This window comes from Aedes aegypti, chromosome 1, assembly GCF_002204515.2.
Source record: "Aedes aegypti strain LVP_AGWG chromosome 1, AaegL5.0 Primary Assembly, whole genome shotgun sequence".
NCBI classification, from domain to species: Eukaryota; Metazoa; Arthropoda; class Insecta; order Diptera; family Culicidae; genus Aedes; species Aedes aegypti.
The window spans coordinates 34,894,481-34,966,569 of record NC_035107.1 but is presented as its reverse complement, the minus strand read 5'-3'; the positions used below and the strand labels follow the sequence as shown (position 1 = coordinate 34,966,569).

General features: G+C 39.7%; 3 protein-coding genes across 3 annotated transcripts; 2 read left to right on the top strand and 1 right to left on the bottom strand.

Moving 5' to 3' along the window:
- The first annotated feature begins 20,032 nt into the window (after positions 1-20,032).
- Positions 20,033-33,586, top strand: LOC5569800 (cuticle protein 2). Its single transcript, XM_021839374.1, has 2 exons — positions 20,033-20,197; positions 32,957-33,586. The coding sequence occupies exons 1-2, from the start codon at positions 20,186-20,188 to the stop codon at positions 33,422-33,424; spliced, it is 480 nt and encodes a 159-aa protein (XP_021695066.1). The 5' UTR covers positions 20,033-20,185; the 3' UTR covers positions 33,425-33,586.
- Positions 33,587-40,346: 6,760 nt separating this feature from the next.
- LOC110674861 (pupal cuticle protein-like) lies at positions 40,347-41,950 on the top strand. Its single transcript, XM_021839373.1, has 2 exons — positions 40,347-40,487; positions 40,615-41,950. Exons 1-2 carry the CDS (start codon positions 40,476-40,478, stop codon positions 41,188-41,190), a joined length of 588 nt encoding a protein of 195 aa, XP_021695065.1. The 5' UTR covers positions 40,347-40,475; the 3' UTR covers positions 41,191-41,950.
- A 14,793-nt stretch (positions 41,951-56,743) lies between these two features.
- On the bottom strand, positions 56,744-58,081 carry LOC5569801 (cuticle protein 5). The gene is made up of 2 exons (XM_001652955.2): positions 57,951-58,081; positions 56,744-57,830 (listed from the first exon to the last, which is right to left on the bottom strand). Exons 1-2 carry the CDS (start codon positions 57,960-57,962, stop codon positions 57,270-57,272), a joined length of 573 nt encoding a protein of 190 aa, XP_001653005.2. The 5' UTR covers positions 57,963-58,081; the 3' UTR covers positions 56,744-57,269.
- Between the last annotated feature and the right edge of the window lie 14,008 nt (positions 58,082-72,089).

The following is a 72,089-nucleotide window of genomic DNA, read 5'->3' as shown; positions in this document are numbered from 1 at the left end:
TTCATCCGACAAATTTATTGAAAACCCTCTCATCGTGACAATAAATATGTCTACTTGAAGGTTTCGAGTGAAGAGTTTTTGGATTATGTGGGAATATTATTAGTAGAGTTTTAGAAGCATTAGGAGAAATCTTCCATTTTTGCAGGTATGAAGAAAAAAATATCCGAACATTTTTGAAATCTACTACAGATGACACGCAGGCTTCGTCCTTTGACAGAGAGGCCTCTGTCATCTGCAAACAAGGAATTTTAACATCCCTGAGGTAACTCGGGTAAGTCAGATGTGAAAATATTGTATAATATTGGTCCCAAAATGCTGCCTTGAGCAACACCAGCTCTTACAGGAAATCTTTCACACTTAGAGTTCTGATAATTAACATGGAGTGTATGATTTGATAGATAGCTTTGAATTATTCTGAATCAGATTAAAAAATCATTTTGAACTTGTACGTCATAAAAATCTATGTTTTACATCAAAAAGATTGCTTTTCTGGAAAAAAATATTTGATTCGGCAATAGGAAATATTGAACACCACTGTGTAACTTTACAAGTTTCTAGTAAAACTTTGATGCGTATCTGTAAAATGTGATTGAGCATAAGTTGGAATTTCGAACCATTCCACCCTACCATAGGTTTCACGACGAACTTGTCAGGTCTGTTAGATCGAGAATTAGCCTGATCTCCCCTTTAGAGCTGTCTCTGCAATTACACGCTTCGACACGCGCTCGCGATCGGTCGCATTGATCATGCCTTTGCAAAAAAAAAAAATGCTACTAAAGGCAGTAATGATCGACGCTCTCGCTTGTTCTTGCCCAGCCTCCTTCGTTGCGGCGTAAAACCCCCATGCAGCTTGCTATGTTCCGCCAAAAAGCAAACAACGCAACTACCGCCCGCCGCCACCTGTCAAAATGCCACCGACCCCGGTATAGCGGAAAAGGCCCGTTCTGCTGTTCAACGGAGTCAGGTTCACGGTTTGCTTCGATCGTTTCTTTCTTTGCGGTGGAATTTCGCTTTCAGTTAGGCTGGAAATGCAAAGCAAAAAATCGCCCATAAAATTACCGTGGCCCATGTGCCACACTGGTCCGGAGCGACAATTTAGCAGGAAAAAATGTGTTCTCCTGTCTTGTTGATTTATTTTTTAATTCTTTATTGGTATCATTCCAAACATTACATTCATTTCTTATATCTAGGTGTTCTGTGTTATTAGACAACACTATCATCCTAATTTGGTAAAACAAATTTAAGATTTTAATAACATTTTGTTAACAACATTTCATTTGCCGTAGCTAGAGTTGGGAAAAGTTCTGACATTCACACTACAGTAGGCAAGCGTAGCGAATCACAGTTACCGGAGCCAGTGAAACTCACGCGTATCGCTGCTGTAGGCAAAATGCCTTGAAAATAGCAAAACACCCGTCATTGAAGGCTGCAAATGCGGGAAATGCAACGGGAAATAGAACATAAAAAAAATAGAAACTACTGTAGGAAACTGTTCTATTTCCCGTTGCATTTCCCGCATTTGCAGCCTTCAATGACACTCCTGATTTAGAAAATTCATGTACCCAACATAGGCTACTTGATGAGATTCACAATTTTCAACTACTGTATTAGGAGAACCACGTGATTTTCGTAAAAACTCAAGCCTACTACTATTACCATTCCCAGCACTGGCCGTAGCAGTTCAGATTTTTTACAGGTGAGTTGATTTCACCTGCTTATACGAAAAAAAAACGCTTTGAATATACTTAACCTAACTTAACCTAAACATATAACGCATTAATCGTGGCAATAGAAGATTGTAACGATTTTTGCCAGAAATAATTAATTGTTTTATTTGACATTTGTTCCAATGTTTCAACATTGGATATTCTATGTAACTCATTGGTACTATACCAGGGAGGAAGCTTCAGAATCATTTTCAAAATGTTATTTTAAATTCTCTGTAGAGCTTTCTTCCTGGTATTACAACAGCTAGTTCATATTGGTACAGCATACAACATGGCTGGTCTGAAAATTTGTTTGAATATTAAAAGCTTGTTCTTAAGCCAAAGTTTTGATTTTCTATTAATAAGGGGATAGAGACATTTTACATATTTATTATAATTGGCTTTAATGCCCTCAATGTGATTTTTGACAGTTAAATTCTTATCTAGCATGAGCCCTAGATACTTAACTTCATCTGTCCAATTTATTGGAACCCCTCTCATCGTGACAACATGTCTACTTGAAGGTTTCAAATAAAGAGCTTTTGGTTTATGTGGGAATATTATTAGTTGAGTTTTGGAAGCATTAGGAGAAAAAATCTTGATTGGATTTCTGGAGGAACTCTAGAAATTTCGGTAAGAATTCCTTTATAAATCCCTACCGAAAGTTCAACTGAAATTCCTCATGCGATTCTATCAGGAGTTCCTACAAATATTCCATCAGTGATTCCTCTGAGAATGAGGAGTTCTTCTTTTTCTTGGCGTTACGTCTTGACTGGGACAGAGCCTGCTTCTCAACTTCGTATATCGTGTAGCAGGTGCGATGATACTCTATGCCCAGGGAAGTCAAGGAAATTTCCATCACGAAAAGATCCTGGACCGACCGGAAATTTAACCCAGAAACCTTCAGCATGGTTTTGCTTTGTAGCCGCGGACTCTGACCACTCGGCTAAGGAAGGCCTCTGCTCTAGAGTCAGGAGTTATTCTAGGGAATTAAAAACAATTTCATCCTGGCATTCCATCAGGAGAACTTCTGAAGATTCAATCATAAATTTCACGAAGGTTTCATTTAGCAGTTCCTTCAGGGTTTTTATCAAGACTAGCTCTAGGGATTCTAGTTCCTCTAGGAGTACCATCAAGAATTCTTCTGGGGGTATCATCAGGTGTTCGGCTAGGGATTCCATCAGGAATGCTTTCAGGGATTCCATCTGAAATTCCTCCAGAGATTCGATCAGGAATTCTTTCAGGGATTGCACCTAGAACTCAACTAGGGATTTCATCAGAAGTTTCTCCAGGGATTCTATCAGGAGATATTTCAGAGATTCCACCTGTGACTCTGTCCGTCGTTGCTCTAGCCCTAGAAGTTCTTCTCGGGATTTCAACAGGACTTCCTTCAATGATTCCATACAGAGTTCCTTCAAGAATATCTTTACAAATTCTTCCAAGGATTCCTTCAGGAGTTCCCCCAGGGATTTCATCAGGGGCTCCTATATCTATATTATCTGTATTTATGTATCTGCATCTGGATTCTATCGGGAGTACCTTTAGGGCTTTCATCAGAGATCTTCTGGAGATTTCATCAGGAGTTCCTCCAGGGTTTCTATCAAGAGTTCCTTCTGAGCTTTCACCCGGATTTTTTCAAGAGATTAAATCAAATGTTCCTCGAGGAATTCCATCAATGTTTCTTCTAGAAATATTATGAGGAGTTCCTCTAGGGATTCTATCAGGAGTTCTATCTGGAAACTTATCAGGAATTCTACCAGGGGTTTTATCAGGAGTTCCTAGAGGGATTCCATCAGAAGTCCCTCCAATGATTAGGAGTTCTTTCAAGAATATCTATAGATAGGAGTTCTTCCAAGGATTCCATCAGGAATTCCTATAGGGATACTATCAGGAATACCTTTAGGGCTTCCATCAGATTTCTTCTGGGGACTGCATCAGGAGTTCCTCCAGAGTTCTTTCAGAGATTCCACCTGAATTGCCTCCAAAGGTTCAATCAGGATTTCCTCCAGAGATTATATCAGGAATTCCTTGAGGAATTCCATCAGGACTCCTTCTAGGAATGTCATAAAGAATTCTTCTAGATTCTTACAGGAGTTTCATCAGAAATTTCTCCAGGGATTCCATCAGGAGTTCCTTCAGCGATTGCAACTGGAACTTCTCCAGGGATTCCAACAGGAATATATCTAGCAACTCCATCAGAAGTTTCTCCAGCAATTCCATCAGCAGTTCCTTCAGAGATTCCACCTTCAATTCTTCCAGAGATTCTATCAGTGGTTCCTCTAGGGATTTCATCACTAGTTAATCTACGATTTTCTTCAGAAATTCCTCCATCAGGAGCTCCTTCAACAATATATTTTGGATTTCCTTCAAGAAATTCCTCCAGGATTTCTTCTGAGATTTCACCTGGAATTCCTCAAGAGATTCTATCAGGAGTTCCTTCAGGAAACTTATCAGAAATTCCTCCAGAAATTTCATGTGGAGTTCATCTAGAGATTTCATCGGGACTCCTGATTCTATCAGGAGTTCCTCTTACAATATCTTTATATTCCTCCCAGTGGCAATTCCCTAACCTCAAATCTACCTGTCCCACGAATATAAATTCTTGAACTTCAGCAACAAATTTGCATGCAATGAGCAGATATTTGTTAGAAAGCACGATTTCAATAATTTACTCTTTGATTACTTTTTGATTTATATTCTAAATTTGTCGAAATAGTCATTTTTAGAATCATAGAACAGGTAGAAAATGAGGTTACGATTCGCCACTGATTCCTCCAAGGATTTCATCAAGAGTTCCTCTAGGGAATCTATCAGGAATTCCAAGACGGATTCTATTAGGAGTACCTTTAGGGCTACCATTAGAGTTCTTCTGAGGATTTCATCACGAGTTCCTCCAGGAATTTTATCAAGTGTTCCTTCAGAGATTCCAGCTAGCATTTCTTCCGAGATTCTATTAGGAGTTTCTCCTGAGTTTATATCAAGAGGTCACCTACGAATTCCACCTGGATCTTCTAGTGATATCATAAGGAATTTCTCTAGGCATTCTATCAGGAGTTCCAGCAGGAATTATATCAGGAATTCCTCCAGGGATTCCATCAGGAGTTCCTGTAGTGATCCCATAGGGAATTCTTCAAGGGATTTCATCAGGAGTTCCTGCAAGAATTCTTCTTCTTCTTGGCATTAACGTCCCCACTGGGACAGAGCCGGCTTCTCAGCTTAGTGTTCTTATGAGAACTTCCACAGTTATTAACTGAGAGCTTTCTTTGCCAAAGTTGCCGTTTTCACATTCGTATATCGTGTGGCAAGTACGATGATACTCTATGCCCAGGGAAGTCAAGGAAATTTCCTTTACGAAAAGATCCTTGACTGACCGGGAATCGAACCCAGACACCTTCAGCATGGCGTTGCTTTGTAGCCGCGGACTCTAACCACTCAGATGAGATGCCTCCCAAAATTCATCAAGGAATAAATATCTCCAAGAATACTCAAGGGTTATCAGGAATTACTCCTAAAATTTTTCCGGAAATGTCTCAGGATTTTATCACCGGAATAACTCTACAGATTCCATCGGGAATTTCTCACAAAATATCTTCAAAGATTCTTGGGGGTTTTCAGAAATTATTTCTGCAATTTTACCACAAATGTCTTATAAAGATTTCACAAGTAATTAGGGAATCCATCAGTATATCCTCAAGTGACTCTATGAGGAGTTCCTCCTAGAATTCAAAAAAGGAATTCCTTCAGCGATTCCTCTGAGAATTCGTTCATTGAATCCACCAGGAATTGATTCGAAAATTTCGCTAGGATTTCCTCTAGGCATTCCAACTAAAAACCCTCCAAAAATTTCTCTAAGGATTCCACCAGAGGTCCATCCATGGATTGGATCTGAAATTCGCCCAGGTAATTCTCTATGATTTCCATCATGAAAATCTTCAAGGAATGAGCTGAAATTCTCATAGGGGTTCCACTAAAAATTCTTTCAGAAGCTTCACCAATATTTTTTCGGTGATTTCACCGGAAATTCAAGAAAATCTTCTAAAAGTTCTTCCGAACAACGAAAATCTTTCGGTTCCTTCAGAGATTTCACCAGTATTTTCTCTGACTATTTCTTCCGGAATGGTGTTTTTTTAAAGAAATTTCGCCATGAGTTCTTCCAGGGTTAAGAATATCAATAGAGTTTCGCTAGAAATTCTTTACCAGAAAAATCTAATACAGCTTCGCCAGAAGTTCTACCAGAAAATACTTCAATGATTCGACTAGGATTTTCCTTCTTCAAATTTTTCAGGATTATCAGAAATTCCTCCAGGGTATTAATAAAAAAACGCAAGTTCAAATGACTTTTTTTTCTGGAAAACCGCGAGAGAATCGACCAGCAACTCCTCGAAGGGTTGAACTTCATGTTGAATCCCTTGAAGGATTTTTTGGAAAATTTCTGGACAAAATCATGGAATAATTTATACTGAAATCATTGGAGGAATCACCAAAGAAAACACAGGAGAAATTCACTGGGGAAATTCCTTAATACATCTCCGTAAGAACTTTTAAAGCAGGGGTTCTCAACCGGTGGTCCGCGGACCCCTAGGGGCCGTGAAGAGCTTCAGGGGGTCCGCGAATCCATTGAGAGCAAGTGTCGTTTCTCCTGATTGGTGTTAAATGTGAGGAATCTTAAATCCGATTTTGTTTTAGAAAACATTAGAACCGAGTTTCAAATTTTTGATCTGGTAAGTATTTTTAAAGTTTAACTTATTTTGTTTTTTTTTTTTCAACTGTGAAAGTACTGGGAAATACCTTCAATGTGATCCTGTCAGTTATGGATTGCACGTCAACTATAATTACTCAACATCCGTTCAAATCTATCCAGTGAGATCTTAAAAATTAAAAACAATGAATTCCAGGAGATACCCATTAGAAATTTCTGGAATATTTGTGGCATAATATTTGGTAGGTTTTGCCAGCAAACTGACAGGATTCAAGGTTTTCGGAGATTTCCCGACTTTTTTTTTGTTAATTCTTTCAACTGCTTCTAAAGAACTCACGAAATCTGCAGTTAACTCCTGGGAATATTTTTGACGATTTATTAACGGAATTAGCAATGTTTGCATTTGAGGTGTTTTATTCTTTTCGCTTCTGATTCACTTCGTAGTTTCTTTTAAATTGCTGAGCTCATATTTGGTCGCAAAATTTGTTGTTTTCAAGCACTTCTTATTGCCAAGTTTTATACGATTCGGCCGAGAAAATTCCTCCCGTCAAAGTAGATTTGGGAAATGCCAAAGTTCTTTATTTTATTCTGAACCATACATAAATGGGGCTTTCAGTTGTTCCTATTTGACCTGCATGAATTGATTACTTTTGTCAAGAACCTTTATGGAAGTTCCTTGTCGTATTATTGGAAAAAATACTAGGTACATTCCTGACTCAATTCTTAGTGGACTCTTCCGAAAGATCACAGCAGGATTCTTCCATACGATTTCTTAAGTTCAGTTGTGGATTACAGGCATGATTTGTAGGAGTGCCTGCCCATTACATCAGATAACATTTCAATATTCGTATTGTGTATTTTGTACAACACAGTTGAAAAAACCACTCTTTTTGTTCTCAGCAACAACGTGAGAGATTTGTTTTTTTTTTTTACATAAACGTTGGTTTTAAGAACATCCATCTTTAGGGGTCCTGTAAAGGTTTGTAAAGGTTCAAAGGGGGTCGCGGCTCCGAAAAGGTTGAGAACCACTGTTTTAAAGGAATCCCTGAAGGAGTTTCTTCAGGATTCTCTAAGGCATTCATTTCATTTATTTAGTTAACATCTACACAGATAACACTGAATCAACAATTTCACGCCACAATACTCGGTTCGTGGCCGCATCTCTCCATCCTCGGTTCTGCCCCACGCTCGCCAAATCGATACGCACTTGATCCACCCACCTAGCTCGCTGCGCTCCACGCCTTCTTGTACCAACCGGATCCGAAGCGAACACCATCTTTGTAGGGTTGCTGTCCGGCATTCTTGCAACATGCCCTGCCCATCGTATCCTTCCAGCTTTGGCCACCTTCTGGATACTGGGTTCGCCGTAGAGTTGGGCGAGCTCGTGGTTCATCCTTTTTTTTTTTTTTTTTTTTTTTTTTTTTTTTTTTTTTTTTTTTTTTTTTTTTTTTTTTTTTTTTTTTATTGAAAAACGAAAACGTTACAAAACTTATACTAATACAACTCTATTCTTACAGTACATTAATCCATCTGCTGAAGCATTTTGCATACCACATTTTGTTGTTCCATCGTTTTTCACGAATCATGTTTTTAAAGCTATACAAATCGTGTTTTCCAAAATTCTTCAAACAATAACTGATACCTATCGTTGTTAGCCACAAAGCAACTTTACTTTGATACTGTCTTCCTTGAATTACTCTAGACAGCATTTCTTCTGGGTCATCAACAGATATTTTTAATTTTTCCTTTATGCTGATCGTTATCCATTCCCAAATAACTTTACTGTTTGTACAAAACTTTAGTCTATGTTCAAGCGTATCTATTCTTCCACAAATTTCACATAAATTATTAGCGACTCCAGGAATCTTCTTGTCAAACAACTTGTATTTTGTTGGGATAATTTCATTTATATATAAAAATAAAAAGTGCTTTTCATCTGAGCTTATGAATTTCATATTTAAGTTCTGCCAACAAATATCCCAGCATTTGTTAGGGTATTTGTTTACAATATTAGGCGTAATGTTTTTATTGTCTAACAGAAAACTATATATTCTTTTACTCGTCAAATCAAATCCTAGATTTTCAATATCTGCTGCGATACGAATCCATTCTCGCGTATTTCGGGTAATTGAGCGGCTGTATTCTTGTGAAATCATGAAATCATCTCTCCTACCTGTATGATCTTGGAGTAGGATGTTTTTGATAAACAAGGCTTTCATCTTACTTTCTACATCTACGAGAGCTAGACCCCCTTTTTCTACGTCCAGATACAGTTGGTGTAAGCAAACTTTAAATATTCCTATTCCTTTAAAAATAAAGTTTCTGCAGATTGTTTTGATCTGCGAAATGTGACTATTGGTCGGAGGGTACACCTGTGACAGATACCAAAGTTTTGAAAGAATGAGATAGTTCAATATCCAAGTCTTCTGCAAAATGTTAAGTTGTCGTTGTTGGTGTAATGAAATGAGATACTTAATTGATTTTATCACTTTTGAGTAATTATGATTAATGGTATCACTGTACAGTTGAACAATTTCTACACCAAGAATTTTCAAGGAATCAGTTTCTTGTAACAGATGTGGTCCTGTTCTGCAGTTATTTATTCTCATGAAAGACGATTTCTTGATATTCAATTTAATTTTAGCGTAAAGACTAAAATTATTGATAATTTGTAAAATTATATCGAACTCTTCATCGTTACGGATGAAGATATTAATATCGTCTGCATAGGCAATAACTTTGTAAAAGCTATTATCTATGAAACAGCCCTTGATGCTGCTGCTGATTTTCTTAACAAGAGGTTCTATGTAAAGAACAAAAAATGCCATACTCAAGGGGCAACCTTGACGGACTGATGATTTAATTGAAATTTCTTTTGTTAGCATTCCGTTAAACAAAACCTTCGATGAAGATTTGCTGTAAAGGTTTCTAATACAATTTACAAATTGTGTTGGAAATCCAAATTTCTCCATGACAAGCCAAAGAAAATTGTGATTTACACGGTCAAATGCCTTTTCCAGGTCAATATTAACAATTGTGCCTTTGAATTTCTTAGATCTACTCGCTCTTAACGTAATGTTCCTAAGAATTTTTAGGTTTGTTGTGCATGACTTTCCCGAAATACAGGCCGCTTGACTTGGGCCTAACAAGGGTTCAATTGAAGGTTTTAGACGATTGTATAATATTTTTGTAAACAGCTTATAGTCGCAATTGAGCATGCTTATGGGTCTTTTGTCTTTCAAAGCGTAAGAATTTTCACTTTTCGGTATCAGTGTTATAACTCCTTCAGCGAACGACGAATGTGGCGTAGTGCCTGATAAAAACTCATTAAATAATCGTAGCAAATCTTCTTTTAAATCATCAAAAAAGGTAAAATAAAATTCGTATGTTAGACCATCGGGTCCAGGGCTTTTTTTCTTGGTTGATTGCTGTAAGGCTTGCTCTAACTCAGAAAGTGTAATTGGAGCTGTCAAATTAGTACACTGTTCAGGTGATAATCTCTTATCGATGGAATCAAGAAAATTTGATGCACCGGGGTGAAACACATTGTCATTTTTGTATAGAGCTTCAAAATGATTTTCAATAGCAGTTTTCAAGGTTTTTGGATCAGAGGATAAATTCCCATCGACATCTAATTTCATTGGACTATTTTGCTTGTTACAGCGTTTTGAAATTTGAAAAAGACTGAGTTTTTCGTCCTCCAAAACGTTGCACGCGCTTGTTTTCATTTTCAAATTTTCGATCCTGGATTGTTCAATGTTCATTAATTTTGTCTTTACGTAGCTAAGTTCTTCAGAGACATCTTCGCCGCTATTTTGTTTCACAGTTATTTCCTTTAAGCAACCATGCAAAAAACTCTTTGAATCGGCAATACACTTATTGATTACAAACGATTTAGTTTTAAAAAAAGATTTCGCTTTTGGTTTTAGATGATTGAACCACCATTCGCCAAAATTCACATTGTACGCGTGCCTTCGTTTGATGTTTCGTATCTCCATGATGAATTCCTTTTTAACGTCTTCATCAATCAAAAGGGTCGGATTTATTTTCCAGTAACCCTTCCCATATACTGTTACGTTTGAGTTGGTATCTGTTTCGTACTTGACGATCAGAGAATGGTGGTCGGAAAAAGGAGTTGCTAAAGTCTCAAAACTTCTAACGGTATTAAGAAATGTGTCTGGCCCATACACGCGGTCTAGTCTTGACATTGAATCGCCTCTAAAAAACGTATACGAAGCCTTTGAGCTGATCGAATTGCCAATATCTCGGAGAGCTAGACTATCAACAAGCTGTTGAAGTCCCTGACTAATATTTTTGACGGTTCCATTTGAATCTTTCTTTAACAAAATACAATTGAAATCGCCTAATATCACGTTGGAACAGTTCTGTGACAGATGAGTCAAAACGTCTTGAGTAAAAAGTATGTCACGTTCTTTACGAAAAGCAGATCCAGAATGCGCGTAAATGTTAATGAAGTTAATTTCCCCAACTCTGATGGAAGTTATTCTCCCAATTGGGTTCAAAAGAACATCAGAAAAATCGATGTTTTTTCGTATCAGTACCGCGGTTCCTTTGTTATCTTCGCTGATATTCACAAAAGCCAGATGACTTGGAATGAAGCTAAAGTTCTCAAAAGCGACTTCTTGAAGAAATAAAATATCAATTTCATTACTCCAAACAAAATCTCGTAGCAAGTTCTTTTTCAGCGTAGAGCTGATCGCATTGATGTTAACAGAAGCAATTTTTCTTGAAAACGTGGGCATTTTAGAACTCACGGCAACCGTCTGCAATGAATCGAAATGGTCACTATTCTTTACTTTCTGTTCCTTTTCGGCTTTGTTCCTTTTTTGCCACTCACCAAAACTGGATCGTTCAATGGAACCGTCGACTTACCATCGTTTAACAGGTTTTCATCGTTGTCCGAGCCTTCCGACGAGGTGTTCATCGGTCGTTTAATGAGTGCCCTTCCGTTTTCGCTTACTTCTTCGTCCATGTGGTTGTTTGCGGTTTTGCCAACCACAATACTTACGTCCGATTGTGTTCGTTGTTCTTTCCTCGGTGCCACGTGATCATCGGTATTCGGCATGTTCTGCAGCGGTTTCGAAGGGGTGTTGGTAGTCTTCTTTCCGGATTCATCGGTCGCCAATGCCCGCGTGCCACGATTCTTCGAAGAAAGGACAGTCATGGTTGCTGGTGTTGGTTCTGCGGTGTCGATGATTGGCTTGCTGGGTCTTCCCAAGGAAGTAGAGCCTGTTGTTTTGGAGGAATTGCCTGATTTACCTGCCTCTCCCGAGGCAGCGTTTGCTAGTTTTGGGCAATTCGACTTCTCGTGTCCTTCAGTCTTGCAATAAAAGCATTTGTTCTTCAATCCGTCGTAGTAGACACGTGCGCGAAAGTGACCAACATACAGATGTGCGGGGATTTCTTTGGAAATTTCCATGTGTACTCCTCGTACACCGGTGAAGATATTCACGTTCACTTCGGTAGGGAAGCGCTCTCTCACGTGCTGTCGTATGGTGCCATACTGTCCCAATACATATTGGATCTCGCGGTCTTCTATCTCCGGTGGTAGGTTGAAGATACGTACGTATCGAAAGATACGGCTGGCTTGGTCGACTTGAATGCTGGTCTCTGATCCGTCATCATATTTAAAGATGTACTGCTCCTCAGAATCCGCTATGAAAGCGGAAAACGTTGGCTCGTCCATCAGCTTAACGTAGAACTGTCCGCCTGTTTCCTCCTTGTAAATTGTATGGATGTCCGCTGCCGAAAGCTTGAGTTTACCGATTGCAAATTTTAGCACTTCCAAATGCGAGGGCACTTTGCTGTTGGGGCCGAACACAAGTTTCACCGTATTTTTCCTGACACTGTTAGCCATTTTGCTATAATAAACTCTTTCTCGAAAGAAAGATTCCGCTATTTAAATCACAAAAAAATAGAACAATAGCCACGAGGGACTATTGTTCGCAATATTCTACTGGAGCAAAAGAGTCACACGTCTATATCGGTCGAGCACTTGTCCGAGAATGATCCTTCGCCGCCACACACCGTTCTCCTGAACACCGTCGAAGATCGTCCTAAGCACCCGACGTTCGAAGACTCCAAGTGCTTGCAAGTCCTCCTCGAGCATCGTCCACGTTTCATGCCCGTAGAGGACTACCGGCCTTATGAGCGTTTTGTACATGGTACATTTGGTGCGGGCGTGAATCTTTTTTGACCGCAGCTTCTTCTGGAGGCCATAGTAGGCCCGACTTCCACTGATGATGCGTCTCCGTATTTCACGGCTAACGTTATAGTCAGCCGTCATCAAGGATCCAAGGTAGACGAACTCGTCGACCACCTCGAACGTATCCCCGTCTATCGTAACACTGCTACCTAGGCGAGCCCTGTCGCGCTCGGCCCCACCAGCTAGCATGTACTTTGTCTTGGCCGCATTCACCACCAGTCCAACTTTTGCTGCCTCGCGTTTCAGGCGGGTGTACAGGTCTGCCACCTTTTCAAATATTCGGCCGACGATGTCCATATCATCCGCGAAGCAAACAAATTGACTGGATCTCATAAAAATCGTACCCCGGCTGTTAAGCCCAGCTCTCCGCATAACACCTTCAAGCACAATATTGAACAACAGGCACGAAAGTCCATCACCTTGTCGTAGTCCCCGGTGGGATCCAAACGAACTGGAGTGTTCGCCTGAAACCTTCACACAATTTTGCACACCTTCCATCGTCGCTCTTATCAGTCTCATGAGCTTCCCGGGAAAGCTTTTTTCGTCCATGATTTTCCATAGCTCTAGGCGGTCGATACTGTCGTATGCCGCCTTGAAATCGATGAAAAGGTGATGCGTTGGGACCTGGCAATTCCTGGTGGATTCCTTGGAAAAAATCCTCCAAGATATACTGGAAGGAATTGCTGGATAAATTCCTTTAGGAATCCTCGGAGAAATATCCGGTAGATTCTTAAAGTAATTCCTTCAAAAATTCAAGGTCGAATGCCTCGTAGGTTCCCTTAAGGGATACAAAGAGAAATCTTTTAAGGAAACACTGGAAGAATGCATAAAATAATTTATTGAAGAATCCCCTGAAAGTAACCTGGGCAAAATCTTTTGCAGTATTTCTTGCTGAATTCCCGAAAGCTTCCTGGTGAAATCTCAAGAGGAATTCCTTAATGAATCCTTGGAGAAATTTTGGGTGGAATCACTGTAAGAGTTCCTGAAGTGAATCCCTACATGTATTTCTGTAGAAGTTTTTGAAGGAAATTCTAGCAAAAATCGCGTTGGAATCTCTGGAAGGATGTTTGGGTTAATCACTGAAGAATTTTTTGGAGGTGTTCCTAGGGAAAGGTTTTTGATACATATGAGAAATTCCTGGTGGAATTATTGATGGAATTCCTGTAATAATCTCTTGAGCACTCTCTATAAAAAATTCTAGATGAATTCCTAGTAAAAGCGCAGGAAAAAAATCCTTATATAATCTGTATAGAATTTCTTGAAGTTTCGATGGAGGAATTCCTAAATAAATCTGTGGAGGATATTTTGGAGGAATTCTTGAAGGAAGCATTGGATGAATAAATCCCTTGGAAATTTTTTGGTAAATCTCTGGAGGACTCTGTAGAGAAAATTACAAGAAAGAATCGCTGAAGAAATTCCTTTTGGTTGATTTTATGGAGGAGTCCTAGGAGAAGCCCTGAAATTCCTGGTAGAATCCCAGGAAGACTTTCTGGTGGAATCCCTAGTATAATCAATGGTTCTGGAAAGACTTCAAAGTAGAATAACTAGAGGAAACCGCTAAAGACTCCGTATACAAACTTTGAAGAAATTACCATAGCCATTCTCATTTCGATGACTTCTGAGAATAATCCCCGATAGAGATCCCTCATAATTTTAGAGTTCTGCCGGAATACTTCGTGCGAATTGTAGTTGAAATTCCTTCTCAATATCCATTTTTTCCGGTATTTAAATTCTGAAAGTTCTGCTCTTTCTCACAACGATTATTGCCATAGAAATATTCACCCCCACAGCCACAGAAATCGAAAAAAAAATCACATATTCACTAGGCTTGCCGAGAGCATTCAAAACATGCGAAGAAATATGGTGTAGCTGCAACAAACGTTGACAGTCGGTCAAACGGTTGCAGAAACATAAATCGGTTTGACTAACTTGGGGGCGGAGTTAATGTTGGTCAAACCGTCTGAGCGTCTGTGGGCTGCATAATGTGAACGGTACGATCCACGCTGCCTATGAGCCTCTGCATGCTATAAAATGTTTGACTTTTACTGTGCGCCCTGTTTTCAAGTTGTCCGTGAGAGAGAGCGAGACAGCACCAACACACGGCGCACAGTAAAAGTCATGAGAACAAAAGAATTTATGGCACGTACAGAGGCTCATTCTTCGCGAAGAGCAGGAAAATATTCGTTTCGATTATCTTCATGCGGGCTCGCAATAATCACGCTAAACTTGCTAAACAAAACTGAACTTTATGTTAGACAAAACTGAATGAGTGAAATGCGCACATAGGAGGAACGCTTGGAATGCGGAATTCGCTTCAATTTTTGTTTTGCTTCTGAAAACATTTAAAAAAAACTTTCAAATTTAAAAGTTTTTCAGAAATTTTTTCATTTGAATAGCCGAAGCGGAAGCAAATGGGGAAAAAACTTTCGCATTTGCGACCATCTTCCGGCTTTTCGCTAGAAAACATCTCAGAAAACTTCCCATCTTACCAACGGACAACTGTTTGCTGCCGCGCGGGAGATCATTGACAGTTCCGTTTCCATCGATCCCCGCACAGCCGAAGGTCAACACGTCGGCAACTCACAGAATGAGTGCGACCTGAGACGAGACTCGCGAAGACGGTCTTCTTTTTTTGTGATTGCTTAGTTTTTTTCTTATTCCACTTTGTGTTTATATCAATTATGCGCATGCTGTTCAAACCCTCACATGTACCTCTCAGCAAAAAATGATTGAGTTTGCATCACATCGAATCATAAATAGCCGTTTGAGTGAAATGTCATGCCAGCAAACGTAGCAGACATTAAAAATAATTAATCTTCTGCTTAGATTCATCAACAACTTTGGAAAAATTTGCTCCGCCGACTGAGGTTTCTAAAAACACTTTACTTTGAACACAATACTTTTCACTTTTTCAGCCATAAAAACGGTGGGCTGCATTTGACGTTTCGTAAGAGGGGAATCTGGGCTGCATATGACGTTGATATTTTTCCTCTTCGCGAGTCTCTCTCAGAGTGCGACCTGCACATAATTTTCACTCATTCAGCCAGTTCTGCATTGGTTGTCTCATTCTGTGTAATTTTAACACATGCGCTGCGTGGAGCTTACTTAGCGTGGAGTGTTTGCTTGACTTTATGAGAAGAAGCAACCTTGCAATCTGAGACCTTGCAATGAATCACGAGAATGAACAGCGCGTGGATAAATGAATCCTACGAGAGGAAAGGCTTCACGAACCACTTATCGGTGTGTTCATTTTGCTTCTTCGGCGTTGCATCCGTTCGCTTTTTGCGATGTTCTGCGTGACGCAAAAATGAAAAATGAATTTTGGCGATTGTTGGATCGCGAAGATGCGTCGTTCATTGTTCACGAAGAAGATCCATCGCAACACTGAAATTTGTAACCCAACTACGAATAGCTTCTCAGAAATCATAGTATGTGCATTAGGCTGCGGCTTATTTCTCAAAAGTTCTCAAAACCAAAAATTCGTGTGCTCTACTAAATTCAAATCACATTAAAAGAGAAACCTCAAAATCTGAGCCAAAAATATTAACATTTAGAGGTGGCGCAAGCGTGTTGAAGGTGAATTTTCAAGTTATAAAAAATGACCTGCAGTTAAGTAAACATAACTTTGTTATTTTTCAACCGATTTCAAAACTTTTAGCACCATTTTCTTTCAAATTGAATTTTTAAAAACTTTGTAAAACATCAATTTTGTCTAAAATCAAAACTTGTCTTAGTTAAAAATACTTTTATCCAAATTTTTCCTCATTTTGCTTAAAAAATCATTTTTGTTCGACCATAACTTCATTAAAACTCAATCGATTCCAAATCTTTTTACATTCTTTTGAAGCAAATTAATTTGTTTTTAAACTGTACATACAACATTTGTTTCTAAAAAATATTTTTGACTTAGGTATTCAACAAAAACTACCCAAAAACATGATTTTTCAATAAAAAAATCAAATTTCTTTGGATTATTTAAGTTTTTTTGCCGAAAATAGCATTTTTTCTATAAAACATAAACATGTAAAGCATCTTGCCTTAAATAGTTGAATTGAATAGTGCATATATTTTTTAACATATGCAAACATAATTTTGTTACAAATTTTTTTAAAAATTCTTGCAAAGTCCTTCCCAAAAGTTTAACAAATGAGAAAAATCAGTTTCAGCTTAAGAGACAATATTTAACTGCCAAAGATTTGACAAAACTGGCATTTTTCGTTAAAAAATAATGTTTTTGTGCAGTTTTTGCTGAATAACTTGGTCAAGACATTTTTTTTTAGTAAAATGTGATATATGAAAGGTTTGTAAACAATTATATAAGCTTCAAAAGCATGTAAAAAGATTTGGAATCGGTTGAGTAATCATGAAGTTATGGTCAAACAAAGTTGAAATTTTTAGTAAAATGAGGAAAAATTTGGAATAAATTACTTTTAACTAAAACTTGTTTTGATTTTAGACAAATTTGATGTTCAACAAAGTTTTTACAAATTTAATTTTGAAGGTATTGATGCTAAAAATTTTAAAATCGGTTGAAAAATAACAAAGTTATGTGTACTTCACTGAAGGTCATTTTTTATAACCTGAAAATTCAACTTCAAAACGCTTGCGCCACCTCTAAATGTTAATATTTTTGGCTCAGATTTTGAGGTTTCTCTTTTAATGTGATTTGAATTCAGTAGAGCACACGAATTTTTGGTTTTAAGAACTTTTGAAAAATAAGCCGCACCCTAATGTGCATCGATAAACAAACGAGTTATAAGCTTTTATTCTATTAAATTTCTGATTCGGACCTGGGAGGGAGAAACCAATACGAAATATATGTACGTCAAGGTGAGCCGAGATTCTGCTGTCACGAACTGTCACTGTGAGCCCAGATCTAAAACAATGGACAAACATAATAAAAGCGCGTAATTAATTAAAACGCATTTTTGCATTTTATCAAATTTGACAAAAATGGATTGAAAAGCTATTCATGCTTATTCAAAAGTAATGTCACAATAGCACCTTTTATCCTGATTGAATATAAAGTGTTTAAATACGCATTATTTTACTTTTTCCAATAAAAACGAAAATTAAATGCACAAACAACTTTGGCCCCTTTTTCCATGTTTGTCCAGAACGATCGAAGGAACACAACAAAAGAAAACTAGCGATTTTCATCAAGTCTGCCTTGAATGTCGTTGGCAAGCTGGAGTTTTCTTGCAATTCTAAATAACTTTGTGTCATATTTCGTGTGTATTATCGGTGCCTCCCTCCCAGATTCGGACCATTGTGCAAAGTGTTACACTTTAGGAATGTTCTGCTCTCACAAGCACTTGGCATCGATCGCCACCGATTGCTGTGACGCCCTTCTTCATCTGACCCCTCCGCCTCCCACTCCACAATTATTCGGATGTGGGGAAAACGATAATTGAAAGAAATATCAGAACCGATAAACCAGAAATCGACGGCGGCGGGGTCTTGGGGGCTCTCGGTTTTCTTCTCGGTTCGGTAGGTTCTTCGAGTCGATAACTAACTAGTCGAATAATTTGGTTGAGCGCTCCGCCGCGTCGCTTGCGATCAGCGTCCCTCGCGTGCACCGCTTGCCGCCTGCTGCGTGCGGCGAGGCGTTCTTTCTTTCCGAGGGCGATTTTGTTTTCGCCCATAGGGGCGCAAGATTTGAGGGGCAGGCGGAATTGCATTTGAGCTAAGGGTATGCGATATGCATTTTTTTCTAGCAATTTTCTGAAATTCTAGCATTGGTAATGACCTGAGAGAGACTCGCGAAGAGGAAAAATATCAACGTCATATGCAGCCCAGATTCCCCTCTCACGAAACATCAAATGCAGCCCTGGGAGGGAGGCACCGATAATACACACGAAATATGACACAAAGTTATTTAGAATTGCAAGAAAACTCCAGCTTGCCAACGACATTCAAGGCAGACTTGATGAAAATCGCTAGTTTTCTTTTGTTGTGTTCCTTCGATCGTTCTGGACAAACATGGAAAAAGGGGCCAAAGTTGTTTGTGCATTTAATTTTCGTTTTTATTGGAAAAAGTAAAATAATGCGTATTTAAACACTTTATATTCAATCAGGATAAAAGGTGCTATTGTGACATTACTTTTGAATAAGCATGAATAGCTTTTCAATCCATTTTTGTCAAATTTGATAAAATGCAAAAATGCGTTTTAATTAATTACGCGCTTTTATTATGTTTGTCCATTGTTTTAGATCTGGGCTCACAGTGACAGTTCGTGACAGCAGAATCTCGGCTCACCTTGACGTACATATATTTCGTATTGGTTTCTCCCTCCCAGATGCAGCCCACCGTTTTTATGGCTGAAAAAGTGAAAAGTATTGTGTTCAAAGTAAATTGTTATTGAAAACATCAGTCAGCGGAGCAGTTTTTTCCAAAGTTGCTGATAAATCTAAGCAGAAGATTAATTATTTCTAATGTCTACTACGTTTGCTGGCATGAAATTTCACTCAAACGGCTATTTATGATTCGATGTGATGCAAACTCAATCATTTTTTGCTGAGAGGTTCATGTGAGGATTTGAACGGCTTGCGCATAATTGGTATAAACACAAAGTGGAATAAGAAAAAACTCAGTAATCACAGAAAAAGAAGACCGTCTTCGCGAGTCTCGTCTCAGGTAATGACATAACGAAATATAAATATTGGTTCTCGATTCTTCATCAAGAAAAATAAGTAAGTGGGAGAAATGTGGCCTATACTCTTGAAAATGTATCATTCTTGATGGAGAATCATGAATGACTAATGAAAATGGTCTATTTTATAATTTAATTATTATTTTATGTGTTGACAATGGTTTTTTTACTGACTAGACATTTTTAGTGCCCTTAGGTACTCTACCAACAAACGGTATTTCAGTTGCTTTAAAACTGATATTTTTTTTTAATTTGTTGATTAATAAAAAGGGCCATAACATGGAAGGATTGTAACAAAACCTATTAATTGTTCAATAGAAAACCACAAAATACTGTGAGTTGAACTTTTTTTGTTGCTGAGGTGGTCTTATTGTTTTGTACGTAGCTGTACATATCGAATACCCCTAATATCACCGCCTGTCCACCGTAGATTGTTTCTGTTTTTGCTCTGCAAATAAATATATGTATACTAAATTGGAGATTGGATGGATGGATGGAGACGCATGTGACGTCGCCGCCACCGCCACCGCCTCCAGCAGCCATCGCCTAGCCAGCCTCATCACTGCGGACCTACCATTCGACGTCTGCCTGTATGGGTGTTACAGTTTTCCGTCCGAGTCGTTGCTTGATCGCAACTAGGTAAGTAATCTTAGGCCGGTCGGTCGGTGGCGGCGTGGGCCTTTGTTGGACGGGCGGTTTGTTCTTGAGCTGCGGCGGAAAGATGCCCGCTAGTATAAAACCGTGTCCCTTGGCATTGTTTCGGCACAGTTTGCAAACAGTCCTAGGTACGGAACAACCGTTCGAGGAGGTTTCAAAAGCGCACTCAATAGCGAACCGATAAGGAGCAAGTGTAACTTTTTGTTTGTTCTGTTTTCGAAACAACCGGAAGATTTTAGCGAAAATGAAAGCTTTCGTAAGTAGTTCCCCTCACGCTGCTGTGAAATTCTCTGTGAAGTTGGTGATTGACGAGTAGTGGAAGATGTGAAGATTAATGGGATAGTGAATGTTCGGAGTAATGCGATCGAAGGAGGCTGTGACTAATTGAACAGATTTCAACTAACTGTGATCGTGTTGAAATGCTTTGGTGTTAGGATAATGGACGATCTCAATCATGTGTGCGAAATGATGCTGAGTGTCAAAGCTGGAAAGTGTCATGATATCGGAGACCTACCTTAGTCACTTGGTAATGGCCGTGGCTGTGAAGGTCTCTTTGGGCACCTCTGTGGAGACCTCGGAAAGACCTTTGTGATAATTTTGTGAATACCCAACGTTTGAGGGTCTGTGACGTATTTAAATATCAAACATAAGTATCCGATGATGTTGGAAGATATTAAGGTCAATATTCCATGGAGTTTTTGGAGGACATAGAACATCGATACTACTCCATACAAAATTTCGTTAACATGCATGGAGAGTTAAGGGTCAGTGTCTTGCTTGAAAACCATGAGACCACCACTTAAGTTGTATTACTTTGTAAGATCATAAAGTCTCATTTTTGAGGGTTTCTAGGACGACTTAGAACATCCAAGATTTCTGCTATCTGTGGAGATCACTTTAGAGAACTTTGATGGTTAGAAGCCTTTGGCATACTAAGAAACTATCAATGGGCAACTACTGGTGATGCTTGTAGATCATAAGGCTTACACTCCATGAAGTTTTTGGAGCATTTATAACTTCGGTACAATTCAACATAATATTGCGTTTATCTGTACGAAGTATTAGGGTTCTTTGCCATTTTTTTAACCACAGCTGATCAATTATTAACCTTGTAGATCATGAGGCCCTTGGCGGTCTTTGAACAGCAAGACTTTGTTAAGAGTTCTATGGAAACCTCTGTGAAGACCTCTTTGGAGATCTCTTTGTAGACCTCTTTGGAGAGCTTCGTGGAAATATCTGTCCACTGTGAAAACTATCACGGAAACTTCGGTGGAGATCTATGGAAAGCTATTTGCAGGCCTTTGCGGAGATTTCTGTGTAAACCTCACTGGAACCTTCAAATTGTAAAAGGTCCGTGGAATATAAATAAAACAATGAGCCTATGCATGCTATAAAACGTTTGACTTTTACTGTGCGCCCTGTTTTCAAGTTGCCCGTGAGAGAGAGGGAGAAAGCACCAACACACGGCGCACAGTAAAAGTCAAAAGAACAAAATAATTTATGGCACGTACAGAGGCTCATAGCAGGCCACCGATGCTACTGGTAGATCCCTGGGAGGGAGGCACAGATACTACGCACGAAATATGACACAAAGTTATTTCAAACTGCTTGTTAACTCCTGCTTGCCAATGATAATCAAGGCAAACTATGGACCAATGCACGAGTTCACTATTTGACGTTTGAGCGGTGCCGTGTCATTTACGTGACCATGGCAACGAGTGAATTCGGCATCGCTCAAACGTCAAATAAGTGAACTCGTGCATTGGTTCATATTCAATCAGAATGGACCGATGCACGAGTTCACTAATTTGACGTTTGAGCGGTGCCGAATTCACTCGTTGCCATGGTCACGTAAATAACACGGCACCGTTCAAACGTCAAATGGTGAACTCGTGCATTGGTCCATAGATGGTGCTATCATGACATTACTTTTTTTAACTACAGCTGATCAATTATTAACCTTGTGCATCATGAAGCCCTTGGAGAACTTAGAACAGCAAGACTTTGTGAAGAGTTTTATGCAAAACCTCTATGAAGACCTCTTTGAAGAGCTCCTTGGATATATCTGTCCTCCGTGAAAACTATCACGGAAAGCTCTGTATAGATCTATGGGAAGCAATTTGCAGGCCTTTGTGGAGATTTATGTGTAAAACAATAGTAGGCCACTGATGCTACTGGTAGATCCGAACAATGTTATACAAAGCGTTAGAACCAGAGACGAATCCAGCTTTTTACGCTAGCAAGCCATAATATTTGAATCACCCCTTTCTGACATTTCTTGCCTACATTATATTTTTTTAATAGTTGGATCACAGCAACCTTTGTAGTGGGGAAAACTTTTGATGTTTACGATCGTGTTTCTAGGAGACCAAAACGAAAGTGTTTTAAAGAAATTTCATATCTTATACATTATTTTTGTATATTTTGTTAAAATTATTTTATTTTGGGTGCATTAAAGAGGATTACTAGTTATCAAATTGAAAAACTGAATTAAGGATTTGTTCCAGAAACAATAAACACTCTCAGCAAGATTTATTGAGTCATCAATGATTGACGGAATGACCACCGGAGTCTGGTTGTAGGCCGATTATTTTCATTCATTGTCAAGAAAACTGATTGAATTTGTTGTTTTTGATTAGCAGTCGATACTGTTAATGTGAATAGAAATAACATTATACTCAGGACTTCTTAGTCAATTCTATCACGAATACGAGTGAGATAGCAATAAAACCCGGAATATAGCGCACGGCTGCTTGCCAGGGACCTTAAAAATTCAAATAATTTCATTGCTCAGAAAGTGAAACCTGCTGGTTTCCTTGCAAAGCTTCCAGTTAGTAGCGGGTCAAGCAACATTTTTGAACTTTAATTTCTCGATAGTCAATTGATTAAATTGCCTTGCTTCCGTAGAAGAGCGCTCAATTGTCACATTCGTAAGTTTACACAATCCACACCTAAAAGTCCGACTATCCGAAAATTGTATGATAACTCGTTCACACCAGGAAACTTCTAATTCTCGCGAAACATTACTAAAGGACCTATGTACAAATGAGAGATTCTCTCCTCTCTCGTTCTCTTTCGATTATAACAGTGGAACACTAAAGATTTTGGGAAATTTTTCACTATAGATCGAAAGTCAATTTCCTTGACTAGCGTTTCATACAAAAAACGCAACAGAAGAGATTAATGTGACTCAGTTATTAATGAAAGAGAAAGTAAACAAAGAGAGCCTCTCAATGTTAGATAGGTCCTTTAGTAATGTTACGCGAGAATTGATCCTTATTATTGATTGCCTAAAATCATACGAAATCGCGCTACGCCAGATTCTCAAATTTCTCAAATTTCCAACACAAGCGCATGAGCCTATGCATGCTATAAAACGTTTGACTTTTACTGTGCGCCCTGTTTTCAAATCTACCGTGAGAGAGAGCGAGACAGCACCAACATACGGCGCACAGTAAAAGTCAAAAGAACAAATGAATTTATGGCACGTACAGAGGCTCATGGAAGAATGGTAGTCAATAGGCCAGGAGAAGTGCATGAACTTGGCATTCATTTACCTGTCAATTTTCATACAAAATCTACTTTTTCTCTGCTATAAATTCACTCTAGGTGAACCACTTCTCCTGGCCTATAGCTGTCAATACGTATAAGGCAATCTGACGTTTATCACCTTTCTCTTCCCTGCACACGCACACATATGGATTGTTTTCATATGGCAACCGTTTCCGTATAAGAACAACAAACAGAAAATCCCATTTGATCTTTTTGCTGGAAAGAGAAGGGTGCGAGACCCTCATGGAAAATAATTAAAAACGTAAATTACTAGCAATACGAAACTGGATCGAAAAAGTAGTGATTAGAAATCAAGCGTAATGTGAATAGATAACTTTTTGTTTTTAGTTCATCTTCTATTTCTTTGCTTCAGGATTTCGTTTTAACTACTACTGAAAAAGAGCCATCTATTGCCTTTCCAGTTTTGAATATCGCCCTTTTCTTCAAGGAGTTCCTTCAAGATTTACTCCAGGAAATCTTCGATGATTTACTTCAGGACATGCTCCACGTATTCCATCAGGAGTTCCTTCAGGAATTCCTCCAAAAGTTCCTGTAGGAAACCCTTCAGGAATTCCCCCAAGAGCTTCCTAGGGATTCCTCCAGGAATTCTTCAGAATTTTTTCCAGGAGTTCTTTCAGGAATTTCTCCAGGAGTTCCTCCAGATATTCCTTCAAATGTTACTCCAAATATTCCTCCAGGAGTTCCTTTGGGAATTCCTTCAGGGTTATTTTCATTCCAAAGTTTAATCACCGCATGACTTTATCATTATTGGCATTTATTGGCTTTTCTCGGTGAATGCGATACTGCTCAAAGTGGAAGGGAGCAAGGAAAGTAATGAAAGAATATGATGGATAGAATCGCAAGCGAGTGACGAGAGAAATGAATAGAAGTTGAAAAACTTACAGAGGGCCATTTATGAACAACACAATCCCTGAAACCCTTCAGGAAGTCCTCCAATAATTCTTCAGGAGTTATTTTAAGAATACCTCCAGGAATTTCTTCAGGGATTCCTTCAGAAGTTCCTTCAGGAAAATCCCCCAGGAGTATCTTCAGGAATTTCTTTAAGAGTTCATTCAGAAACTCCTTCACGAGATCTTTCAAGATTTCTACAGGGTTTCAGGAGTTCGCTCAGGAATTTTACCAAGACTTCCTACAGGAGTATGTCCAAGAATTTCTCTAGGAGTTCCTAAAGGAATTCTTTCAGAAGATCCTGCACGGATTCTTTCAGAAATTCTTTCAGGAATTCTTCCAAGAGTTCTCTCATGAATCCCTCCAGGAGTGTCTCCAAGAATTCATCCAGGAGTTCCTTCAGTTATACCTCCAGAAGTCCCTCCAAGAGTTTCTCCTGGGATTACTCCTGTAGTTCCTCCAGGAATTCCTCCGAATATTCCTCTAGGATTTCATTCAGGAATGAAAGTTGCTCCAGGATTTGCTTTAGGAATTCCTTGAGGAATGCTTCCAGCAGTTCCTTCAGGAATTCTTCCAAGAGTTTCTACAGAAATACCCTCCAGGAGTTTTCTCAGGACTTCCACCAGGAGTTCCTTCCGGAATACCTTTAGGACTTCTTCCAGGAATTCCATCAGAAGTTCTTTCAGAAATTCTTCCAGGAATTCTTCAGGACTTTTTTTCAGAAGTTCCTTCAGGAATTACTCCAGAAGTTGCTTCACGAGTTCTTTTAGGAATTCCTCTTGTTGTTCCTCCGGCAATACCTCCAAGAGTTCCTACAAAAATAAATTCAGGATTCCTTCCATGAGTGTCTTCAGGAACTCTTCCAGGAGTATCTCCAGGAATTCATCCAGTTTCTCTAGAAATTCCCTGAGAAGTTCTACCAGGATTTTTTTCAAGAGTTCTTTCAGGAATTCGTCCAGGAGTATCTCCAAGATTTCGCCCTGGAGTTTCTTCAGTAATACCTCCGGAAATTCTTTCAGGAATTTCTCTAAGAGATCCTTCAGGAATTCCTCCTGGAGTTCGTTCAGGAATTCCTCCAGGAGGTTCTGCGGAAATCCCTCCAGGAGTTTTCCCTTCTTCTTCTTCTTCTTCTTTCTGGCGTTACGTCCCAACTGGGACAAAGCCTGCTTCTCAGATTAGTGTTCTTATGAGCACTTCCACAGTTATTAACTGAGAGCTTTCTTTGCCGATTGACCATTTTTGCATGTGTATATCGTGTGGCAGGTACGAAGATATGCTATGCCCTGGGAGTCGAGAAAATTTCCTTTACGAAAAAGATCCTCGACCAGCGGGATTCGAACCCACGACCCTCAGCATGGTCATGCTGAATAGCTGCGCGTTTACCGCTACGGCTATCTGGGAGTTTTCCCAGATACTCTTTTAAATATTATACCAAATATTGCTCCAGAAGTTCCTTCGGGAATTCCTTCAGGGTTATTTTCCTTCAGGAGCTTCTCCAGTGATTTCTCCAAGAGTTTCTCGAGAGATTCTTAAAGGAATTCTTCCAGGAATTCTTCTTTGTATCCCTTAAAGGATTCCTCCAGAGATTTTACTTCATGGAATCCTCCAAGAGTTTTCCTAGGAGTTCCTTCAGGGATTCCTCCTAAAGTTTCTTCAGGAATTATTACAGGAATACCTCCAGGAGTTCAAGGATTCCTCTTAGCATTCTTCCTAAAGATTTTTCAGAGTTTTCTCTAGGAGCTCCTTCAGGGATTTCACCAGGATTTTTTTCAGGGATTCCTCCAAGTGTTTCTTCAGGAATAAGTGTAACAAGTGGAAGAATCCCTAGATGAATAACTGAAAAATCCTCAAGAGGAAATTCTGTGGGAACTTGAAATTAGATTTTTGAAAGAATTTATGAAGGAATCCCTGGTGAGGATTCGGAAAACACTCCTGGGCATATTAATATTACATTTCTGGAGTAATTACTTGAAGAATTTCTGTATGAATGCTTGGAGGTATCCATGGAAGAATTCCTGGAGGAATCCCTGGAGAAGGAAATTTAGATGGAAATTTTTAATACGTATTATCTGGTAAGAAATATTTCGAAGAAATATTGGAGGAATCTTAAGACCAATACATTGTTGTTTTGTTTTTATAAACATGAATTGAAGAAGAATTTGTTTATATTTATTATTATTATTAATTTAGTCAGACCCCATATGGACTCAAGTAACAGAGGAGGGAATACCTATAGGTACAGATAAATCAATCCCAGCCAGAGACCGCACAGACTGGGTCCTGAGAAATATCTAAGGAAAATACAATTAAATATTAGAAATAAACGTATACTCTCTTTACAAGTGAGATGGAATGCGTCAAACCGTCGTTGTCAAAATAACTAATTTTCTTCACCACTAAGCTTGCTTCGACCAAGCCATAAACATTTATAGTGTGTGAAAGAAATGTCAAACAAGGGTAATTCAAATTTTATGGCAGGCTAGCGTAAAAAATGGATAGCACTTTCATTGTTATTTATTAACTGAGAGCTTGCTTTGCCTGGGAAAACGGCTGTGAGGAAGACCTATGTGGAGACTTTTTTGGAGACCATTTAAGGATTATTCTATCAGCACTCAGAAACACGGGATGTTACAGAATTACTTAATTTTTAATAATTTATGACTGCTTTCTATCTGCCTCTCTTCCATTGTGCAGGGAATTTTATTCCCATTTGTCACTTCACCTGGGTTGAAGCAACGCCAACCCAGGCGAAATGACATTTGGTGTAGAAATTCACGGTAGAATGAGAGAATGGCAGATAGAAAATGGTCATTAATGCATAAACTTTAGTAATTCTGTGACTATTTTTATTTATGAGTGAAGAGCATTATGAGGTGCCTCCGTGGAGATCTCTGTAGAGATTTCGGGAAGGTAATAAGGTTAAGGGTCTGCGGCTTATTTAAGTAGGTAGATCCTAAGGTCAATTTTCCATACGGTTCAAGTAGGACTCCAAAAAATAGCAATATCTCGCTTACTTTTATGTAGGGTTAAGGCTCTGTATCATGAACATACAGGAGCTCTGGTAAGCCCTCTTTGAAGACCACTGTAGAAACCTTCGTGACGATATCTATGGAGACGTCTGTATTGCAGGCATCTGCACAGACTTTTGCGAATACCTTAAGCTTTTGTGTAGACCTCTATAGAAATTTTATGGAGACCAAATGGTTAAACCTAAATGGTGGATCATAAAGCCCTTTTAAAGTGGAGTCTTAAGAGACCTTTGAGCATCCAAGATCTCTGACAAACCTTCGTTTGATACCATTGTAGAAACCTTCGTGACGATATCTGTGGAGACTTCTGTATTGCAGGCATCTGCGCAGACCTCTGTGGAGACCTTTGCGAATACCATCCTCAAGATATTTCAGTGTAGATTTTCGTAGAACTTTCTGTACAGATCTCTGTTGGGGCGGCCTTTGTAGATGTCTCGGTGGAAACTTCTGTGGAGACCTCCATGAAAATTTTGTGGAGACCAAATGGTTAAACCTAAATGGTGGATCATAAAGCCATTTGACAGTGGAGTCTTCAGAGGCGTTTGAGCATCCAAGATCTCTGACAAACGCTCGTTTAACACCATTGTAGAAACCTTCGTGACGATATCTGTGGAGACTGCTGTATTGCAGGCGTCTGTGCAGACCTCTGTGAAGACTTTTGCGAATACCATCCTGAAGAAATTTCAGTGTAAATCTTTGTGGAATCTTCTATAAAGATCTCTGTGGGGGCGGCCTTTGTAGATGCCTCGGTGGAAGCTTTTGTGTAGATCTCTATGAACATTTTGTGGAGACCATATGGTTAAACCTAAATGGAGGATCATAAAGCTCTTTTAAAGTGGAGTCTGTAGAGGCCTTTGAGCATCCAAGATCTCTAACAAACCTTCGTTTGATACCATTGTAGAAACCTTCGTGACGATATTTGTGGAGACTTCTGTATTGCAGGCATCTGCAGCATCACTCCATCTCCATCCATACTCCGGATTTCCTCTGGGCTACTTCCGGACTCCCTCTGGGATTCTCCCGGACTTCATCTAGCTGGGGTTGTTCAACACTTCTTCTTGGATTTATCCAGACTCCCGAATTTTCTTCTGGGGGATTCTTCTGGACTCCATATGAGATTCATCTAAACTTTCTCTATGATTCTTCAGCTTTCCATCTGGTATCCTTCCTGGCTTTCCTCTGGGATTCTTCCGGACTCCTTCCGTAATTCTTTTGGGCTTTCTCAGGTATTCTCCAGCATTTCTGTTTTGACTTCTTCTCTTTTGGACTCTTCCATATTGCCTCTAGACTTTTCCGGACTCACTCTAAGATTTCTCCAGACTCCTTCTAGGATTCTCGTAGACTCTCTCTGTGATTCCTTCACACTTCATCTGGGATTCTTCCACAATCTCTCTGAGATTTTTTTCGGACTACATCTGGGATTCTTTGAGACTCCCTCTGGTATTCTTCTGGACTTCAGACGATAACTGATGTTGCTGGTCTATCATAAGGCCAATTTTCCATAAGAGACTTTTGTGAATATCTCTGTGGAGACTTTTGTGGAGACCTCCGTTGCGGACTCCAGTGGAGAGCAAAACCTGTTGTCATTGTTTGACCAGTTTACAATATTTTATCCTTGTTCATCATAATGTCTAAGTTTTTGAGATTTTTGGAGGACTTACATCATCCAAACCACTTCAGAATATCTGCGAAGATTTCTTTGAAGACCGCTGTACAGACAGGCGTAACAACCTCAATAACTTAGATTACATTTCTGGAGGCCCCAAGATTTTTCTGGACTCTCTCTCTCTCTCTGCGATTCTTCCGAACACCCTTTAAGGTTCTCTCGGATTTCCTTTTGGAATTTTTCCGGACTTCATATGAGATATCTGTGGAGACTTTCATAAAGACCGCTGTACAGACCGTCCAGATATCCTCTGGGCTTTTCCCAGATTCGCTCTAGGATTCTCCCGGACTCCCTTTGAGATTCTTCCATACACCATCTGGGATTCTTCCAGACTCTTTCTTGGAATGTTCTGGATTTCAGCTGGGTTCTTTCGGAATCCAAATTCTTTGGAATCTCTGTGTGATTCTCCCAGCTTCCCTCTGGGATTTTTTTCGGAGGTCTAAGATTCCTTGGGATTTCTGAAATTCTTCCGGATTTCCTCTGGGCTACTTCCGGACTCCCTCTGGGATTCTCCCGGACTTCATCTAGCTGGGATTGTTCAACACTCTTTCTTGGATTTTTCCAGACTCAAGAAGTTTTTTTCTGGACTCTATATGAGATTCATCTAAACTCTCTCTATTATTCTTCAGCTTTCCATCTGGTATTCTCCTTCCGGACTTCTTCCGGCATTCTTTTGGGCTTTCTCAGGGATTCTCCGGCGCTTCTGTCTTGGCTTCTTGCAGACCTCGTCTAGGAGACTCTTCTTGATTTCCTCTAGACTTTTCCGGACTCACTCTAAGATTTCTCCGGACTCTTTCTAGGATTCTCCCGGACTCTCTCTGTGATTCCTTCACACTTCTTCTGGGATTCTACCACAATCTCTCTGAGATTTTTTTCGGACTACATCTGGGATTCCTTCAGACTCCCTCTGGTATTCTTCCGGATTAAGTCCAAGATTCTACGGATTACCGCTGGACATCCGTTGAGATTCTTAAGGACTCCCTCTGAGACTCTTGTGGACTTTCTCTGGGATGCTCCTGGACTCCTGCCGGGATTTTATTGAACTATCTCTCTTAATTTCTTTTGGAATGCCTCTGAGAAACTTCCGGGTTTTCTCTGGAAATATTTCGAGCTGCCTCTTGGATTCCTGTACTTGGTACTTTTCCGAATGCCCTCTAAGTTTGTTCTGAAGTTCCGCTTGAGATCGTTCTGGCTCCCTCTAGAATTCTTCCGCACTCCTTCTTGCTTTATTTTGGACTTTCTCAGGGATTCTCTAGCACATCTGTCTTGGCTTCTTGCAGACCTTCTCTAGGACTCTTCCGAATTTCCTCAGGGCTTCTTCCAGACTCTCACTAAGATATTTCGTGACTCTTCCTAGGATATCCCGGACTCTCTTTGTGGTTCCTCTACATTCCATCTGGGATTATTCCAGAAACTCTCTAATATTCTTTGGGACTACATATGAGATTCTTCCAGACTCCTTTTGGGATTCTTGTGGACTGATTCCGGACTTTTCTTGGCTTCTTCCGGAATCAGTCTAAGTTTCTTCGGTTTACCGCTGGGATTCTCCCGGACTCCTCTGAGACTCGATTCCATTTCGGGTGCTCCCGGACTCCCTGCCGGGTTTTTACCGATCTCTCTTAATTTCTTTAGGAATATCTCTGGGATACTTCCGGGTTTACTCTGGAAGTATTTTGAACCGCCTCTGCGATTCTTGTATTTGGTCCTTTTCCGAATGCCCTCTAGGTATCTTCTGGAGTTCCGCTTGGTGTCTTCCTGGCTCCCTCTGGGGTTCTTCCGGACTCCTTCTTGCATTATTTTGGATTTTCTCAGGGATTCCCGAGCACTTCTGTCTTGGCTTCTTGCAAACCTCCTGTAGGTATTCGCCGGATTTTTTGTGGGCTTCTTCCAGATTATCTCTAAGATGCCTCCGGACTTTTTTTAAGGATTTTCCCGGACTCTCTCTGAGATTCCTATACACTTCATCTGAGATTATTCCAGAATATCTCTAAGATTCATCCGGATTACCTCTCGGATTCTTCCACACTGCCTTTGAGATTCTTCTGGACTTCTTCTGGGCTTCTTCCGGATTTAGTATTAGATTTATCAGGTTACTGCTGGGATTATCCCGGACTCCCTCTGGGATTTTTACGGACTCCCTCAGGGATGCTCCTGGACCTCCTACCGAGTTACTAAAGAACTCTGTCTCATTTTTTCCGGAATACCTCTGGGATACTTCCGGGTTATTTTTGGAAGTATTTCAAACTGCCTCTGCTATTCTTGTACTTGTTTTTTTTTTTCAAATGCCCTCTAGGTATCTTCTGGAGATCCACCCTTCCTGGCTCTCTCTGGAGCTCTTCCCGACTCCTTCTTGCGCTCTTTTGGACTTTCTCAGGGATTCTCTAGCACTTTTGTTTTGCCGTCTGGCAAACCTCCTGTAGAAATCTGCTTGATTTCTTCTCGGCTTCTTCCAGATTCTCTCTGAGGATTCCTACGGACTTTTTCTAGGATTCTCCACAATCTCTCTAATATTCTTCCGGACTACATCTGGAATTCTCCGGGAATCTGTCAAGAGTCTTCTGATGATTGCAGGGTTTTTCCGAACTGCTTTTGGGATCTCTTCATACTCTCTCTGGGATTCTCCTTGACTCCTTTTGGGATCCTTACGAACTCCTTCTGAGACTCTTCCGGATTTCCTCTGGAATGTTCCCGAACTTATACCGTGATGTTCCCAAACTCCTTATCAATTTCTTCCGGACGACCTCTGGAGTACTTCCGGATTTTCTCTGAGAGTCTTTTGAGTTGCCTCTGGGATTCTTCCGAGCTCCCAGTGGTATTTTGCCGAAAGCTCTCTAGGTTTCTTCTTCAGTACCGCTTGGTTTCCTCCTGATTGCCTCTGCGAATCTTCCCAACTTCCTCTTGAGTTCTTCCAAACCCCTGCTAGGATTCTTCCAGACTTACTCTGGGACTATTCTGGACTCTCTGTAGGATTCCTCATGACTTCTTCTGGGATCCTTCCGGACTCTCCAGCACTTCTTAAGGGATTCTTCTGGGATTCCTCCAACACGCTTCAAGAACCTCTTCATAAAACAAAGTTCATAAATCCTTTTATGGATGCTTCATGTATCCATCCTGGAAGCTTCCAGATGCTGGAAGCATCTTGCAATGATCCTGTTGGTATCAACCTAAAATGATTTATTGAGTCATCCAGAAAGCATGCTAGGAGCAATCCGAAATCGTTCTGCAAACGTCCTGAATTTCAAAACTTATGATTCTTCTGGAGCTTATTTAGCTAATCACCCTTGATTAATATAGTAGCTGTATCTCTGATCATCGAACTGAAAAGCAGTCCTGAGCTTATGATTCTCTAAACGTATGACTTCTAACTAGCTAATCAACTCTGCCGATTTATCCTTCAAGATATTGCCGCTTCATGAACTGTACTGTTTATAGGACGCTGTGCGTTCGGGGCTATTGTCTTATTTTTAGGACAGTCCACGCTTGAGTTGGTAGTCGGAACATAGCCCTACTGCTATCCCGGTGCTCGACGCCGTTCAGGTGTTCGCCGTAGTGCTGCTTCCTCCTTCTAATCAGCTCGCACTGATGGTCGCTTCGAAGATTCTAGAGCAGTCCGGCTGTCATGAGCTCTCCTCCGTCCTCGAAGCATTTCCTTTCATCAATAGTGAAATTGCATGGCGGGCGTCAGTACCGTATGCTATTCTCAACCGAAAGTGTTCAGCGCAATTGCGAAGACGGAGAGATCGTCCAGAGACTCCACAATCATCAACCACTTCTAAATCGTTTAACACCACGAACGACCATCTCAAAACCTTTGTTCCCCAAAAACTCAAGACCTCTTCCATTTCTTCATCGCACCCAGATCGTAGGATCCGTTCTGCTGCTGGCTTCCGCTGCGTCTGCCTCCTACTGGCACTACGTCCCGGCTGACACCCCCGAGGTCGCCGCCGCCAAGGCCGAACACTTTGCCGCCCACCAGAAGGCCCGCGGTCTAGTCGGTGCCGGCCCGATCGACACCCCCGAAGTCCAGCACGCCAAGGCCCAGCACTTCGCCGCCCATGCCGCCGCCCGTGCCGGACACCCAGTCGCACCGGTAGCCGTTCCGGCTTGGCATGCTGCCCCGGCCTGGCACGGAGCCGGAGCCTGGCACGGACCTCAGCACATTCCAGTCATCCACAACGGAGTCCCAGTTGAAACCCCCGAAGTTCAGCACGCCAAGGCCGCCCATCTCGCAGCCCTGCACGCCGCTGGCTCCGGAGCTCATTGGGGAGCTTCGGCTCACTACGAGGATGACGGTTCCTACAAGCCCGAATACGACAACTATCACTAAACCACGCTCGCCCAAGGCCCCCCAAACTGCCAAACAACCTCTGTTGAAATTAGCTAGATATTAGATTTTTAATTGAACGAGCAAGTCAAATACTCAAGAAGTCATTCCCTCCTCCCCACCCTGTAATCCCTTCGTGAATCTTTTGTATAAAAAAAAAACAAATCTATTTCAAACGCTTCGGAAGCCACACGTAGATCGTGCAGCAAGTAATAGCACAGAGAACAGACATGGAGGCTGAAACAAAATTTCATCTGAACCATGTGTAAAGGTTCGAATCAAACACCAGCGCCGCCAACGCAGACAGCCCGACATACAAACTTGTTTCGACAACACGATGTCACTAGTGAACATCAAAATGCAGTAGCACACAAAGCAACGCTAGCGACAAGTGGCAATTTTTGTTATCGACACTAGCGCCAAAGTGTAAAAAGCGGCAAATTTGTAGCGTTCTCAATTTGACGACAGTGCCCCGTAACAGGAGCATAACGACATACTTTGAAATGACCAGTACAATGCTTTACACACGCTAACGAGAAAAGATGAACGTCTGTTCTCTGTGGTAATAGTCACCGTAGCGAGTCGGATCGAATCGAGTCACAATCGGCAAGTATTTTTAGAACCCTATTGAGTGCGTATCGCTGTCCAAGCAGGCGAAGAGTTTTCCCGCACCGGTTGCCAATGGTAACGCGCGCCATCTATCTGTGACAGCAGGCGGCGCACCGAATCCGCACAGGGGCTCCACATTCTCTGGTCATAGTTAGCAGATTTCCAAACATCTGGATGCCCATTTTTTTTAAATCATGATTTTAACACCAAACTAGGGTGCGCCGTGGTGCGGGACTAGCTTCCACAACCAGAAGAAAACGAAGAAGAACAAGAAAAATCCAATTGAAATCCAACGCGAATTGAATGTGTAGTAGGTAGACGATGAGGTGAACCAATCCAACGGAAACTCTCACTCGAATTTTGTAATTTTTACTTTGTATTATAGCTGAGATATGTTTATATACATGCAATTCACTTTGAAAAGGTTTATAAAAACAAACATTTGGTGAGGTGTATTTTTTATCAAAGTTGATGACACGACATCCAGAAAAAGGGATCAGAAAAAGTGGGTCTGTCTCAATCAAAATTCACTCCGAAACCATACTAACCATAAACCATACTCATTTGCTCATAATGAAACAAAGTGTCAGATCTGCCATACATGACAAATTGCTTCGCTACAAAGCCTCCTGAGATGGAAAAGTTTAATTAATCGTGCACATTGACACCCTTTAAATGTACATAAGCTCCGCAAACAATTTTGCAATGTAATTTGTTTGATCGACTTCCATCGCCAAACGATCGCAATTTCGACTCTTTGCGTCACAGGAGTTTTCCACATGGTCTGGTCAATCATCGTCAGCAAGGGCACGTGCACTGCTGGTGACCATCGATGGAAAGCGCGAGGCATGCAAAAGACGGCGCACGCAGGGGTAATTTTATGTGAACCGTGGCCAAAATTATGTGTTCGGCCTTTAATGGTATTCATCAATCAGTCAACTTTTTTTTGGCAAGCAGATTTGATTTTCAATGAATTATCGGTTTATTTGATTTCTGAAGTATTGTACCATGGGACGTCAGTGTCTCAAAAATAGTACAACAGTTTAGGGATGGTACACAAATTATGTCACGCTAAATTTTAACTTTTTGAACCCCCCCCCCTTTGTCACATATTTTGTATGAGTCCTCCAAAAATTTTGTAAGGCTTGTCACGCTTAGCTTGACCCCCTCCCCCCCTAGGAGCGTGACGTAATTTGTGCATGACCCCTTATGTCCAAAGTTAGCATTGCTTGCATTTTTCGATGTGATGTGTAAAAACTATGATATGCTCCATGTCTTCAAATATCGAATTTACTTACGCTATCATGCAAACATCTTGAAATATTATTTTATAATACTTTTTGGAACATATGATAGAAGAAACACATCAATCACTTCAATAGGGTCCTAAAGCCCTGTCCCAATTTTAGTATCAAACGCCAAAAACACATGTTTACACAATTTTTGAATGCTTTTCGTTGTTTGAAGTCCAAAAACAATGCCTAATCCTTGTGGCGTTTTTGTCGACCAAATTAACGTCAAACATGATCGAAAGTGTCAAGATTCAAATTATGGCCCATATTTAAAATTGAAGTTAATTAAGCAATTTCTCCAGTGATACCATCACTGTGTTCTGAAGATTTCCACCAATCGTCGTTCAGGATTCTTCTAAGATTTCAACCAGAAATTTCTCTAAGGATGCTTTTAGAAATTACTCCAGAGATGCTTATCAAAATGTCTTCAGGAAGTTTTTTTAGAAATTCACCGAGAAATTTTCTATTCATTAGTAAGGAATCACTCAAAGAATTTATTCAGGAATGTCTTCAGGGATTGTCAAGGATTTTTTGTAGGAACTGTTAGGGAAAATTCTCTAAAAATCCGAAAGGTAGTTCTGAAATGCATCCTGTAGTAATCTTTGATAAAACATCAACAATAATTCCTGAAAGACTCTTGAAAGGATCTTTGATAAAACTCCTTAACTCTTGAGAAAGTCATGGTAGATTTGGTAGATAAATTGCTATCTTGTTTATTTAGAAATAAACGGTCGAATTTTTGGATGACATCCTCTAGATGCTTGTGAGAGATTTTCTAGAAAAATGTCGAACGCAGTCCCGCAATAAATTTGTATATTATTGATCGGAATAAACACTGCAGTATTTGCTTGTGTGTAACTTTCAAATAAATTTGGAAGAATTTATGGATTTTTTGTTTTAATAACTCATGAAATGTTTGGAAGAACTGCAAGAGCGCTTCATTGACCAGAGAAACCGTGAATGAATTCGTAAAGGCATCAACCTGAAAATGCCCGAAAGCAGGGAACACCCTGTAGAAGCTTCTTTTCAGAAGCTTGGAAGCTTCTCCTCAGAAGCTTGGGAGCTTCTCCTCAAAAGCTTGGAAGCTTCTCCTCAGAAGCTTGGAAGCTTCTCCTCATAAGCTTGGAAGCTTCTCCTCAGAAGCTTGGAAGCTTCTCCTCAGAAGCTTGGAAGCTTCTCCTCAGAAGCTTGAAAGCTTCTCCCCAGAAGCTTGGAAGCTTCTCCTCAGAAGCTTGGAAGCTTCTCCTCAGAAGCTTGGAAGCTTCTCCTCAGAAGCTTGGAAGCTTCTCCTCAGAAGCTTGGAAGCTTCTCCTCAGAAGCTTGGAAGCTTCTCCTCAGAAGCTTGGAAGCTTCTCCTCAGAAGCTTGGAAGCTTCTCCTCAGAAGCTTGAAAGCTTCTCCTCAGAAGCTTGGAAGCTTCTCCTCAGAAGCTTGGAAGCTTCTCCTCAGAAGCTTGGAAGCTTCTCCTCAGAAGCTTGGAAGCTTCTCCTCAGAAGCTTGGAAGCTTCTCCTCAGAAGCTTGGAAGCTTCTCCTCAGAAGCTTGGAAGCTTCTCCTCAGAAGCTTGGAAGCTTCTCCTCAGAAGCTTGGAAGCTTCTCCTCAGAAGCTTGGAAGCTTCTCCTCAGAAGCTTGGAAGCTTCTCCTCAGAAGCTTGGAAGCTTCTCCTCAAAGCTTGGAAGCTTCTCCTCAGAAGCTTGGAAGCTTCTCCTTAGAAGCTTGGAAGCTTCTCCTCAGAAGCTTGGAAGCTTCTTCTCAGAAGCTTGGAAGCTTCTTCTCAGAAGCTTGGAAGCTTCTCCTCAGAAGCTTGGAAGCTTCTTCTCAGAAGCTTGGAAGCTTCTTCTCAGAAGCTTGGAAGCTTCTTCTCAGAAGCTTGGAAGCTTCTTCTCAGAAGCTTGGAAGCTTCTTCTCAGAAGCTTGGAAGCTTCTTCTCAGAAGCTTGGAAGCTTCTTCTCAGAACCTTGGAAGCTTCTTCTCAGAAGCTTGGAAGCTTCTCCTCAGAAGCTTGGAAGCTTCTCCTCACAAGCTTGGAAGCTTCTCCTCAGAAGCTTGGAAGCTTCTCCTCACAAGCTTGGAAGCTTCTCCTCAGAAGCTTGAAGCTTCTCCTTAGAAGCTTGGAAGCTTCTCCTCAGAAGCTGGAAGCTTCTTCTCAGAAGCTTGGAAGCTTCTTCTCAGAAGCTTGGAAGCTTCTTCTCAGAAAGCTTGGAAGCTTCTTCTCAGAAGCTTGGAAGCTTCTTCTCAGAAGCTTGGAAGCTTCTTCTCAGAAGCTTGGAAGCTTCTTCTCAGAAGCTTGGAAGCTTCTTCTCAGAAGCTTGGAAGCTTCTTCTCAGAAGCTTGGAAGCTTCTTCTCAGAACCTTGGAAGCTTCTTCTCAGAAGCTTGGAAGCTTCTTCCTCAGAAGCTTGGAAGCTTCTCCTCAGAAGCTTGGAAGCTTCTCCTCAGAAGCTTGGAAGCTTCTCCTCAGAAGCTTGGAAGCTTCTCCTCAGAAGCTTGGAAGCTTCTCCTCAGAAGCTTGGAAGCTTCTCCTCAGAAGCTTGGAAGCTTCTCCCTCAGAAGCTTGGAAGCTTCTCCTCAGAAGCTTGGAAGCTTCTCCTCAGAAGCTTGGAAGCTTCTCTCAGAAGCTTGGAACTTCTTCTCAGAAGCTTGGAAGCTTCTTCTCAGAAGCTTGGAAGCTTCTTCTCAGAAGCTTGGAAGCTTCTTCTCAGAAGCTTGGAAGCTTCTTCTCAGAAGCTTGGAAGCTTCTTCTCAGAAGCTTGGAAGCTTCTTCTCAGAAGCTTGGAAGCTTCTTTCTCAGAAGCTTGGAAGCTTCTTCTCAGAAGCTTGGAAGCTTCTTCTCAGAAGCTTGGAAGCTTCTTCCTCAGAAAGCTTGGAAGCTTCTCCTCAGAAGCTTGGAAGCTTCTTCTCTCAGAAGCTTGGAAGCTTCTTCTCTCAGAAGCTTGGAAGCTTCTTCCTCAGAAGCTTGAAGCTTCTTCTCAGAAGCTTGGAAGCTTTCTCCTCAGAAGCTTGGAAGCTTCTCCTCAGAAGCTTGGAAGCTTCTCCTCAGAAGCTTGGAAGCTTCTCCTCAGAAGCTTGGAAGCTTCTCCTCAGAAGCTTGGAAGCTTCTCCTCAGAAGCTTGGAAGCTTCTCCTCAGAAGCTTGGAAGCTTCTCCTCAGAAGCTTGGAAGCTTCTCCTCAGAAGCTTGGAAGCTTCTCCTCAGAAGCTTGGAAGATTCTCCTCAGAAGCTTGGAATTCTCCTCAGAAGCTTGAATCTCCTCAGAAAGCTTGGAAGCTTCTCCTCAGAAAAAGTGGAAGCTTCTCCTCAGAAAAGTGGAAGGTTCTCCTCAGAAGCTTGGAAGCTTCTCTTCAGAAGCTTGGAAGCTTCTCTTCAGAAGCTTGGAAGCTTCTTCTCAGAAGCTTGGGAGCTTCTCCTCAGAAGCTTGGGAGCTTCTCCTCAGAAGCTTGGACGCTTCTTCTCAGAAGCTTGTGAGCTTCTCCTCAGAAGCTCGGAAGCTTCTCCTCAGAAGCTTGGAAGCTTCTCTTCAGAAGCTTGGAAGCTTCTCCTCAGAAAAGTGGAAGCTTCTCCTCAGAAAAGTGGAAGGTTCTCCTCAGAAGCATGGAAGCTTCTCCTCAGAGGCTTGGAAGCTTCTCCTCAGAAGCTTGGAAGCTTCTCCTCAGAAGCTTGGAAGCTTCTCCTCAAAAGCTTGGAAGCTTCTCCTCAGAAGCTTGGAAGCTTCTCCTCAGAAGCTTGGAAGCTTCTCCTCAGAAGCTTGGAAGCTTCTCCTCAGAAGCTTGGAAGCTTCTCCTTAGAAGCTTGGTAGCGTCTTTTCGGAAGCTTGGTAGCGTCTTTTCGGAAGCTTGGAAGCTTCTCTTCGGAAGCTTAGAAATTTCTCTTCAAAAGCTTGAAAACTTCTTCTCAGAACCTTGGAAGCTTTTGTGCTATCTTAGAAGAACTCCTGGAGCTTTTTCTCGTGAAATCATAGAGGAAATTGTTAATAATCTCTGAAGGTTTCTTTGGAGCCTCTAGAATCATGCACCAACATTCATTGCAAGAAAAAATATGACTTTATAGAACATTATTGTAACATTGACCGTATTGTAACATCAACACAGTATATTGTTAAATAACAATACAATTCCACTATAGTTCCGTGCCCACAATGGCAGAAGAGTTTCATTTCCTTTATAAGTAAAGATCTTCAACATTGTTGCATTCGTCCTTTGAAAAATCACAGCTTAAGTCACTTATTTTTGCAAAACCACTTATTATTACTTCTTAAATAATTTTCACCCAATAGTCCATTTTACGAAACGACAACACTGATGATATTGATGTTACTTTTACACGTTACGACACTGTCTTCTGTCAAAAATTCATTCATAAAATAAGCGACCAGCTGTTCAAAAGCGTATTGTAAAATGAACTATATTTATTGTTTTCTGGACTTGTTTTGTTTACTTCTGTCAGTTTAGCTACACAGAAGAAAAAGCAACAGTTGTTTGAAACAAAAATTAAAATTTGGCCATCATTCTTGTATAACTTATAATCTCGCCCTAAAAGCCATTGGTAACCGAGCTCATTATTCTTATGAAAATTTATGAAAATTATCACCACTGGGAGATAGAGCATTGTGAAATAACGTGTAAATCCATTCGTTTGCTCAGTAATAACAAGCTACAGACTTGATTAGCAATGACTTTTAGGGCGAGATCATAAATTAAGCGAGAATAGTAAGCCTATAAAACCATTAAAAACAATTAAGTTACGTCACTTCAATTTAACAACATGCGTCATACACACGTAAAGTGAAGCGCGATCAAAAATATCATCTATTTTCATATCCGAACTTATGGCCACGAGTTTGTTCCCGCTACTCCACCGTGCGACGCGCTGCTGCACGAAAACCGTTCGATCAGGTGAAGATGCAACGCCTGGGAAGGCCGAAAGCGTCGCCTGCCAAGATCATCGTGTGCAATGCATTCGAAATTGGCCAACTTGGATGATTGTCCGGATTGTTGGGGGCTGTTCTGTATAAAACTGCTTACCGAACACCGGGAAAGGCACAGTCCGCGAACAGTCCTCGTCTGACTCAGATCAACCAGGAGGTTTGCACTTACAGGAGCACTCAATAGTTCTATCACGTGTTGTGTATTGCTTTGCAAATTTTACCCAGTTCAACAATGAAAACCTTTGTAAGTAGTTTGGAGGGATTGAGTGATTACAAGATGGATAAATATGGACTCTTCTAAGTGAACTCAAGTGAAATAACCTCCAGTGATTTACTAATAGATTGATGTGGTTTCTTCTTGATCCTTCTAGTTGTTGGGATCAGTGCTGCTGATGGCTTCGGCATGCTACGGAGTTCAGGATACTCCTGAAGTGGCCGCTGCCAAGGCTGCTCACTTTGCTGTCCACGCTCATATTGCCGCTCATGCTGCTCCAGCGCCAACTGCTCATCACTGGGGTGGTGGTCACTACGAAGCCCCTGTTCAGAAGTGGAACGGACCGATTCACATTCCACAGATCCAGAAGGGCGTCCCAGTCGAAACCGCAGAAGTTCAGCACGCTAAGGCTGCTCACGCTGCTGCTTATGCTAAGGTCGCCGCACAACCTCACTATGCCCCAGCTCCATATCACGCCCCAGTTGTCCACGCTCCAGCTTACCATTCGGCCCCAGCTGCTTACGCTGGAGCTCACCATGGAGGTGGAGCATGGCATGGACCTCAACACGTTCCAGTCATCCACAACGGAGTTCCAGTGGAAACCCCAGAAGTGCAGCACGCTAAGGCCGCTCATCTGAACGCTTTGGCTAAGGCCGATGCTAGCTCTAACGCGCATGGACATGGAGATGATGGCTCTTACAAACCGCATTTGTACGAGTCTGCACATCACTAAATAAGTCACGTCCGATGTCAGACACTCCTATATTTCATAGTAACTAGCCACTTGTAAAATACTCATCACTACTGTCCATGCCTAGCGCCTTTGAGCGATTACTGTAAAAAAGACAGCATTTCACAAACACACATGTGCACGCGCATTGCAAACTTCACCGCAACTATTGAGTGCTTCATAGAATAGTCAAGCAGGAAGAATTCTCCCACAAATGTCACGCGTTCGACATCGTAACCAACATCCATCGGAGTAGCCTACGCCTGAATTCAACATTTGTGGGAGTAGCTTCTAATGAACGCCTAAGTAGAAACGCCAGGTTGCTTAGATCAAAATCTGGATACAGTTGGAGAGAAACAATTTACGAAAATATTTAGAAAAAGCTGAATAAGACTGAAAGGCTCAAAGCCATAAAGAATCACAACCTAGATGACAACTACACGCAGCGAACTGGGCTATCGAAATTCATACATTTAGCCTAATAAAGACTGGAACGAATATTGCATCAAGGCGTTGATATGCACGTGGCGTACGAACGGGCCTATCGATGGCAAGGTTCTTGATTCGATTCCAGGTTGCCACAAAAATATTAAGGCAAATTTATGACATTCTTGTGGCGAGCTTCCAAAGGATGTTTCTATCTATTTCCATAGTCCGTTTGTTTGAGTGTATAACTGAAAGCATTTTGCGCAGTCGTATCAATACTAGATCTGAAAATCATACCTTTTGTGCGAACTGAATAAAACTAGCAAATGCGAAACAAAAAAAATCTCTCTTAATTTTGATGGCACAGACGTTTTGATCCATAAAACTGAGATGACATTTGATTAATAGGAATTTTGATGACAGTTTTGGATTCCAGTTTCGAAAATGGATAGAAGCGTGAACGGGTCCGTCACGAAAAAATCACCTTCTCTCTCACCCAAAAATTTAACAATCGGAACATAGCCTTGATTTGAAATTGATACAGTTATCTGCGATGATCGGTTCTCTTCGTCGATGCTTTCCTTCGCTAAACAGTTGCTACAATTCTTGCCCTTGGCGCTGGCTTATTAAAAATAATTACTTACTGTTGCCTACATTCGTCGTATCCATTTTCACTTCGGTCGCAATCAGTTTTGATTTGTCCCACTATTAACGGCTCACTGTGGTCACTGTGGTCAAAATACAACACTTCAACGTTGTAATAATATGTTTTACTCGAATATCTAGATCCACGAAATTCATTGGTGCCATCGAAATACAGCCCCGACTTATAAGCACACCCCCTTTTGAACGAACAATCATGACAGTTACTCAAAGTGCAACGGAAACACCGCAATCAAAAGAACCGTTTTCTACACCAAACAACACGCTCACATTGATGCGCACAACCCGCATACTCGTGAACCATATCTGTACTGTTTCCCGTATTATTCACAACCGTTTGCGACAATACCGTAACAATTTCATATAACATGGAAATTAACAATAAGCTCACCCTACCTGAAACGGGTTTGACCGTTTTGCAAATAGTAATTGGGTAAATTACAATGTGGGGAATGGGCGGTTAAGTTATGTAACCATTAAAAATCGCCGATTTTCTCGAACAAAATTTGTCGTTTGCAGTCTGCCAAATGATTGTTATACTATCCATGGTTTCGTTCAATAAACTGTAAAGGAAACAATTTAAGTACAGTATAACAATAAACAAAAATAAAATTAATTATTGTATTGAAAACCCTATACCGTACAGTGCTGTTGTATTTATACCATAACTCATGAAAACAATAATTTAAGAAGAAATTGAATAAGGAACAGCGCGACAAGAATGTACGTATTAAAAAACATCTTTTGGAAAAGATAAACGAACCTCTTGTCTCACTGTTTTCCTTCCAGAATAAATCCACAAAAGCAGTGTTTGAGTCTATGTTTCAATTGATTTATTTATTTTTTTCACATAAGAATACTTACTTTGATTAGTAAATCAATCGAACTTGGTCAAGTTTGTACTTAAGTTGTGTATCTATGCATATTTTCATTATCTGATCGAAGAAAATGACTGCATTTATTCCGTCAATCTTCACATCATACTGCGCTTTCCGATGGCACCGCAAGTCCATAACCGTAACATCCGTAGCCAGTATAGGTACTATTTTCAGAAGGCGTTGGAACAGATGCTGCTAAAAGAATATGAATAAGAAATATAAGAAAATTTTCTTTGCCTTCAATGGACCAATGCACGAGTTCACTAATTTGACGTAGCGGTGCCAAATTCACTCGTTGCCATGGTCACGTAAATAACACGGCACCGCTCAAACGTCACATAATGAACTCGTGCTTCGGTCCATAATAAACACTTACCTCAAATTGCATTCATAATTAGTAACAGCTGGCAGTCTATCATACGGAAGAACTTCCACTGGTTTCCTTTCTGATGAACAAAATTCATCTGCAATTACATCCTGCATTCGGTGGTCCCATGGTCAGGTTGCGTTCCAAATGGTAACCAATCTGCTCGTATCCTCGTTGTTCATTTCCAGCAAAGGAGGTAATTTGCTGATACTCCATTTAACTCAATCACTTCTTCCTTGACTACTCGAAAGCTGGAAAAAATCCTACTGTTTGACTGGGGATTTCGGAAGAGCCGTAGACGTTCAGCAGGGCGACTTCAGCGCGGAAGAATTGTCGACAGCTTACAGACGCAATGGACCAGACTCTGTCCCGAATGTTTTTGGCCGACGCGACGGAACGGAAGCAAAAGTTTTGGCCGGATTACTCCACTTACGACAGGCCCATGACCACCATATATCGATACACAGTGTTCTTCGTAGCCAGGATGTCCCGGGCGATAAGTGAATATCGCCCACTGTCAGTTGTAAGAACTGTGAAAATAAAGACCATTGTTTTGTTTAATTGTTTGCTATGGTTTGATTATAAATTTTTGATATTGTTAAATTAGCTAATAATGTGCCAAAAAGTCGAAGCACATTCAACATTTCGATGGTTTTGGAAGGAGAGCAAACATTAAAAGGCATCCTGCAAGCCTCCAAGCAAGCAACCAGTGATTTGATTGCGACTCTTGCTCGATTATGGATCATAAACATTAAACAAAACTTCGCATTCTGATTGCACTCTCGATTCAAATTACCCGAAAATGGGTAAACACATGGAGATGTTGACTACGCTAAAAGGGACCGTTCAAATATTACGTAACACAACAGGGGGAGGGAGGGGGTCTTACATAGTGTTACGGTCCATACAAAAATTTAAAATTTTCCATACAAAAGCTGTTACGTGGGGGTGGGAGGGGGTCTAAAATTGATAAATTTTGCGTTACGTAATATTTGAATGAGCCCAAAGTCGACCGGGCCATGGGCCTGACTTACGAGCAACAAAACAAACTTGACTACTTGCACCCTTAAATAAATTATCGCAGTAATATTGTACGTTCACACAGTGACAGAAAAAAAATCAACTCGTTTATATCGTACAAAACACATGCAAATTTTAATCTTTTAACTTTTCTGCGTCGAATAGGTACTAAAAGCCGAAGGAAGAATTAAATAATAATTAGTATTGATATTTATTGATGGAACCCAGAAAATCCTTGTGTGAATTTTTATATGCGTGTCCAGCAAAATAATGAAATTGTTGCATCGACTCAAACAAACTCAGACACTAATGCGTGGAACTGTTTGACGAACTGTTAAAAAACGGTAAATTATTGTTACATGTACAAGTGTAAGTGTGTCAGAAAACTTAAACAGGCAACCCATTTCAGAAATGGTTACGTTACATGCCCACAGTTCCTCCCGAATTTCATCCTTATATTGTTCAACAATATCGGATCAATATCAAAGAATGTTACTGTTTGATATAATTTGATCAAACCATTCTTTATAGTCTGAAACTTTTGTTTTCATATTGTTCGACAGAATAGCAACTGATTGTGGTACATTCACATTAACAGATAGAAGATAGTTATTGTTTTGAACATACAACAAACTGTATTTTTCTATGCGGGAAGTTTTCTTTTTCTCTGTCCGGACGATGAAAAACTTTGCTTACCGTCGTGCGGGGTGACATTGGTCCATAAGGGTGACTTTGGGCCAAGATTTTTACAGCAAACTAAAACCCGAATAATAAAAACAATGTAGCATGTTGCAAGAATACGTTATAAATAGCCACTGAATGGTCATGGTTTGGTTTTTTGAAACCCACCTTAGCCATGAGATGCATCGAAAAGGGCGGTCAAAGTCACCCCCTAGGCCCAATGTCACCCCGCACGACGGTACGTTCTCAATTAGATGCGGTCGTTGAGGGAATTTCATGAAATATCGTGAATAATAGAGGTTTTACGGCGTGTGCTTGGAACGAAATCCTTCAGTGAAGATGTACGAAGGTTTTCCTTAGTGTAACTAAGTGTCCGGTAAAGTGAATCACTCAGAGGGTCGGAAAGAATTTTGAATCGTAATGTGTCGTAATTAGTCGATCGCTAATCAGATTTTACTCGGCACGTCTCCGTCCATGAGAATCCGGAGAAAGCAGTGCAAGGTGAATTATTGAACTTAGGTTATTCTTCAAAAGACAGTAGTTCTATTGAATTTTTGGTGTACAAATAGACGTATCACAAAAGCTTTCACAAAAATACACTTGGAAAATGAATCTATTATGTAGGTAAGTTGCAATAGGGCGATATTCAAAACTGAAAAAGCAATAGATGGCTCTTTTTCAATGGTAGTAAAAACAAAATCCTGAAGCAAAGAAAGCACCACGGAAGATGAACTAAACACAAAAAGTTATGTATTCACTTTATACTTGATATCTAATCACTACTGTTTTGATCCAGTTTCCTAATTGCAAGCAATTTACGTTTTTCATTATTTTCCATACGTTTTGACAGTTCTCCGACTACCATTCTTCCATGCGCTTGTGTTAAAAGTTTGAAAAATTTGAGAATCCAGCGTAGCGCGATCAGTGAGAGGAATACAAACATCAGTGTCACCGCTCGGTGGCCGGTAAGAGAAACTGAATGTTCCAAAGGTTGTTGTCTGTAATTTTTGCCGCTGGCGCAAACTGTTAGCGTTTGAGAACAAAATAAACAGTCATTACCCTATAGCCACCGTAGTGGAACATTTTAAGTTTGATGCGACAAATCCTAGACATAAACGTGTCAATTGGCAATAAATGGAAAGAGAAAATCGTCGAAGAGAAATCTATCGCTGCAGATACGCCCATATGATGATTGTGCTACTTGTCCCCGAATGTTGTTTCCCCGAATGTCAGTTCCCCGAACGCCAGTTCCCAAAATGACCTGTTTCCCAGAATGCCATTTCCCCGAATGACCCGCTTTCCCGAAAAAAGGAGCAGATCAAATAGGCGCATAAATAGTTTTCAGTGGCAGGATGGTGAATTAGAAAGAACGATTAGCAATCAATCGAAGGAGGTATTTGGACGTTCTTGGCTATACACATGTAGCCAAAAATGCTGAGGACGGTAAAACTCGTAAGAACTGCTAATCAAATAAAGAAGGGTGCATAGAGCTTAGTGACATTTGAACACACGTAGATTAGCATACGCTCGTCATACACGATTTGTTTTTGTTTTCCTCAAAGAAACTTGCACACGCATTCCAGACTCATCACAATGCATATGGAAATATTACCCAATTTGAAAAATTTACACCCGGATTCTGGGTGTTTTTCGAGACGGAGTGCATATTGTTTTCCTCTAAGGTTCACAACTACATCTACACTAGGGCACCCATACCATTGGACGTGATAACCATTATATCAGATGACCAGTATGTTCACCACCCTGAAATGTATAAAGATATGAAAATTATGAGTTCCAAAAACTTTTCGGGGAAGTGGGTTATTCGGGGAAACGGGATATTCGGGGAACTGGCGTTCGGGGAAACGACATTCGGGGAAAAGTAGCACAACCCCATATGATATATTACCAAAGATGCCGAAGACAGTGAAACTCGAAAAACTGCCAATAGGCCTTTTCATGTGACAGGTCCGTCTATGCATTTGTTTACATCGGTGGAGGACCAGTGCTAACACAAGGCTGTCATTTCCATGGAAGAACTGTCAAAGAGCTTCCCGATCAGCTGATTTCAAACGTCTTGTGAATAGGCTTATATTTTTTGCACAGGGTTGTTGGTTTTTTCGCTGTTGTCAAACGTAAACTACATAATGATAGATGTATGTCAGTTAACCCTAATTTGGGTTATCCCACGGAAGAGCCAAATTGCGTCAAAAGAAGTCAAAGTTGGGTTGATTTGTGGCTCCGTGTAGGGCGCAAATCAGATGTCGTTCATCACTCTGTAATTCAGCCCACAGACGCTCAGACGGTTTGACCAACATTGACTCCGCCCCCAAGTTAGTCAAACCGATTTATGTTGCTGCAACCGTTTGACCAACTGTCAAAGTTCGTTGCAGCAACACCATATTTCTTCGCATGTTTTGAATGCTCTCGGCAAGTCTAGTGCATATGTGATTGTTATTTTTTTTTTTCGATTTCTGTGGCTGTGGGGGTGAATATTTCTACGGCAATAATCGTAGTGAGGAAGAGCAGAACTTTCAGAATTTAGGTACCGACAGAAATGGATATTGATGAGGAATTCCAATTTCAATTCGCACGAAGTATTCCGCCAGGACTCTAAAATTATGAGGGATCTCGTCGGGGATTATTCTGAACAGTCATCGATATGAGAATGGCTATGGTAATTTCTTCAAAGATTATATCCAGAGTCTTTAGTGGTTTCCTCTAGTTATTCTACTTTGAAGTCTTGGTTATACTAGGGATTCCACCAGAAATTCTTCCTGGGATTCTACCAGGAATTTTATCAACAATTCCTCTAGAAATTTATCCACAGATTTACCTAGAAATTCCTCCGGGGAAAACTCTTCAGGCAGATTCCTTCAAAGGTTCCTCTACTCAAAGATCAAAAAAATCCTCAAGTGATTTTTTCAGTAATTTTTCAGAGTTTACTTCAAAGCTGACTCCAAGAATTCTTCCTGAGATTGCTATAACAATTTTTCAAAGATTTCTTTAGGAATTCCTCTTAAAATTATATCCTAGGATTTCATCAATCATTCAAATTCTTTCAGATACTTCTCAATAAATATATCACCAGAAATTCCCATAAGGATTTCACCAGAGCTTTTTTTAGGGGTTCTTCTAGGAATCCTCCTTAAATTCCACCAAAGTTATATCTTCAGCGATTCTTTCTTGTAATTTTGTTTCTACAGAGTCCTCCAGAGATTTATCCAAAAACTTCCCAACGGATTTATTCATTCAATGCTTCCTTCAAGAATTCCACGAAAATATCCTCCAAAGATTAATTTAGGATTTTTTTTCAGCGAAACTTCAAGAAATTCTATATAGATTCTTTAAAGGTTTTTTTTTTCCTGCGCTTCCCCCAAGAATTCATCTAGAAATTTTCAGAGAGATTGCTCAATGAATAACCAACCCCCCTCTCTTCAAGGAATTATGACAGGAATTCCATCAAAAATTCCGCCAGGAATTTCTCCTATGCATCAAAAATCTTTCCCTAGGAATACTTCTAAAAGTCCTTCAGTGATTAATCTAAACATTCTTCCTACACGATTTTTGCTAGAAATTCCTTCAAAAAATCCTACAGAAATACTTTTACAGGAATTTTTACAGTGATTGTACTCAAAATTTCGACAAAGATTTATTAAGGAATTCCTTCAGGAATTCCACCAGGAAGCCTCTGGGAATTCAGTAAGAAATACTGCAAAAGAATTAAAAAAAAAACTTCATACACGGGATTTCACCAGGAATTCCTTCAGAAATTCCGCTTGCAATTTTTCGAGAAGTTCCCCCAGATTACTTTCAGGGGATTCTTCTAGGGAATCTTCAATAGATTGTTTTATGAATTCTTCCAGTTTTTCCTTCAAAGATTCTTCCTTGTATCCCTTAAGGGAACCTACGAGGCATTCTACCTTGAATTTTTGAAGGAATTTCTTCAAGAATCTACCAGGATTCCTAAAGGAATTTATCCATCATTTTCTTTCAGCATTTCTTAGAGGATTTTTTCAAAGGAATCCACCAGGAATTGCCTTAGAGAATCATGTAGGAACTTCTTCAGGGATTGCATTAAAAGTTCTTCCAGAGATGTATTAAGGAATTTCCACAAAGGCTGTCTCCAGTGTTTTCTTTGGTGATTTTTACAAGGATTTCACAATAAATTATTCTATGATTTTTTCCAGAAATTTTCCAAAAAAATACTTCAAAGGATTCAACCTGACGGCATTTAGAGAAATGCTTTGTATAACCTTCTGAGTAAATATAAGTGGAATCCATGGAGGAATAATCTTATGGAATTTTGAAGATGTCTTTTTAATGGAATATTTAGAGTAGACAAAGAAAGCATTTTTAGTTCAGAATTTCGTGAAATCCCTGGTCGATTCTCTCGTGGTTTTCAGAAAAAAAAATCATTTGAAATTGTGGATATTTTTTAATAATACCCTGGAGGAATATCTGATAATCCTGAAAAATTCTAAGAAGGGAAATCCTAGTCAAAGCATTGAAGTATTTTCTGGTAGAACTTCTGGCGAAGCTACATCAAATTTTTCTGGTAAAGAATTTCTAGCGAAACTCTATTGATATTCATAGTGTTGACCCGGGAAGATTATCTTAAAAAACTGCTGGTGAAATTTCTTAAAAAACTCCACTCTCGAAAAATTCCGGAAAAAAATAGTTGGAGAAAATACTGATGAAGTCTCTGAAGGAACTTAAGGATTTTTTCCATAATGTTTTGGAAGAACTTCTAGAAGATTTTTGTGAAATCTCAGTGAAACCACCGGAAAAAAAATTGGTGAAGTTCATTAAAGAATTTTTAGTGGAACCCCCATGATAATTTCAGCTGAAATCCTTGAAGATTTTCCTGATGGAAATCATGGAGAATTGCCTGAGCGAATTCCTGATCCAATCCATTTATGAACCTCTGGTGGAATCAGGAGAATTTTTAGTTGGAATCCCTTGAGGAAATCCTTGCAAAATTTTCGAACCAATTTCTGGTGGATTCACTGAAGGAATTCTCAGAGGAATCCCTGAAGGAATTCTTTTTTTTTAAATCCTAGGAGGATCCCCTCATAGAGTCACTTGGGGATATACTGATGGATTCCCAAATTACTTGTGAAATCTTTATAAGAAATTTTTGGTAAAATTGCAGAATTGATTCCAGGAAATCCTCAAGAATCTCTGGAGATATTCCGTGATAATTCTTTGAGAAATTCCCGATAGAATCTCTAGAGTAATTTTGTTGATAAAATCCTTATGAGAAATTTCCGGTAAAATCTTAGGAAGAATTCCTGGAGAGATTGCTGGTAACATGCCTGGCAAAACTCTTTATAAAATCCCAAGAAGAAATCCTGGTGGAATTCTTTAAGCAATCCTTTATATTATCTCTAGAGAAATTCCAGGTGCAACCTTCAAAAGAACTTCTGACGGAAAGAAACTTCTGGAAGAACCCCTGTAGGAATTCCAGGCAGAATCTCTAAAGGAGCTCGTGATATAATTCCAGAAACTTTTGAATATAATCCCTGGAAGAATTCTAGATGGAATATCTGAAGGAACTTCTAATGAAATCCTTGATGGAACTCCTGGTGAAATCCGTAGAAGAACGCCAGATGCATTCCCCAGAAGAACTCATAATGTAATCCCTAGAAGAACTTATGATGTGATCCCTATAGGAGTTCCAGGTCGAATCTCTGAAGAAATTTCTGATGTAATCTCTAGAGGAACTCCTGGTGAATCCCTGGAGGAATTCCTTATAAGATTCCTGATGGGACTCCTGATAGAATCCCTAGAGGAACTCTTTATGATATCCCTAGAAGAAATCCTGATGAAATTTCTCGAGGAACTCCTGTTATAATCTCTGGAGGAACTCTTGATAGAATTTCTGGAAGAATTCCAAATGGAATCTCAGAAGGAACTATTAATGAAATCCCTGGAGCAACTCCTGAAGAATTCCTAGAGATATCATTGAAGGAATTCCAGATGGAATCATTGGAGGAACTTCTAATAAAATCCCTTGAAGAGCTCCTGATGGAATCCCTACGAGCTCCTGATGGAATACCTAGAAACTCGTGATGAAATTCTTGGAGAAATTCCTGATAAGATTCCTGATGGAACTGCTGATAAAATCCTAAATAAAAATAGAGGAATTCCTTATGATATGTCTTGAAAAAATCCTGATAGAATTCCTCGGGGGACTCCTGATACAATCCCTATAGGACCTTCTGATGGAATCCCTGGAGGAATTCCCAAAGATATTCTTGAAGGAATTCCTGATGGAATAATTTGAGGAACTTCTGATATATTCCCAGAATCTTTCCTGATGGAATTCCTATAGGAACTCCTGTTGAAATCCCTGGAGAAATTAAGGGATTCCTTATGATATCCCTAGGAGAAATCCTGATTAAATTCGTCGAGGAACTCCTAATATAATCTCTTGAAGGATTCCTGGTAAAATCTCAGAAGACACTTTGGATGCAATCCCTGGAGGAACTGCTGATTAAATCCCCAGGAGGACTCTGATGGAAGCCCTAAAAATACTCCTGATAAGAACTCTTGATGGAATCCCTGGAGGAATTCCTGATAGGATCCCTAGAAGAACTCCTGTTGGAATCCCTAGAGGAATTCCAAACAGAATCCCTGGAGGAATTCCAGGTGGAATCACTGAAGGAACTCCTGGTGAAATCCTTGGAGAAATTTCTGATAGAATTGTTTGAGGAACTCCTGATGGAATTCCTAGAGAAGTTCCAGGTAGAATTCCTGAAGAAACTCCTAATGGAATCCCTGGAAGAATTCCAGATGTAATCCCTGAAGGAACTTCTGATGGAATTCCTAGAGATACCTCCGATGGAATCCCTAGAGAAATTCCTAATGGAAACCCTTATAGAACTGCTGATGTGATCTTTCGTAGAACTCATGATTGAATCTGTAGAAGTACCTCTGATAGAATCCTTGAAAGAAATTTAAAAGAAATCCCATTCCTGGAAAAATTCATGATGGATTCCTTGTAGGAATTCCTGGTACAATCCTTGGAGGAGTTCCGTACTGAACTTTAGGTGGAATCCGGTAGAGCTGCTGGTGTATTTGCTAAAGAAATAGTTTAAAGGTTGTGGGTAAACGGCAGTGGAGTAAATAGAAACATCACAAGAGCGCACATTTGCTAGATCAACATTACTGGACGCTGTTTAAATTCACGCATTTTGACTTGCCACCCATCTGGCATCGGCAGTTCATGGGATGTCGAAGCTACAATTTGACATGCCGACGACGATGTTCGTGCAACATCCCTACAGACGGTACGATCAGTTCTTCAAACACTTTGCTCCGCCCGCTAGCGGTTTGAGTGAAATCAAACTCGTTTGATTTTGGCCGACCGATTCGTCAACCATCAAACGTATTTCACAAACTGTCAAATTGGTTCGTCAAGCAGCATCACACACGTTCAAACATAGCACCAACATGAGCATCAACCTGGGGGCGGAGTCAATGTTGGTCAAACCGTCTGAGTGTCTGTGGGCTACATAATGTAAGGTTAAGACAGTTATTAGTGCCAAAACATTTTCGGGGAAATGGGTTATACGGGGAGCTCGGTCCAAGAATGTTGACACTTGAGCGGTGCATGCTTCCAAATGCTCTCCACATGTTCCGAGCCCGCTCAAGCGTCAAAATTCATGGATCGAGTGAATTCAGTTCACCGGTGGAATAGACCATTTTGTTAGGAAAACTATTAAATTTTGCACGACCAGTTCATCCGCATTCATATACTTCTTATCGAACAAATTTAATACATTTCTCCTAGAATGAATGAGGATGAACTGGTCATTGAGAAGAGTAAACTTTGAGGGTTAACGGCGTCAAACGTTTAGATGAACTGTGAATGCCACGAGGCGTGGATTCGATTCCCGCTCCAGTCGCAGGAATCTTTTCGTCAAACGAAAAATTCATCACTGGGTGTTTTGTGTTGTCCATTACCAAATTATTGTTCAGTTTGTGCAGCCTTCGGTTGAAGACGGTGTAAATAGTCCATTTTACGAAACGACAACACTGATCATATTGCTGTTACCGTAAAGTGCCCTAATTCAGCGCATTGCCTAATTCCGCGCATTTCATACAAAATTATTTACATATGGAAATACACATCAATACTGCAGCAACTTTTAACGCCTTTTGATGCTACTTTGATTTAGAATAAGTTTGAATCACAAATAAAAGTAAATAGAGCAATTTTTCGCGGCGTAAAAAAATAATCAGTGGAGGCCCGTCTGAGCAGACGCCATTTTTTCAATTTCCTTAGCGTCCGTGCTAAGACTGTAGAACACAAACAAACGTGAATTTTATATTGAAAATGTTTTGTTATTTATGCAATATTCTATGAAACTACTTGCTACCGATGTGTTTCATGATGCTTCTATGAAATCTTATTAAATATTAGCATAATTTTTGAGATTTATCCCAAAAAGTATTGCGCGGCATTAGGGCACGTCATTTTTCATAAGTCCCTAATTCCGCGCACTGCTATTTACAGAACAACAAACAAGTAAAACATGTTATATTGGTCTTCACAGCTGAATATTTATCTGAGAAAGTATTTTCATGCATAAATACGTTTCGCAAACAACCGGAATATCGGGAAAGCCCACTTACAGGGAAACTAGCGGCCGTTCAGAAACCACGTGGTCATTCATGGTGGGAGGAAAAGTTTGTCCAAAACCAAGGTCCATAAACATTTGTTATTGTATGAACAGTGCAGAATACGAATATACAGACTTAAATTATTTAACATGAATCCTTGAAATTCAACGTAATCCCAACAGCTGAAAATGTCAGTGAAATAAATTAACGGAGTACGGTAATTTTTTACAGTTTTCGGTAAAATTTTACCGCAATCCGTTGAATTTCGACGGAATTACGGTGTTTTATTTTACCGAACTGATCAGCTGTTGAGATTACGGTAAAATAATTTAAGTGTGTAGAGGTAGTCGGGGCGATTTCGCCAAACTGCATATTTTTTTGAAATTTCTTCTGGAATAACATGCAACCCCAAAGCTGACATGGAAAAGGAAAAAATATCAACGTCTCCGCAGTCGCGAAACGTCCAAATGCTGAAAAATTGAAAAGTATTGTATTCAAAATAAACTGTTATAAAAACCTCAGTGTTCGGAGCAGTTTTTCCAAAGCTGCTGATAAATCTAAACACAAGACTAAGGTTGTTTCAAATGTCTGCAACTTTTTCTGGCATAAAATTTCACTTCAAAGGCTTTTTATGTTTCGGTGTGATGCAATCGCAATTGCATATTTGCTGGGATGTTCATGTGAGGGTTTGCGCATGATTGATACAAACACAGAGGAATAAGTAAAAAACTCAGCAATGACAGAATAAGAAGACCGTCTTCTCGAGTCTCGTCTCAGGAAAAGACTATAACAAATGTTTATCCTTATTTCATGTGATAGTCAAAAAATTATAAAAAAGTCTACGTTACGGCTCATACAAAACATTACTTTTTTTCATACAAAAAGTGTTGTGGAGGGGGGTAGGGGGTTGAAAATGTTCAATTTCAGCGTTACGTAATGAATGAATGCTGCCTTATACAAAATTAATGTTAATTTAATTGTTTTGCAAGTGCGCGGAATTAGGCATTCTTCTGCGCGGAATATGGAAAAGCGTTGAAAAAATGCGCGGAATTAAGCAATTTCAACGAGTGAACTATTTAAAAAAAATCACAATTGTAACGTGTGAATACAGTCTAGTTTATATTTTTGCCATAATCTAAAACAGATTTGCTAGCGATCCACCCATAAAGCTTTTTTGTTGATGCAAAACTAATTTTTAAATAAGCATTTGAAATGTTTTATTCGTTAACTGCGCTGAATTACGGCACTTTACGGTACTTTCACACGTTACGAAACCGCATCCTGTCAAATTTTTATTCATAAAATAAGCGATCAGCTGGTCAAAAACGTCTCGTAAAATGGACTACTTTATTTTTTATGAGCGAATGGGGCTCTGCACAAAAATCCATCCATCTCTTTCATTCTCCCATGAAATTTGTAAACAACAAGGCCAGTACATGTCAAAATCCCATACAAAATCAAAACAGTGCAGAGGCCTATAAACCCTTTCTTAAAAATAAATAATACAGTCGCCTCTCCACATCTCGATATCGAAAGGACCATCGAGATAGGGAGTGATCGAGACAAAGAATATTGATTTAATGAACACTAGATTGAAAATCACTCCGTTACTAGGGAAACAATAAACAAACAAACTTCATTTCGAGTTTCCAAATTGTTCTGAATCGCTTAAATCTGGTCTAGTAACCTTAGATAATGTTCATATCGACATATGGAGAGAAAATTGGGAACAAAAATCAACAGGAACACATCGAGATATGGAGATATCGAGATAAGGAGGATATCGAAATATGGAGAGAGAAATCGTATGCAGAATGAAGGGACCGAAGCAATCATTGACATAAGGAGAGATATCGAGATGTAGAACATCGAGATGTGGAGAGTCGACTGTACATTAGACTGATGCAAATTTTGAAGTTTTTGCTCCCCTATGCTTAAACGATGTCAATTATTTGAAAAGTGAAAATTTGAAGTGATTCGGAAGAAATTCTTTTGTACACACGCTATTTGAAGTTTATATGGAAATTACTATGGAAAAGGCAAACCTTTTGTGTTCAGTCCTCTAACTGCTCGTCATAATAATCTATGGAAAAGTGAACACATTCATCTCATGTGAAAACTTCCCAGCTACAACTTTGCCGAAGACCACATTTTGGTGGGATGTAAGGATAATTTGTTATTAGTGATAACAAAGTCTAAATCATGCTGAGATGATCATTCAATTACTTTTAGAGCAACACTGCTGTTTTGCTGTAGAACATAGTAGCCTGGATTACTTTGATCTATTCTACCCGCCAGGAGCACCAATGTTGCCTGCCGAGCAGTTGGTTAAGCATGCAAAATGCAAACCCAGTTTCTGATTAGGAATACCAATTCACCCTTAAGTCCTATCAAAATGTGGTCTTCAGCAAAGTTGTAGCTGAAAGGATTGTGCATGAGCAGAGGTTTTTCACTTTTCCATAGAATATTATATCGAAGAGATAGAGGCCTGCACACAAAAAGTTGGCGTTTTTCATAGTAATCTCCATATAAACTTCAAATGGCGTGTGCACAGTCAAATTTGTTACGAATCACTTCAAACTTTGGGAGGATGCTATTTACCATAATAAAAATCGTTTAAGCATAGGGGAGCCAAAATTTTAAAATTTGTATCACTCTACTGTACATCCTTTTCCTTGGCTTATCAACTTGTTTACTCATTTAGTGCCTGAACCTGCAAAGGCGTGTAGCAAGTGTTTTTTTTTTTTCTATGATCAATACACAGCTTTGAAAGTGTAGGCACCAGAGCTGTCAGCAATCTCTCTTGCGTGAAACTCTGTAAGTTTGATGCCAAATTGGAAGAAACGAAATGTCATCACAGATCGGTTTGCAGTGAAAAGAGCACAAAAGGTAGGATTCTTTAAATCTTTGCTTTGCATTTGGTAGTATTTATCGTTCAGTTCATTTAACAGTTTCAATTACAAGGCAGGTACACGGCTGTGCGAAAAGGTGTCGTCGTCTCACATGGCCTTCTTCTCTATGTTCTTCTTTTTCTTTGGAATCTCGTCGAGATTTTTAGATGTTGCTCTTGAACCTTGTACAGACTTGGATCTAAGCAGTCTTCGATCGATCTGGCGTTTCTAAGCGTTCGTTTGAAGCTACTCCCACAAATCGGGACTTCAGGCGCAGGCTACTTCGATGGATGTTGACTTCGATGGTCGGCTGCGTGATATTTGTGGGAGAATTCTTCCGGTTTGACAATTCTACGAGGCACTCAATAGTTGCGGTGAAGAATACGGCGCGTGCACATGCGTTTGTGAAATGCTGTCGTTTTTTTTACAGTAATAGCTCCAAGGCATCAGGCATGGACAGAGTGATGAGTATTTTACAAGTGGCTAATTCCTATGAGGTTTGGCATTGGTGGAATGGGGACTTATTTAGTACTGTTCCGACTCGTACAAATGGGGTTTGTATGAGCCATCATCTTCGTGTCCTTGACCTTGTTCGGCCCAAGAGGAAGGTCCGTAGGAGTGAGCACCAGCGTTGGCCAGAGCGTTCAGGTGGAATGCCTTGGCATGCTGAACTTCAGGGGTTTCGACTGGGACTCCATTGTGGATCTTTGGGATATGGATGGGTCCGTGCCAGGCTCCGCCTTCATGATGAACTGGGACGTGGTGGGCGTCATGGTGTTCATCATAATGGTCATCGTGGTGAGCGTATCCGGCGACCTTGGCATAAGCGGCAGCATGGAATGCCTTGGCATGCTGAACTTCGGGGGTTTCGACTGGGACGCCCTTGTGGATCTTTGGAATGTGGATCGGTCCGTGCCACTTCTGAATAGGGGCTTCGTGGTGATCCCAGTGATGGCCACCTGAACCGACTCCGGCAGCAGCATGAGCCGCAAAGTGAGCAGCCTTGGCAGCGGCCACTTCAGGAGTATCGTGAGGAATGTATGATCCGGAGCATACCGAAGCCACCAGCAGCACTGATCCCAACACCTGGAAGGAGCAAGAAGTAACCACAACAATCTATGAGTATTCTTCGACTTCACTTAAACTCACTTTAAATAGTCCATACGTATGCTTCTTTTAATCACACTTTCCCTCCAAACTACTTACAAAGGCCTTCATTGTTGAACTCGGTGAACTTTGCAAAGCAACGGACAACACTTGATAGAACTATTGAGTGCTTCTCTAAGCGCGAACCTCCTGGTTGATCTAAGTCGGACGAGGACTGTTCGCGGACTGTGCCTTTCCGGGTGCTGAGGAAGCAGTTTTATACAGATTATGCTGTTCAACCATGCTGGTCACTTTCAAAAATTTTGCACACATAGTAGGCCCTGCCGTTGCCACCTTCGACGCTTTTGCCGGGCGGTTGCTGCATGGTCTTCGTGCATCAGTGGCTACTTTGGTTAGCTAGCATGCATCGCTCTCTCTCTCTCCCTACGTCTCAATGTATCTTTCGGTGGTAATTAGTTTGCGAGTAAAAATTAACCGTTTATTTTCGGGACGGAAGCAAGGCCACATTTCAGTTTTGGTTAACCATGCATGATGCAGCATGATGTGGCTATATGAAGGAAAGAATCGTAAATTAGGGTTCGGCGAAGAATCGATCAAAACAAGGCTCGATTTGCTTCGGTTGTTCTTTTCTCATAGATGGGAGCTACACATAAATAAATGCCGATCATTGGTAAAGTTCTAGGAAAAGCATCTCCCAGCAAACAATTCAAATTCGAGTTATTGAAATATTGCAATTCATAAGAGTATTCGATTTCAAAAGTCAATATCGAAGCAAACCATAATTCAAGCGTATGCTAGAATAAGTGCGTAATTAGCATGATCGATTTCTCTTCATCGAACTTCTCTTCCGTGCATAAAGGCGACAAGCCGCTTGTTATCTGTTATTCTTTAACACCAGCACTTCCATAATGAAAAAGGTCAATAGGCCTTTTCACAAGACGTTTAAAATCAGCTGATTCGGAAGCTGTTTGACAGTTCTTCTTCGGAAATGACAGCCCCGTGTATGCACCGCTCTTCGGCAGATGTAAACAATTGCATACACGGAGCTGTCACATGAAAAGGCCTATCAAACTTACATCTTGTCACCTTTATGCACGAAAGAGAATAAGTCATTTTATGAGACTTTCGAATCATGTTTTTCGTTTGTTTACTCACTTTGAATCTTACTGGCGGCCCCATTTATTTACGTTTCTTCTAGCTCCACATTTGGAAGGAGTCTATTTATCAATGGCACTGGTGTCTATGCAACAAGCTATATAGTATGCGTGGCGCGAAAAATTCTCGCCCCAACTATCTTAAAAAACGCTTGTAGATCGCAGCAGGTACTTCAAATCGTTTCGGTGTCTTCTGTGCGATCATGCCTTGGACAATCAGGAATAATCGCGCAGATGACACCAAAACGATTTGAAGTACCTGCGGCGATCTACACGTAGACCTGTGCGCCGCCGCGCCACGCCGCCGCCGCCGATCAATTTTACGTCACGCCGACGCCGAATGAGGCATCGGCGGCGCGCCATACGCCGATAAGCACTTCGCCGCCGATTTTGTATTTTCACGCCGATAAATAATTCGGCTCGTAAAATTTGATAATTTTATTTAAAAAAAATGCTTTACAAAATAATTCAATGTTGCTTAAGAAATTCCTATAGGGATTCTTACAGAAACTCACCAAGGAATTAATCAAAGAATACCTCTATGAATTTCTTTGGGAACTTCAGGAATTTATCTATCAACTCCATTTTGAAACCTTCCAGAGATTCTTCAGGGATTTATCCTGGAACACATACACGGATTTCTAGTTGAACTCTTTCAGAGCTTCCTGTACGAATTGTTTCAGACATTACTTTAGAAATCTTATAAGACCAGCAAATACTCTAAGAATGCTTACACAGATTCCATTAGTAAGCTTTCAACGAATCTCAAAAAAATCCTCGATAAAAATCAATTGATTTTTTTCCAGTAGCTACTCCAAGACACTACTCAGGAATCTCTATAGGAGGATTATCAAATATTTCTCAAATAGTTGAAGCAAATATTTGCCCAGGAATTATTGCCAAAGAAGTTTTTTCAAAGTTTTCTCTCATATGATTGTTGATTTCTTCCTATATAATTTCACATATATTTCTAAGATTCCCCTGGCGTTTCTTATACAACTGATTTGAAATTTCTTTTCCGAGAAACTGAAGGAATTCTTCTAAATCTAGAAAGATTCGCGAATCAGGCGAAACTGACAAAATGTACACAATTGAATTAAATATAGCGTTGAAATTGTAGCTCGATTGTCTATTCACTGCACTTGAACTTTTCCCTTATTGATAATTTAACTATTCAAAAAACGCAAATTTGTAGAAGACGAAACTTCACTTCATGCCAAACCACACACTTTATTGATTACGCCTGTGTTTTTGTTTATCAAAGTGATGGGCGCATCTGAAATCTAAATCAAAACACGGCGAGAGTAAACGGCGACACTGCAAACAAAAAATAAACAAGGCGTACATGGCGGGCTTAATTGAAACCAGAATGTAAACACGGTGCAAAAGTAATAGGCGACACTGAAAATAATATCGATTACAGGCTCATAACATTGGGCGATACTGGCATCCATGAGTGCGTTTAAGGCGAAACCTTATAATATTTTTTTTAGTACGAAATAGCTAGGGAAATTGTAGGAGATGTGTGTGGTATTGATGAGGATTTTAAAACTAGGTTTATGCAATGTTTATTAAAGTGGAAAGGTTAAAGTTTGACTATATTTTCTCCAATCGGGATTAAAAATTGCACATGAGAATTTCATTGGTTATTTTCTCATTGTTATTGATTTGTCAGATAGGCTCTTATCGCGAATCCCTCTCGTAAATATTCTCTCAAAAATTACTTCAGAGATTTACCCTACAAGGGGTTTCTTAAAAAAAAATCTTGTAGGAATACTTCTATAAACCTACAAGAAAAGAACTCTTCCGGGTTTTTTTCATATATTTCTGCACTTATTTCTCCAATTATTTGATTAAGAAACACTTCAGAAATTCCGTTAGTAATAACCTCGAACGTTGTTATAGGGATTTATCGAGAAATTATTACAAAGATGTCTTCAAGATTTCTGCCAGCAGTCTGGAATTTCTCAAAGGATAACATGGATATAGGATGTCTACATTTCTCAATTGCAATTGTGAATAGGTAATCCATTGAGAATCACTCTTGAAATTTATTCAGAACATTCTCAAGCAAATCACCTAGAGTTTTTCCAGTAATTTTCTCGGGGATTTTCTCTATCGACTTCTCCCGGGATACCACAGAAGATACTTCTTCGATTTTATCCATCAAATGTTCATTCAAAAACATTTCCAAGGAAAATACTTCGAAGCTTGTTCTAGAATTCTAGGACTATCTAGTAAATTTTACTCGATTTTCCAATGTACTCTCAAAAATTCCTTTACAAATTTCAACGAGAATTCTTTCAAAAAATTACATTTCATAATTTTCTCATGGATTGATAAAATAAAGCTACCACTGCTAAAGAAAGTAATTCACTAAACACAGCTTGTTTTACATCAGAAAAATGTAAAACAGTGATTTCACAGGCTAAAAATACCCCTTTTTTTAAATAAACCCAAACATATTATTTTATACACATTTTTATCGTTCACTTGTTATTGACTTGACTTCTTTTATTGAACTAGGAATTCTGTTAATATAGAAAATAATAACAATTTTCTTATTTTCTTATTTACAACAAAGTCAATAGCTGGTTCAATTTCGCATTCTCGCTAGAGTTTCGGTTATTTTCTATAGTATATATACTGTATCAATATAGTATTATGAGCAGGGTTCTGAATTATCGTATCAATGATGCGAAATCTACGATTTTTCGCACGTAAGGAGAATGATTTTTCGCTTCCTTACGTGAATATCTTTTTTCGCTCACACTTATTTTTCCTAGAGTTACGATGGAGGATAACCGAAAATCATTCCACTCCGAGGATAATTTCTTCTTCACCCCATCATATTTTCGCTCACCAACTTCTCCCGAGAATTATCATTATGTGGATAAACAAAAACTGGTGCCGCCGACGGGATTCGAACCTACAACATAGCTAAAAACAGCCGCGATGCGTGCACGCTATCCATGCTACCACATCAACTTGACAAAAGCAGCAGTTTATTTGATGCATAAAAGCAACTGCTGCTTGTGGCGATGGACTCATGAAAAGTTCTCCATGGAGAGGAGAATGATAAAATAAAATTCTCACAGCTGTGGAGTTGTGCCATTATCTATTTTCGCTTTGTTTTGTAGACGGATAATTTCGCAAGGCAGCTTTTCGCTGAAAATTGTGGTGATGGAGAAATCCATTATCGTGAGAGTGAGTGAGAATTCGGAAGCTTGATTATGAGTGTTTTGCGAAAGCCCAAGCTGTCCGATTTGTTTTTCACGCGCTCGGAGTGTTCTGTCGGTTCGCTTGGATAGTGCTTTGCGAAGGTCCAAGCTTTCCGAATCAGTTTTCCGCGCTTGCAGTGATTTTTTCAGTTAGCACTTCATTCGCATGCCATTGGAGTGATTATGTATCCCTGCTTATGCGTGTTGGCGCTGAGATTGTTTCTGTTCAGTCGAGGATGGATTACCACCTGGTGAGCTCGTTTCATGCTTGTAATAACACATTTGTACCATGACATGAATTTTTTTTTGTATTTGTTGAACAAACTATGAATGGTTCGACACTTAAAGTGTTGACATAAGCGCTTATACACGATTAATAAAATTTCGAGATTCAAACCTTTGAATAGTTCGATGTTTAAGATGTTGACGCATTGATAGATAGCTTTTTAAACAAAGGTGAATCGCATCACTTACCAAGGTGAATCCTGATCATGTAGCTTTTAAGCCCTCCCACTAATAAAACTCCTTCCCATGACAAACATGAAGATGCAGAGGTATACTCGGTCTTTAGTAACAATGGGATGTCACACTAACATTCCTTCCCTTCCCCGATGACCGTAAGCCGGCGCCTCCATTGACATTACTAATTTCAGAGTCCTCGAAAATGTACATTGAAGATGGTATGCTACTCTCAAGCTACATCTGTTGTTTTCCTGTACAATTTCGATTATTCTGGTCAATCACGGAGTAGCAAATACGAATTGTACGGTCATCAGTGCTTATGCTTATGTTTTAATATAGCATCATTTTAATCGGCGAAAATGTATTATGTTTGATGGAAAAGTAGTGTGCTAATTGGAGTTACACGCACTACAATTATTCCTCTTAGAACTCCTGTAGATTTTTTTCCAGGGTTCATGCGGCTAATTCACAAATTTCTTCACCTTTCACGTGCATAAGCAAAATATCGCTCATAATACCGCATGTAAATGTGTTCGAAAATTATCATAATTCACTTGTTCATGAATTACTCAACATTAATTCTTCAAAAAAAAAGTGAAACCTTTGTTCTTATCTCAAAGTTTCTCCAAGTTATCTTCTTTTTTTCAACGGGATATTTATTAAATAATCTTGTTTGTATTTTTTTAGAACTGAGTCAGAGATTCATTTAAGAGCTACTCCAAGAACTACTCAAACCATTTTCTAGCGATACTTCAATATACTGTTTTAGGTAATACTACTATAGATCTCAAAGCGTTTCTTTGAGGATACGTCCCAAAACTTTTCTAGGGATTATGCAACGATTTCTTCTAAAATACTAACTTAGGATTCGGCCTAGAACTCCTTCAGTAATATTTACAATGATGAGCACCAGATTTTTTCTTGTATTTCTAAAGGCGTCCTCCAAAGTTTTCTCCAGAACATCTTCCTAGCAAGTCTTTACTAGCACATATGTTTCTGCTAGAATTTCAATAAGATCCTTGATTTTTTTAAGGGTTGCTTTGAGAAATCTTCAATCATTCGTGCAAGAATTCTTCAAATAGTTTTCCCAAAAGTTCAGCAAAAAAAATCTAAAGATTCCGCTTACACAGTTTTTCGATAAATCACACGCATTTTTCTGTGGTAATTTTGCCAAATATTGTTGTGAGTTCCTTTCTGGTTCGTCGGGTATTTTTCCTGGTTCTTATTTATTTTCTCAAGGATTCGCCCAGGAAGTATTTTCAGATTTTGTCCGAAGATTAATAATAATAAATAATTTTTTCAAATATATTCGGTTAGTATCCTACTAGGGAATATATCAGGTATTTGCTACCAACAATAATAATAAGTCCATACATAAGCTGTAATTTGAATTATTTTGATGGTGCATTAACTATTTCATCGTTTTAATTGTAGTTTAAATATAAACTACACCCAAATTTATCTAGCATTAAACGTGAAAATATGTATTAATATTATCTTGGGGTTTGGGTTGTGGGTTCAAGTCCCGCTGCTAGAGGGTTTTTAACGTAATTTTCTTGACATTTCAAAACATAAAGTTTCTTGGAGGCCTTTCCTAGGCTAATGGCAATGTCCCCGGCGAGTTCAGGATTTTTTCGTATATTAGGAAATTTTCATACTTTCCCTGGGTATAAAGTACCATCGAACCAGCCACGCGAAACACCAATACGAAAATGGAAACTTTGGCAAGGAAAACTCTCACTTAACAACTGTGAAAGTGCTTGTATAAAACTAAGCTAAGAAGTAGTATCTGTCCCAGTAGGAACGTAACGCCAGAAAAAGAAGACAAACTCAAACATTTTGATGTCCCATTTTCTCCACGCCGATACACGCCGCCGCCGCCGAATCTTGTTAACGGCGTGACGCCGATCGCGCCGTCGCCGCCGGTATAAAAATGCTCTCACGCCGCCGCCTATTAAAACTATTTCGGCGCACAGGTCTATCTACACGCATTATAAGAAGTCTCGCGGAACATTACTAAAGGACCTATCTAACATTGAGAGGCTCTCTTTGTTTACTTTCTCTTTCATTAATAACTGAGTCACATTAACTTCTTCTGTTGCGTTTTTTGTATGAAACGCTAGTCAAGGAAATTGACTTTCGATCTATAGTGAAAAACTTCCCAAAATCTTTAGTATTCCACTGTTATAATCGAAAGAGAACGATAGAGGAGAGAATCTCTCATTTGTACATAGGTCCTTTAGTAATGTTCCGCGAGAAGTTTTCAAGATCGCCGTCGCGATAAATAATCGCGCAATGCACAGTAATCTGGAATGCCGTGAAAAGTGTACTGCGATCTGTAAAACTTGGGTACCTTTTGCATTACCGAGGAACCAAATGCAGTACTAGAAGTGGTACCCAATTTGAGCCCGAGTAGGACGGACCAGCTATAACCGTAATACTCGATTCGATCAGAGAAAATGTCTCGATTCACTAGCAAGTTGTACTTATCCAACTTCTTGAAAACTTCTCCCAATCTAAGCAAATGAGTTTTGCAATCAGACCCTGTTACGCACATACCATCAATAAAGACAATAACGCCGGTTATGCCCTGGAGAATTTGCTCCATTTGATGCTGGAATATAGCTGGAGCGGAAGCGACTCCGTAAATAAGCCTCGGCCTACCAGGCTCAGACCTCTATGGATGCTTAACGTTAGTAAGTCCCTGGGAGGGAGGCACAGATACTACACACGAAATAGGCCTTTTCATGTGACAGATCCGTCTATGCATTTGTTTACATCAGTGGAGGACCGGTGATAACACGGGCCTGTCATTTTCATAGAAGAACTGTCATAAGTGCTTTCCGATCAGCTGATTTGAGACGTCATGTGAATAGGCCTATATGACACAAAGTTATTTCGAACTGCAAGAAAACTCTAGCTTGCCAATGACAACCAAGGCAGACTTGATGATAATCGCTAGTTTTCTTTTGTTGTGTACCTTCGATCGTTCTGGACAAACATGGAAAAAGGGCCAAAGTTTTCTGTGCATTTCAATTTCGTTTTTATTGTAAAAAGTGTAATGATAAATATAAATAAAATAAAAGTGTAATGATAAATATAAAAAGAATAAAAGGTGCTATCGAGTAGTGTTTGATCCTTCGACCTTGACGCTTGCTCCTGCGGGGGCGGGCAATGAGGGCAGGATCAAACTTGTCGCGCGTCGTTCGCTCAGAGAAATGAAAAAGCGCCGCGGATCGTTAGTAGTGTTTGATCTATTGATCGCGTCGCTTGCTCTTGCGTGGGCGAGTGACGAACACTTGTACAATGTGATTATTGAATTATTTCGCGAATCCGGTTATGCGTGATTATGTCATTGATCGCATCACCAAACATTGGTGACTCTCAGATCTCTACCTTATCCCACTAACTCAATATCCTTTCCATGACAACCGTGGAGATGCAGAGGTGATCTCGGTCTCTACTAACAACGGTAGTCACACTAACATTCCTTCCCTTCCCCGATGACCGTAAGGACGTGGCCGGCGCCGTTATTGACTTATCAATCACGGAGTAGCAACTACGAATTGTACGGTCATCTATGCTTATGCTTAATCAGAATAAAAGGTGCTATCGTGACATTAGTTTTGAATAAGCATGAATAACTTTTCAATCAATTTTTTGTCACATTTGATAAAATGCAAAAATATGTTTTGATCAATTACGCGCTTTTATCATGTTTGTCTATTGTTTATGATCTGGGCTCACAGTGACAGTTCGTGACAGCAGAATCTCGGCTCACCTTGACGTACATAAATTTCGTATCGGTTTCTCTCTCCCTATCTTCCGGATTTTGACAGCTGATCCCATATGAGCGAAGTGTCATTTTTACTTGCAGATTAATTGAGCTCTCGCCGAGCGGTGGTACGAACACATGCGCAAATTTGCTGGTTGAAAATACTGCCATTTGATTTTGCTGGGAACAGCTGATCTTTGTTTATATTTTCCACCAGCACTCTTTAAGTGGTGTTGGTGACATGTAACGTGTATGTACACGAGCGCAGACACCACTATTGATTGGCACATTTTTCCGTACGGAAAAGTGACAGCTCAATTTGATTTGTACGGCAAGCGTCACCGACGTTATGAAATCAGCACTACTTCTCAGCAGCGTACAGCTCAAGTAATTTCGGTAGCGGAATCATTACTTGACCGATTCTTGTCCTACCCGTTTGCACAGTACTTATGATCAGCGTACCAGACATAAAAAAGGTAAATTTTACTTGACCGCTTCACGTTTCAGGTGCATAAATCCGGAAAGATACCTGCAGCCACTCCAACAATCGGTCAAATTTCGATGTTGCAGCATTGAACGGCTCGAACCAGACCATAGACATCCCTATACCAACACACACTGCTCATCGTAGCCAGGATGTCCCGGGCGATAAGTGAATATCGCCCACTGTCAGTTGCGACAGCTGTCAAAATGTAGACCATAGCTTTGTTTAATGTTTGTTTTGACCTGGTGATTAATTTTCGAAGTCATTAGGGGTATTCACTAAACGGCGTAAACCCTCCCGTATATTGTGATAAACTGATTAACTAGAATCTTTCACGCTATTGCGTATACTGTGAAGGAAACATTTCAAATTGTTGGAATTCGTTAGTTTTCCAATCTAGGAAGGCGTTGTTTATCGTAACAACTGTCGTCATGTAAATAACAAACAAACATTTTTCAAATTTGGGAAATGTAGTCAGCAAAAAATGAGTTGAGATTCAGGACATTCACGAGTAAAAATGTTGGTCACTAGGTGATCCGAAAATGCAATCATGAGAATAAATTTTGCCAGTAATTTAGAGGATCTTTGTAGGAGGTGGCCCCAGGGGGAAAGAGAGTGGTGCAACTGACGGCGGTGATTGCGTTTCAAGCACGAGGTGTGTGTTAAATTCCTTATATTCCTTGACAAATGCTCGACCCAATGCATGCAACCCAATTGTTATAGAAGCCCATTTCAAATTTTCTTGCACTTCATTACTTGAATATTGTGCAACACAACTATAGAACTTAACAAAACTTCATCTTGCGACACTCAATTTTTCATCATCTGCACCTATCACAATTACATTAATGAAACAGCAGCCAAACCTACACTGAGGAAAGCAAACGTAAGACTGTCATAAGATTTGCTTATGGAATTACGACACAAGAAAAATCTTTGAAATTCATAAGACCATCGTATGGTTTTCGGCAGATGTTGTTTCCATAATACACTTCGAAGGAATTTCGTAAGATGATCTTATGAACCATCATTGACTTGATAACAAAATCCATAGATAGTCTTATGAATTACGTTCTGAACCATTCTTGGTTCCATAAGACTGTCTTGTGTTATTTGAGCTTTTGATTATAAATTTCAATGAATGAATAATACTAATCCGCGTTGAAAAATAGGTTAACCAACTTGGGAAAATCAAATTTTCATCCATTTTGTCACGCCGCGATTCGATCAAAGCACTTTACTGTAAGCATTAGAATCGATTTGCGATACGACAAAATGGATGAAAATTCGATTTTCTCTAATTGGCTAACCTATTTTGAACGCAAAGAAGTATATCATAGCAGCGAAACATTATTGAGAAAAGTTGTGAAGAACGCCTGAATTGTTGCAGGTTTACTTTAGGGGCGGATTAATGGATGAGGGGGGTTTGTGATTTTTTACGCGTCATACAAATTGTTTTGAATTTTCATTCCCAAATCTTATTGTTTGGATCCAATTCCTTAATCTGTTCGAAAGAAAGTGTTAGTTACAGCGGAATTGATGATAAATAGAAAATATTTACCCTTTGATGCATTAGAAACGGAGTCAGCCAACGACAAATCAGCAAACACGTCCATTTCGGAAGCCATATTGAATTTCTGATAGTGAAATGAGAAAATTTTCCTCACGTGGTTCTTCACAATGATGAGCAATGGGGTTCATAAGCGTTCTTATGACATTGAGAATTGATTGTTATGAAAAAAATACACTTGTCTTATGAATCTCAATCTCGTCGAATGAAATTCACAAGTGCCTTATGAACCAACAAAAAAATAATAAAAAACGCGTTCATTAGTGTGATCTTATGAAAATCATGCGAGATTTTTGCCTCAGTGTACGCAGAAACATTCCGTTTTTCCATTCATCCCATTCCATTTTTTCAAGTTCAAACGTTCAAACAACAACAATCGTTGGAATAATACGTTTGCAGTAGGTAACTAGATTATTGATTACTTTTTTGACATCGCACTCAGTCAGATGAGGAATATTTCATTTGAAATATTTCTTCGCTACAATTACGCAAAATCTCAAGTTACGCAGCTTTAAGTGAATCCCCCTATTATATTTGTCTATAATACGACGAAAAGTCGAATTACACGTTTGCTTGGAAGGAAGAGCAAACGATCTAATGCATCCCGTAAGTCTCCGAGCAACGATTCGCTATTTCATTTCAACCATCAAACAAAACAACACGTTATGATTACACTCTTGATCCAATCTACTCAAAAATGGATAATTTACATAAAAATGTTGACTACGCTTAAAATGATCCCGTGCCATGGGCCTATTTTCGGACGAAAAAACTATCGGGAAACCGAAAATGGACCGGCGGAACCGAATGGATCATTAAAATAACCAAAACGACCGCTATGAAATGCATAGATAGCGATACTTGTGTGTTTGACATAAAAGTAATACTGTCACAATGTTAAATCAAGACGCACACGAACTATTAACTATAACTTCATTGTCGGCGTAGCACTAAGTTAGAATTCGATGGTGAGACTGCCGAATCGAACTTTTCTTCCGACGTTGTTATCTGTCAAACAACATGTCATTATTCTCAGTGATGTCACTGGTCCTTAATAGCGTTAGCGTAGTTACGGTATACTTCGTAGATTGGATACTAGCAACATTCATGTGTAATTTGATAATTTTACCCAGACTGCTTTTTGGACGAAGTTGCATTTGATAACCGAGATAGGCAAATATAATGCGCCATCAAAAGGAGAGCAATGTCACTGGAAATGTTTGTTTACGTCCTAAATTCGATTTTTCAAATCTTAGATCATGGTCAATTTATTATTGAACTATATTCCATTGGCATCATTTTGACCCTTTATTCTTACGATACGCGTGATTTCACAACAAATTTAACCACTAACAAAGAATCCGGAAATTTATAACCTATATTGAAAAACACCAATTTTCCAATTTTCTCCCACTAAACGTGCATCAACACGGACCGGATCTGTACATTTTTGGAGGAAACAAAGTCTATTATGTTTTTCAATGATCTCTGCACGAGAAGAGATCAGAATCCAAAATCATGATTATGCACCCGGATAGCATGATTCCAGTGTGTTTTCATCTTATGAAAATACACCATGATTTGAACTCACGATATCATGAGTCAGATTGTCGTAACGCGACACAAGTTGCAGCTGAGTGCTCGAAATCATGCATCGAATGCTCGAAAATCATGATTCGCGCATCCATTTCAGATCTATTTATATTTCTGTCAGTCAACCCGATAAAATGAAAACAAAAAAAAAAACAAAATTTGTTGGAGCAAGTTTCGAACCAAGAACTTTCTGATTGAGAGCCACGTACTTTACCACAGTACCAATCTATCGTGATGAATGATGGGTGATCGATGCGAATAACATGAAGCAAAGGCACCGCTTTGTGTTGTCACTCTGGATGTTACGTTTATGAAGAATCATGATTGTGGCTCCAGGAACCATGATTTGTCGTCTTGATATCATGGCCTAACCAATTTATGAATTTAATGACTTGTAAATCATGGTGTGGGAATCATATTTTTATCCGTGTGTGCGTCTACAAAACTAAGATAAGATCGGACACCTGGCTTCTTTTAGTTGTTCTTCTTTTCATCCATAAGCCCAGTTGTGAATTTTCCACCCTTGCGTGTTACGTTAAAACAGTGTTGCCATTTGTATGGAAGACGGTACACTATTTCACAAAAAAATATTCCAAATTATTATTTATTTTTTAATTGTATTGATTAGGTGAATTATAGTGTATTCTTCTTCTTGGCATTACGTCCTCACTGAGACAGCTTAGTGTTCAATGAGCACTTCCACAGTTATTAACTGAGAGCTTTTATTGCCAAAGTGGCCATTTTCGCATACGTATATCGTGTGGCAGGTGCGATAATACTATATGCCCAGGGACTTGACTTCCCTGAGCATAGAGTACCGTAAATTCGGGTGAAATTAATCATTTTTCAAGGTTTTTCTAGTCTGTTTTCTAAAATGTTAACAATGCCAAACAACTAAATGCTGGTAAACAAGTACTTGCGTGAGCCTCATAGACTCATGTACCGACATTTTCTAACAAATGTCATTTTAGTGTTAACAAATATCTCTGAAATAAAAAATCAAGGGATCTCATTTCGGGGTGAAATTGATCACTTGTCAATGTCATTATTGTTAGTTTTCAAAGCAACTCTACATGATAAATTTGAGCTCCCTGAATCCGAATATGCTTGTCAAAATCTTAACAATGCAATATTTATCAAAATAACGAATAGTTAAATTTCAAAAATTACGCGGAAAACGCCTAAACGTATGCAATTTCCTAAGAAAATCAATGATATCCAACAGAAATTCAATTATTTCAACAATTTGAGCTGATTAGTACGAGTTTTGGTGATTAAATCTGGTTTGCGGATATATCTCAAGCATCATCACAAACTTTCAGGTTTATACTATGTTTAAACCCTTGCTTAGAAATAGAAGTTTATAGGTGTTTGTCAATACTGTACCGTGCATGATTTTGAAATTTTACATTATTTTCATAGTAATAAACATTCTTCAACGCAAAAAACTTTACAACACACAATTTGACAATAGTTACGACTAACAACGTTCATTTGATCAATTTCACCCTTCTGATCAATTACACCCGAATTTACGGTATCATCATATCTGCCACACGATATACGAATGCGAAAATGGCAACTTTGGCATAGAAAGCTCATAATTAATAACCGTGGAAGTGTTCACTGAACACTAAGCTGAGAAGTAGGCTCTGTCCTAGTGAGGACGTAATGCCAAAAAGGAGAAGAAAAGAAGGGCATTTCCATCAAAGGCAAAAGTTCTATCACTTCACCTTGTGCCGTCTTCTCCTGGAAATGTTACTATTACTTGAAATTTTGCAACATACAGTTTCAAATTTTTTTATTCATTCCGATCTGATTTCGTTTCACTTTTTTGTTAGTTTTACATCAGTCGGCTACGAACTTTTATGCATAACCGCAAAAAAAAATAACGACCAAATATAGTAATCCGGCAACACGGGCAAAACCAAAACAAACGCATCCGATGGTAACTTTCCACACGCAGCTACACACTCGCA